The following is a 72,089-nucleotide window of genomic DNA, read 5'->3' as shown; positions in this document are numbered from 1 at the left end:
GTTGGCATTAAAGACACACACTATTCAGCTTTTTAGATGCATGCTGGGGACTTAAATCCCAACCCCCATGCTTGCATGACAAACACTTTGCCAACTGAGCCATCTACCTTACAACAGATTCAACTCCTTGCAAATCCCCCTGTGCCTCTTTCCTCCAGACCCCGTGTGTTATTTCTACTCATATGTCAGGGCAAGATCTCAGCAAACTGGACTCTACAGTTTAAATAGCCCCATTTATGGAAAACACAGAGAAAAAAAAGCTGCAGAGAAACCCTGTCTCGAAAAACCAAAAAAAAAAAAAAATAAAAAAAAATAAATTTGAAGACTAGGAAGGCAAGTGTGGAGATGTAGCATTCTGTTTCTATCCCCTAAACACCCTCCACCAACAACTAACCTCACCAGTTCCTGCAAGTGTTTCTCCACATCCTTTACTCTGTATCCTTTACTCTGCATCTTTACAGCAAAAAGCAGCTACGTTCAGATGCCCTGGAGAATGGTCTACATCGCCTTGCTGATCTCAGGAACAGCACTGCTCTGGGAGGCAGAGAAAATTTCAGGATTGAAAACACTTAGGTAAGGAAAAAGACAAATTAATTAACTTGTCACACACTCCCTCTCAGATAACAAGAGTGCAATGCAGTTTTGCAAAATGGAGCATTGTTTTCTGCTGATGCCAAGCAACCATTTCCTTGCTTCCTTTCATGTTTCAATTCATGTATCCAAAGCAACCGGTGAATTAACACAGTGCTCTCAATGGTTGGACATGACAGCCGAGAAATATTTTTGCAAAATGAAATGATTTATATTACCTGAAGTTTTTACATGTGTAGGTCTAGATTCCACTAATGACAAGTATGAAATATGGCTTCTATTTTTTATATTGACAACTGACTGAACCAGGAATGTTAAAATTATTCAATGGGTTTCAATGAAAATTCTCAACACTAAGATGAATTTCAGCTTTATTTGAAACAATGTAGTTTGGGTTGTAATGGGCATTAGTACATTTTGCCCTTTAAATTTAATCTAAAAATCAAGGTATTTAAGTTCATGGCTTTTCCTCCCCCCTCCCCCGCCCCCAGACCATAAAGTACTCTGGTGGATGGTCTCCATGTCCATTCCTAGTGGAATGTCTTGAGATTCCGAAAGCAGAGACATATTTGTTAACCAGGACCTTTGCACATGCTCACTCACATGGAGCCTCAGGACTCTACCTGGATAGCACCTCCTCCTATCTTGCAGCTTACTGTAAAGTTCTTGCCCTATAGGAAGCCTTCCTTATGTCCCATGGCCAGACTTATTCCTTTAATATACACCCATTGTACCTGTTCTCCTCTGTTGCATTTACTGGTTCGACTTCTGCCTCCTCCAGTTGACTGTGACCTTCTTGAAAGTAGGGAATTGCCTTACTCATACCTTTGTCTCTTACTAGGTTTATAGTAGATGCTCAGGGACTATTAGGAGCTAACGAATGGCAGAGTGCAGTGTGCCAGTGATCACACTGGGCTGCAGCTACTTGTGCATACCTTCCTGGCTGAGCCATAATCCACAGGTCAAAAGCTGGCACCAGTGAGCCACATTTGGCCTGCAAGCTGCTTGGTTTGGCAGGCAGAAAATTGTCTACACTTGAATTTTGTAATTAACTGTCAGCATTGAAGAACTGGAAAACTGCACTTACAAATCCACAGTTTCAGTTTCTCCTGAAAAAAAGCCAAACAGCAGGGCAACACCTCCTATGTGACAATAGTGCCCAGAGTTGAGTCACAAATACCCCAACCCTCATTATCCTGACTGACCCCAAAGCTCAGGCTTGAATGTCCCTCAGAAGTTCAGGTATTGAAAACTTAATCCCCAGTGCAACAGGAACATGAACATTCGAGAGGGTCTTAGATCAAGAGGGCTCTGCCATCTTGGATGGAGGACTACTGCTGTTATTGAGGAAGTTGGTTAGATACCTTGGAATCTCTCTCTCTCTCTCTTTCTCTCTCTCTCTCTCTCTCTCTCTCTCTCTCTCTCTCTCTCTCTCTCTCTCTCTCTCTCTCACACACACACACACACACCTTCTCTTGCCATTCTACCTTCTGCCATGGAATGATATAATGACTAAGCCAGCACCAGAGTCCAGCACCTTGGTATTGAACTTCCCAGCCTCTAGCACCAAGAGAAACAAACGTATTTTCTCTATAAACTACTCAGTCTGCAGTCGCTATTGTCTGGTTCTTGAGTGCCCCCAAAGCCCTATGTGTTAAAGTCTTGTCTCCAGGGTACTGGAGAGTGATGGAATCTTCAGGACACAGGGGCTAGTATTTCTACTTAGTCTTCAGGTCATTAAAGGCAATCATGAGACTCCAGATCCCTCCTCACACTCTTTTGCTTCCTGGTCATGAAATTCATTTTATACACACACACACACACACACACACACACACACACACACCTGCTATGATATTCTTCCCTGACAGAGGTCCAGTAACAACAGGAACAACAGATCGTGAACTGAAATCTCCAAAGATGTGAGCCAAAAGTAATTCTTTTCTCTTCATAAATTGATTGCCTCAGATATCTTGTTATAGTGATGGGAGGCTGAGCAGCACAATGGACTCTGCTAAGGCAACACTAAGAAGAGTGTAGCTTCCCATTTCACTCATGTTCCTCAAATTCCTAAAGCACAGGCAAATGCACTAGAACCAAACCTTTTGTTTTTCCTGAGCTGACAGGTCAGTTAAACACCCCCGTCCCCAGCCTGGTTTGTAATTTGCATGACCACAATACTATGTTTTGGCCAATGAGAATGATAAGGGTCACTTCAAGTCCTGGTCCATGAAAAGCTTGCCTTCTGGGCCTTCTTTCTTTTATCTGTTGTCTGGGTATCTATGCCCCCAGGCAACTGAGCAACAAGGGAAAACTATCATCAACCGAGGTTTCTAAGTAACTGCATGTAGAAAAGGCACGCTCTCTTCTGTGAGCCCAGAGCAGCACACTGGGCTGTTCACCAATGAGTGAACAAAGAGAGAATCTTCTTCCTATGTGAAAGGTGCAGAAACGCTGGGCATTGTTTAGCACAGTAGCTAATGCTAACCTAGCATGAATATTTGAATTCAAGAGCCTTAAATAAGCTCTTGGAAGACAAAAAGGACATCATGTCTTCTTCATCTACATTGCCTGGCTCAGCACTGGAGCACTAATGGACACCTGAAATGTTTGGATGGATGGATGGATGGATGGATGGATGGATGGATGGATGATTGGATGGATGGATATATGGATGGATGGATGGATGGATGGATATATGGATGGATGGATGGATGGATGGATGGATGGATGGATATATGGATGGATGGATGGATATATGGATGGATGGATGGATGGATATATGGATGGATGGATGGATGGATGGATGGATGGATGGATGGATATATGGATAGATGGATGGATGGATGGATGGATGGATGGATGGATGGATGGATGGATGAAAAAGAAGAGTGGAGGCCATGGGGGCTGCAAACAGAATCACAGTAGCCTAAGCCCACAGCTCTACCAGCCCTATCATTACCACAGCATCTCTTCACAGTAGAGCTTTGTTGTGGAATATTCCTTTAACTATGTAAAGATGTGTTACATCTGTTTATGCTGCATTTGTTTAATTATGTAAACATGTGTTCCAGTTTCACCTTGCCAGCCTAAGGCACTCGATTGGTCTAATAAAAAGACAAATAGCCGATAGCTAGGCAAAGGAGGGATAGGCAGGGCTGGCAGGCAGCAAGAATAAGTGGGAGGAGGAAATGTAGGCTCAGAAGAGAAGAGGGAGAGGAGAATGAGGGAGAAAGAGAGGTAGACGCCCATAGCCACCCAGACATGGAAAAATCAGGAAAACAGGACACACAGAATGAAAGAAAGGAGAAAGCCCTGAGACAAATGTAAACGAAGAGAAACAGGTTAAAATACATTATAAGAGCTAGTGGGGCAAGCCTAAACTAAGGCCGATCATTCACAACTAATATTAAGTCTCTGTGCTATGATTTGGGAGCTGGTTGGTGATCCAAGGAAAGCTTGCTACAGAGCTTTCTGCTCGGAGGGCCTTCCCCTGTCAGCTATGTCTTTCTCTGTCTCCTTCACTCTCAGGCCCAACACCTGTGTCAAGAGATGACCCGTGGGTGGCACAAGGAGATAGGTATGGCATTGCAAACAGCACCCTAGAAAATAACTTCCATGCAGTCACCATGCCTTCCACTTCATCCCGGCTTCCTCTCCCTTCCCTCCTGGCTGAGGAATGTCCTAGAGGCACAGCTTCCTCAGACAGGAAGAAGGAGAGGACACACTCTACTTTTTATAACGATATTTCAACAAAGGCTCACTTCATGATCACCTTCTCCAGAACACTGAGTGATAAGTGACTTGCATGTCGTGCTGCATGTTGTGCCATCTTCTCCAGCATTTTAGAAGGAACATTTAATTTCACATTTTTATAACCTACTCATTTTCAGCACCCCCCTTTTCATAATCATGCATGTGACATAAAAAGAGAGAATGGGAGGACCGTAAGATGACTCAGCAGGTTAAGGTGTTTGCCATGCAGGCCTGATAATGAGTTCAATCCCAAGAATCCATGTAAAGGCGGAAGAACACCAATCCAGGAAGTTGTCTTCTGACCTTCCCATCATGCCTTGTGTGAGCATGTCTCTACATATACACACATCTCAACACAGTAATCACAAACTAAAGGGTTTTTATTTTATTGAAAATGTATTTTTATACAATATATCCTGAATACAATTTCTCCTCCCTCTACTCTCCATCCCCTGCTCCTCCTCCCCTCCCCTCTCATTCCTATCCACCCTCTCTCTGTCTCATTAGAAAACAAACAAGCATCTGTGGGATAATAATAAAATATGAAAAGATGAAACAAAAGGAAACAAACAGAAGGAAAGAAGCCCAAGGAAAGGAATAAGAAACAGATATAGTCATAGAGCCCATTTCTTTTGCATATTCCATAAAATTATGGAATTTTGGAATTCCATAAAAGCACAAAATCGCAAAGCTATAACACATACTCAGAGGGTGAAAACCAAAAAAATAAATTAAATAAATAAAAGCAAAAACTAAAATTAAGTTAAAAGTCCTCTTAGGATATGATAAAACAAAGAATCTCCAAAGACACTGTTGAGTTTGTTTTCTGTTGGCCCATCCACCCCTGGGCATGCAGCCTACCCTTAGGATCAGTTTATTTCCCTAGTAAGACTTTCATTTTCAAGTGGTTATCAATTGGAGATTGCTTGTGGTTTAGGGATGAGACATATATGCCTACTTCTCCTTACGGCTCTAGGACCCCATCTGGTGCCAACCTGTGCAGGCCCTGTCCATGCTGCCTCAGTCAATCGTGCTTTGCTTAGAAAGCCTTGTTTCCTTAGTGCTCTCCCTCCCCAGTGACTCTCACAGTCTTTCCACAGGATTCCCTGAGCCCTGGGAGAATGGATTTAATGGGGTCATCCTGTTTATGACCACGTGTTCCATGGTCTCTCATGTTATCTGGATGTGGATCTCTGTATCTGTTCCCTTCTGCTGTAGGAGGAAGATTCTCTGATGATGGTTGAACAAGGTACTGCTCTATGAGTTTAACAGGATGTCACTATGAGTCATCTTATTGCCAGGTTCCTTTTGCACAACAGTAGTATCTGGTTTTACCAATACTACTAGGTTGCTTTGTTATCTAGTCTCAGGTTTTGGCCACCCAAGCAGTGCTGGGTATAGGCTCCACCTCATGGAGTGGGTCTTAAGTTAAATCAGATATTGATTGGTTACTCCCACAAGCTCTGTGCCACCATTGCCCTAGCGTATTCTGCAGGCAGGACACCATTGTAGATCAAAGGGTTTGTAGCTGGTTTTGTGTTCATGTTTCTCCTTTGGTAGTGTGCAGAGTACCGTCTAGTACCAAAGATACAAGTCAGTAGGAGATGAAGGCTCTAGGTAGGCATCAGCTCCACCTCTACATGTTTAATGAATTGTCTAAATGTTATTTCCAGCAATAGAGTCTTGTCAGTTTATGGAGAACAACCTATAGCCTTTGCAACAGCCTGGGTTGTTTGACCAATAACTTGATTAGATATAACCCATTCCTGGTACTAAAGCTTTATTTGGTGATGAGAGATATCCAGCTGGGGCTCTTTATCCCCTGTTATTTGGGGATTTCATTTAGATTGCCCTTATTCATTTGCATGTATGTGTGTGTGGTGTGTGGTATGTGTGTATAAAGAAACTTTTACTGCATTAGGTATCCATATGACCCCTCAAATTACCCTTAATTTTAGCTGTTCCTTCCTGTTTTCCCTCTCCTCTCCATTTGAGCCAACCATTTCAACCCTTCTCATTCAGCTACAACTATCTATTCCATTCCAATTTTCTAGGGACATCTGTCCCTCTCTGATAGTCACTTATTCTGTACCAAACCTTTGTGGTTCTACAGATTGTAACTTGCTTATCAATGCATTAACAGCTAACACACACACACACACACATCATATTTGTCTTTCTACATTTGGTTACCTCACTCAGGATGACTTTTTTATGTTTCTATCCATTTACCTGTGGATTTCATGATTTCATTTTTAATGAAATCATGTAATGTATACATATGTATACATTATACATGTAATATGTAATGCATACATATTCCACATTTTCTATATCCATTTATCTGTGAAAGACATTTAGGTTGTTTCTAATTTCTGGCTATTATAAACAGAGCAGCAATGAGCATAGCTGAGATAGTATTGCTATTGCAGAGCTTACTATCCTTTGGGTATATGCCCCCGAGTGTTAGAGCTGAATCTTGAGGTCGATCTATCCCTAACCTCTTCATGAACTGCCACACTGATTTCCATAATGGCTGTACAAGATGTCATCCCACCAACAATGGATGAATGTTCCCCTTATTCCACATCCTTGCCAGCATGAGATATCATTTGCTTTATTAATCTTAGCCATCCTGAATTAAAATGAAATCTCAAAGAAGTTTTGATTTGCATTTCCCTGAGGACTTGGGACATTGAACATTAATTTAAATGCTTCTCAGTCGTTTAGTTTCCTCTTTTGAGAATTTTCTGTTTAGCTCCCTACCCCATTTTTTAAAAATGGAGATGTTTTCTTGATAGTCGGGGTGTTTTTTTTTAGTTATTTATATGTTTTGGATATTAGCCCTCTATTGGGTGTGTAGTTGGTAAATATGTTTCCCCACTGTGTAGGCTGCTGCCTTGTCTGAATGTCAGTGTCCTTTGCTGTACAGAAGCGTCTCAGGTTCATGAGGTCCCATTTACCAATTGTTGATCTTAGTGCCCATTCAGAAACTCTTCTCCTTTGCAGAGGAGTTCAAGGTTATTTCTCTGTTTTTCAGGTTCAGTACATCTGGCATTATATTGGTATTATTTATCCATTTGAGTTTTGTGCAGGGTGAAAAGCATATATTTATTTTGGATCCTTCTGCATGCAGTGATCCAATTTGACCAGAACCATTTCTTGAAGATGCAGTCTTTTTTTCCTGTGTGTATTTCTGGCTTTTTAAAAAATCAAAAACAAATGTCCATAGATGTGTGGGCTTCTGTCTCAGCCTTTGATTCTATTTCATTAATCACTGTGTCTGTTGTTTTAAATTACTATAACTTTGTAGTACTATTTGAGATTGGCAATAATGAATAATAACCCAACAGTTCTCTGATTATTCAGGATTAGCTATCCTGGAAATTTTATGTTTCATTATGAAGTTGAAAATTGTTCTTTCAAGTTCTGTGAAGAATTGTATTGGAATTTTTATGGGGATTATATTGAATCTATATACTGCTTTTGATAATATGATCATTTTTGCTACACTAATAATACCAATCCATGAATATGGGAGATTGCTCCATCCTCTGATATCTTCTTTAATTTCTTTCTTTAGTGACTTGAAGTGTTATTATATAAGTCTTTCACTTGCAATGCTAGAGTTACCCCTGGATATTTGATATTTTTCAAGGTTATGGTGAAGGGTATTGTTTCTCTGGGTTTTTTTTCTCAGTAGTTTGTCCTTTGTAATAGGAGAGCTACTGATTTTTGTCTGCTAATTTTGTTTCTTGCTACTTTGCTGAAAGTGCTTATCAACTATAGGAGTTCCCAGGTGGAATTTTAAGGGCCACTTTTGTATAGTATTGTACCATCTGCAAATAGAGATGCTCTGACTTCTCCCTTTCCATTTGTATTCCCTTGATCTCAATCAGCTGTCTTATTGCTCTAAGACTCCATACTCTATTGAGTAGGTATGGAGAGAGTGGGCAACCTTGTTGTGTTCCTGAATTTAGTTTTGAGTTTCTCTCATTTAAGTTGATATTGGCTATGGAATTGCTGTACATTGTCTTTATTATCCTGAGGTATGTCACTTTTATCCCTACTCTCTCCATAACTTTTATTATGAAGGAGAATTGTATTTTGTTAAAGTTTTTTTTAAATGTGTCTAATGAGATATTAATGTGGTTTTGTCTTTCAGTCCACTTATATGATATACTACATTTATCAATTTATGTATGTTAAACCATCCCTGCATCTCTTGGATGAAGCCTACTTGATCACAGTGGGTGACTTTATTGATGTGTTCTTAGATATGTTTTTCAAGTATATTATGGAGAATTTTTACATCTATTACATAAGGGAATCTGATTTATAATTTTCTTTGTTGGGTTGCTATGTGGTTTGGGTATCAGGACAACTGTGACCTCATAAAACAAATCTGGCAACGTTGCTTCTGTTTTATAGAATAATTGAGGAGTACTGCCATTAATGCTTCTTTGAAAGTGTGCTAGAATTTTGCACTAAAATCATCTGGCCTTGGGCTTCTTATGGTTGAGAGACTTTTAATCATTGTTTCTATTACACCAGGAGTTATAGGTCTGATTACATTGCTTACATGGTCTTGATCTAACTTTGGTAGGTGGCATGTATCAAGAAAAAATAAAACATATCCATTACTTTTTACTTTCCAATTTGGTGGGGTACAGGTTTTTAAAATATATCTTCATGATTCTCTGGAGTTCATCCGTTTCTGATGTCAGTCCCCCTTTTCATCTCTAATTTTGTTCATTTGGATCTTCTCGCCACCTTTTAGTTAATTTAGCTAGGGGTCTGGTTTTTATCAAAGAACCAACTCTTTGTTTCATTGAATCTTTGTACTATCTTTTTTATTCATTTGTTTGTTTCTATGTTATTGATTTCATCCCTGATTTTGATTATTTATTGCCAACTACTTCTTTTGAGTGTTATTTCTTCTTTTGTTCTAGAGTTTTCATATGTGCTGTTAAGTTGCTAGTGTAAATTCTCTCAAGTTTTTTATATAAGCACTTAGTGCCATGAACTTGCCTCTTAGAACTGTCTTCATTGTGTCCTACGAGTTTGGGTTTGTTGTGTATTCATTTTCATTCTATTTTAGAATGGCGTTTATTAATTTCTTTATTTCTATCTTAACTCAGTTTTCATTCAGTATATAGTTGCTTAGTTTTCATGAGTTTGCAATTTTTCTGTTGTTCCTGGTTTTTTTTATATCCAGATTTAATCTGTGGTGGCCATGTAGGACACAGAGTGTTATTTCAATTGTCTTGTATCTATTGAGACTTGCTTTGTTTTCAAATATGTAGTCAGTTTTGGAGAAAGTTCCATGGGATGCCAACAAAAAGGTATATTCTTTGTGTTTGAGTGACATAGCCTGTAAATCTCTGTTAGGTCCATTTGGTTTATGATACCGGTTTGCTCCAGCATTTCTCTGTTTAGTTTTTGTCTAAATCACCTGTCTGTTGGGGAGAATGGAGTACTGAAGCAGCCCACTAGCAGTGTGTGCAGGCCAATATATGATATTGCTTCTTATATGAACTTGGGTGTCCTTGTGTTTGGTGTATAGACATTATAAATTCCAAAGACCTCCTGGCAGATTTTTATTTGATGAGTATGCAGTGTTCTTCTCAATCACTTCTGCTTAGTTTTGGCTTAAAGTCTATTTGTCAGATATTAAAATGATTATATTGGCTTGCCACTTAGGGCCATTTTCTTGAAATATCTTTTTCCACTCCTTTACTCTAAGGTAATGTCAATCTTTGATATTAGGGTGTGTGGGGTGTGTGTGTGTGTGTGTGTGTGTGTGTGTGTGTGTGTGTATTCTCTCCCCTCTTTCAATTTGCTGGCCTGGAATTATTTATTCCTTGTGTTTTCTTGAGTGTGGTTAACATCTTCAGACTGAAGTTTTTCTCCTAGTCTTTGTAGGTCTGCATTTGTAGATAGATACTCTTAAAATTGAATTTTATCTTCAAAAGTCTTTCTTTCTCCATCCATTGTGACAGAAAGTTTTTCTAACTATAGTAGTCTGGCCTGTCATCTGTGGTCCCTTAGAGTCTGCAGCACATCTGTTCATGCCCTCCTTACATTTAAAGTCTGTTGAGAAGTTCGATGTGATTCTAATAGGTCTGCTTTTATATGCTACTTGGTCTTTTTCCCTTGCATCTTTTAATATTCATTCTCTGTTCTGTACTTTTAGTGATTTGATTATCATGTGCCAAGGAGGCGTTCTTTCCTGGTCCTATCTATTTGGTATTCTGTATGCTTCTTGTACCTTGATAGGCACCCTTCTCTAGGTTAGGGAAATTTTCTTCTCTGGTTTTGTTGAAAATATTTTCAATACCTTTGACCTGAGTTTCTTCCCCTTCCTCTATTCCTATTATTCTCAGATTTGGTCTTTGGATAACCTCTCAAGTTTCCTGGATTCTTTTAGATTTAACATTTTCTTTGGCCAATGTATCCATTTCTTCTCTCTTGTCTTCATTGCCTGTGATTCTCTCTTCTATCTCTTATACTCTGTTGTTGAGACTTGCCTCTGAGGTTCCTGGTGACTTCTCAAATTTTTTTCATTTCCAGATTTCTGTCAGTTTGGGTTTTCTTTATTAATTCTATTTCCACTTTGAAATGTTTTACTTATTTTCCTCCCACCATTTGTTCATATTTTCATAGATTTCTTTCATGGATTTTTTATTTCCTCTTTAAGGACCTTTTATAAATTTATAAAACCTAGGTCCTTGCCCTGTGCTCCAGCTATGTTGCATTCTCAGAGCCTGTTGTAGTGGGGTTTCAGGGCTCTAGTGGGGAATCTATTGCCCTGGTTGGTATTGATTGTGTTTTTACATTGGCATATAGACATCTGAGTTTGGGATGGTTGTAGTTCTAGATGCTGATATCTGGTCTTGTCTTTGTTGGGTGGCCGTTTGGGTCCTTTGTTTCTGTTGCCCTCTCTGGTTTTAAGGGAATGTTGTGGCTGTGTGCTAACTGGTAGGGAATGCTTTGGGGCTCCTGTGAAGCATGGCCACTGAGGGATCCTCCCTACAATGTAGGTATTGGGAGCTGATACTTAGGAATGGGGAGGAGTTAGAGAAGGGGAGGGGCTAAGGGCATGCACAGGAGGGAGGAAAGCAGGGTCTTCCACAAGCCCTCCTTAGCCCCCTGGGAATAGTGGCAAGAGGAAGGGGAGACCACAGCAGGTGGTCTGCTGCAGAGCTGGGGGGGAGACTGGGAGACTGGACTTGGAGGAGAGGAGGGAGTAATGAAGATCAGCAGCTAGCCTGCCTCCTGCTTTGGCTTAGATGTAGATAAAGATTTGCAAAAAGAAGACAGAAAGGCGTTAATATCCTCATTATGCAGATGCAAATATTTCTCAAACTTTTATGAACGCCAGGTTCCGTGCTAAAGACTTAATATGTCACAGCAGGCACGTTTTGTTTCCATCAACCCATTTTACCAACAGGATGGGAGTCTGAGTCTAAAAAGATTAAGTGACTTGCTTAGGCCCATATGCTAGTAAGAGGTGGAGCCAGGGGTTGAGTTACAAAAGCAGATTTGTTACCCTGCTTAGCTCTTCTCACCCGGGGGCTGTAGTTGCTACTTCTGTTTCTCCTAATTTACTGTGCATTATCCCAAGCAAGGATTACGGCATATCCACAACATCCTCAACCAGAACATGACCTGACGTTTAGTACATGCCTGATGAATGAAGTAGAAGGAACAGAGGGAAAGAAAAGATGTAATGACCCACTAAGCAGATCCTTCCCTGGCTTGAGAAGCAAATGCAGTTCTTCTCAATTCAAGACTTCCCAATAACAGTAGTAATGTCAGCTACCATTTATAGAGAATTGGCAGAAGACCTTACTATACATATATTATTTCACTTAACTCTTGAAATGCTTTTGTAAGATAGGTACAAAAATGCCCTCACTTGGAAACCTAGCCTCATTCAGCTGGTAAATAGTGCAGACTCAATTTTTCCTATGTTGAGCTAGACTTGGTCTGTCATGGTTTCTGTCCTTTTAATTATAAGAACCACACTGCTCAAAGATTCCTGCAGTCGAACTCACCTCTATATACTGCCCCTATGATATAGAGGCATTTTCCAGAATTAAATCAGAGGGGCTAAGAGCATATGCTTCCGAGTCCGGCTCAGGGACTCAACTAGCTGCATATGCAGTTATGAAGAGGGAAGCTTCCAGAGACTATTTCTCCATTTAATGTGGCCTATGATAGCTAACACCTTATGCCCCTACTGTGCATTTCAAGATGACCTCTCACGCAGCTGTCCATCCACCTGTGCCTCTTGATGTCTCTGTCCACACAGTTTACCCAATCTGCATCCTTTCTTTTAATCACCTTTTTCTAGAGCACACTTCCATTGTCTTTCTTCCCTCAACCCTTTCTTCTATATTCATTCAAATAGTTATTCACCATCTACTTTGCTCTCAATGCTGTACTGGGTTTTAGTATTACAAAGATAAAGAAGACACAAGACAAAATAAAGCAATATGGTGTCATAAATGAAGGCCAGTGCAGGTGGACAGCAAAGATGCTATCTGTACTCTGACACCTAACATCTGATATCTTTGACCAATTCTTGGGTCCCCAACTTGGTTCCTCTGCAACAGCAGTCAACAGTCTTAAACACTGAGCCATTTCTCCCCTCTCTCCCATGTTGCTTTTTGAAATGGCATCTCTCACTGAACCTGGGGCTCACCATTCTAGCTAGACTGGCCAGCTAGAAAACCTCAGGTTTCTTTTTGTGTCTGCTTCCTGGATGCTGGGATTAAAGGAATATGTCATCACACCAAACGTTGATGTAGGGATCTACACTCAGGTCCCCATACTTTCATGGCAAGCACCTTATAGACGGAGCCAGCTCCCCAGCTCCCATGAGCAAAATTTTAGTAAGACAACTTATGGGAGACAACGCAGAAAGATGTAAAGTCAGCCCGAGGCACCAAGGCAGAAACAGGAGGCCTTCGCTCCTTCTCTCCTTCTCTCATAGAAAGTAACCTCACCAAAGAGAAAAACTGGTCCAAATCATTGCGTGACCTGGGGCATCTAAAGTGACCAGGGGATGATGGCCCATGTTCTCCCTCTGGCCACAGTTTGTGCTAAAGTGTTTGTCAACACTCACGTTATATAATGATGTTCACGCCTCTTTGTCTCTGAGTTAAGCATGTCTTTGATTTCCTGCTCTAGGTCTACAGTGTCCTTGGAAATTATTGTGTCTTAGGGTCACTACAAAATTGTACCAGCGAAAAGTGCCTTGGATGGCATTTAACCCTGTATTTAATTCTCCAGAAAGGAGGACCTCAGACAGTTAGGTAATTTGTCCAAAATCACACAACTAACCTGGTGACTTAGTCAGGACCAAATCCAAGGTCTTACGGTACCACCTGGCCACCACACTCTCTGATCCTCTAATTTTTCATGCTAACTTCCACCCCTGCTATCGATCCCCCATCCCCTGCTGTGGATCTGCTTCTTCCATGGTGTGCTAGAAAGTTTAGAAACCAATGATATTGGAATTTTTACTTGGCTGCCCCAAGTGTTCGTTCTCATATGCCACAGGTAGATAAGAACCAACTCCACCAGGTGAAGGTTCAATGGGAGAAGGCACATGGTGGTGTTTACAGCAGTGCCATGCATTGCCCTAGGCTCTCAGCAAGGCCTGTAAGGAGGAGATTCGGGATTCTGACTTGGCTGAGTATGATCGCAACATGCGCAATGTAACTTTGTGTAGCTTTTCAGCCACCGATGCTTTGTAAATGAAAGAAATTGATTTTCAGGCTACTAAAGTGCACATACCTTTATTTATTCTTCCTGTTAAGTAGAAGTCAAAAGTCCTGGACATCGTGTGTAAAGGAGACGTATGACTCTTACCTCCAACTACCAGGTGGTAACACCTCAGCTTTCCCTGCCAGAAAAGGGTTGCATTTTTTAGTAACAATGATAAAGTTGAAATAATGTATAAAATCTAGTCTCCTGTGAGTCTCATAATACAAATGCCTAGGCTACAATAAAGAAGAAATCACTCATCAAGGAAGATCCCAACTGAGTGAAAAAATACAACAGGCAGATAGCAACAATGACATGCCCCAGATGTCAGAATGCTCTGACAATGGATTTTAAGCATCTATTAATGAAAAAATATAGAAGATCTGAGCAAATAAACAGTATCAACAAACACATAGCATTAGCCTCTTTCCAAAAAAAAGGGAAAGAAATAAAGAATAACCAAAAGAAACACATAAGTCCTAAAAGTTCAACAATTACTCATTTAAAATTCTAGTAACAGGTGAACTTGGAAGAAGGGCGATAAAAATTTTCCAGCATTAACAGCAGACAATAGTCAAGACAAGAGTATTAGGCATAGTATCTGAGACCTGTGGAACTATGAAAGACCTACCATCCCTGCCAGTGGAGTACCAAAAGAGGAAGAGTAGGGATCTGTGTGAGAAAGGGACACATGGATAGAAAGAAATGGCTGGAGCAGCCAATGGCTTCCAGTTGTCCACATCTTAGCTCATGTCCACTGCCTCTCTCTGCACACAATTTCACATCTCATACTTTGGATTCCTATGGATTTATGTAACCCTAGTATCCTTGGGTCCAGAGAAGAAATAGAACTTTCTACTGTTTCCATTTAAAAACAAAACAAACAAACAAAAACACAAAACCTTGGAAGACTTCTATATTTTCAGGTGTGTGTGTGTGTGTGTGTGTGTGTGTGTGTGTGTGTGTGTGTACACACCACATATTTGTAGATGCCAACAGAAACCAGAAGAGTGTGTCAGATCCCCTGGAGCTAGTGCTACAGGCAGTTGTGAACTTCCTGACATGGATGCTGAGAACCAACCCCAGATCCTCTGGAAGAACATGCAGTGCTCTGAGGTGCTGAGCCACCTCCCCAGCCCTTTGGAGGCTTCTGAAGGTCATATGTGGGTGTTTATTCACCTTTGACTAACTGCTGAAAGCAGATGTATAAATGAAATACTGTCCACCTACTCCATGCCTAGGGGACAAGATCTCGCAGCCAAACTGAGTCTTGGATCCTAAGAAGACAAAAAAAGTGTGGCCCATGAGGCTGCTTTAAAACCATAAAACTAAGGCAAAGCTTTTAACTCTCCTTAATTTAATCTGCACAGCACAAAATCCTAACGGACTCTGTGGCCGGATTCCTTGACCTCTGCACTACTGCTGTTGTAGGCAGGATCATTCTCTGCAGGGCGCTGCCCTGTCACTATGATGCGTGCCATCCTGTGTACTGTGGGAGGCATCATAGTGTCATTGTGATGTCCTGTGCTCGGCGGGGTACTGTCCTCTGCACTGTGGGGTGTTATCCTGTCACTGTGGACTGCTGTCCTATGCACTGTGGGGTGCTGTCCTATGCACTGTGGGGTGTTGTCCTGTGCACAATGAGGTGCTGCCCTGTGCAGTGTGAGGTGCTGTCCTGTGCACTATTAGGTGCTATCCTGTGCACTGTGGGGTGCTGTCATGTGCACTGTGGGGTGCTGTCCTGTGCACTGTGGGGTGCTGTACTATGCACTGTGGGGTGCTGTCCTGTGCACAATGAGGTGCTGCCCTGTGCACTGTGGGATGCTGTCCTGTGTACTTTGGGGTGCTGTCCTGTACACTGTGGGGTGCTGTCCTGTGCACTGTGGGGTGTTGTCCTGTGCACAATGAGGTGCTGCCCTGTGCACTGTGAGGTACTGTCCTGTGCACTGTTAGGTGCTGTCCTGTGCACTGTGGGGTGCTGTCATGTGCACTGTGGGGTGCTGTCCTGTGCACAATGAGGTGCTGTCCTGTGCACTGTGGGGTGCTGTCCTGTGCACTGTGAGGTGCTGCCCTGTGCACTGTGGAGTGCTGCCCTGTGCACTAAAGAGTGCCGAGCAGGTCTCTTTTCCTCAGATTTCAGGACTTTTGTTCCATCTTCTAGTTATTACGACTAAAAATACCTCCAGACAATGCTGAGTGTCCCTGTGGAGCAAAATCATTCTTAATCTACTAACACTGCAGCAGAAGATCAGGTGAGGTGGGAGGAGAGAGAAGATGCTTCCTGGAGCAGTTATCAAAGTCAACACTTTGAAGGGTGAAATACTGAGAAAGACATGAGGGAAACTGATAAGGAGCGGGGACTGCAGTCTCTCAGCACCTCCAATACCATTCTCCCAGTACCCCCTTGGCATGTCTCAGCTCAGCAGATGACCTAGTTGTCCCTGTGGAAGTAGCTGTAGCCCCAGAACATTTTACAGAGGGGTGCGCAGTCATCAGAGTGGGGCTGTGGAGAAGGAAAACAGCAGAGAATTCGGACTCTGAGGGAGATGGAGAATGGTGGAAACCTGACAAGGTACCGAGTTAGGCTGTTTGTAGCCAGAACAAAGAAGAACGCTATCGAACAATTCAGTTTTCCTTAGAAGTTCTCAACCTCAGTATTACTTGGTTCTCCTCCAAACTCTGGAAAGTGGGGTCTTCTTGTGTCTACTCACAGATGAAGAAACGGAGATGCTGACCAGGAAACAGGCTCCATCACTCAGGCAAATCAGTGCGGGTGCTGTACTACAGACCAATCAGCTGCGGTTATTGGTTCCACCATTTACTGGTTACTTGCGAAATGTGATCCGTGCCTGGATGAGACAGGTTAGCGTGAGAATCAAATTGGCCAATGTGTGTGACGTACCTAACATGGCACATGCCATACGAGTGAACGACAAAGGTAGGGACTATAGCTGTTATAGTTATCACTCTCATCATCACTAAAATTCCATAAATAAATAAGTAAAGATTAAGCCATTTAGCCTCAATGCCTCCTAGCCAATGAAGACTTCAGTGGGTACTTCAAGTCAACATTTGACTACCTGGTACCCTTACAATGTCCTGTGGTGACTGAGCTGAGTGAGAGGGTGAAGATCAGATGCCCAGCAGAGGGCCGGATACTGCATTTTGTTTCGTCTCTCTATAACTTTAATAATTAGTCAATGGTAGTCCACATCACAGAACAATAATTCTGGGGCTTCCATAGAGATGGAGCATTAGTCTTGTGCTATGAAACCATGTCACTCACCTTCTCCTATTCCCAGGGATAGGTTGACTCAGCACGCTGACATGCCTATTACAAAAGCCCTTTGAAGTCTCATGGAGGGGAGCTTTTGATCCGCTTTTGTTTTGTTTTTGTTGTTGTTGTTGTTGTTTTGGTTTGGTTTGGTTTGGTTTGGTTTTTTGTGTGTGTTTCTACATATTCCAGGCTGACCTTGAACTCATGAATCCACCTGCCTAAGATTCCTGAGTGCCGGTATCGTAGGCATACACTGTCGCGACAGACACAAGGGAGGTTTAAAGGAACTTTTTCCTCAGTGAAAATGCACTGGAGGACAGTGCCCCCTGTGCACAGGGGAGGAAAGTGCCCCCACTTTTTTTGTAATGTGCACAGAATGGTTGATGATATGGAAAATGGAAACATGAATGATACCAGCAGAAATCATGGGGGCATGGGGGCCCTTCACAGTGTCTTCACACACTGATGTAACTGCCCTGGGAGCTCTGTCTTAGAGCTTTTGTCTGTCTTAGGAGATGCGGTGGCATCTTGGTGTCATCCACTTGAGCTAGGTTTTCTGTTACCTTCAGCCTCCTGGTAGAGGAGCCTGATGTTGCCATGGCTGTTGCTATCGACAGGGTCATGTGCATTTACAGCACTCCAAATACCATCCTAAGCTTCTTTGCAAAAGCAAAGGATTGACTATTTGGGCCAGGGACTGGGAGAGACGTGGAAGGATGGGTTAAGCCCATGGTGTGAATAGCTCCTTGTGCTTTGCTGGAGAATGAGAGGAACACATAGGCTGAACTGATAGCTCATCCCCATAACAAGCCCTTAATGCAGATGCCATAGATGGCTCCGTTTCATGGATATGTAATAGGACTGGAGAAATAACCAGCATTTGCTGGGCTGACCACACAGCATGGTCTCCACGCCGGCAGAAGCAAATAAGACTCACAGTTGGCAGAACCGCAAGCCAGGCTCTGATTTTAGCTATGTAATTGCTGAGCTGGATGGCATCATTAATTATTAGGTTTGTCCTACACATTCTGATCACACGAAAAAGTCTGTAAGATGTGACTGAGCGGAGACTCAGTTCAGTCAACCGTTCTGCTGACTGACATGAGAGAAACTAATCTCCAGCCTCCAAAGCCAGGATTCTGGAGCCCAGCTCCCCTTACTTCAGGATACAGCATGATCAGGAAGCTTCAGTGGGAGTTTTGTGATCATTTCCCACATGGCCTGGGTATAGCATCTAAACACTCTTTTTTTTTTTTTTTTTTTTTTTTTTTGGCTTTTCGAGACAGGGTTTCCCTGCAGTTTCTAGAGCCTGTCCTGGAACTAGCTCTTGTAGACCAGGGTGGTCTCGAACTCACAGAGATCCGCCTGCCTCTGTCTCCCGAGTGCTGGGATTAAAGGCGTGTGCTCCGCCTGGCTCTAAACACTCTTAAACTTTATCTTTGGGACCTAAGTATGATGGCTCGAGAGGTAAACTACCAGGTTCAAATTTAATGGCTGCTGCCCACTGGTGCTGTAACCTCAGAGAAGACACTTGTAAGCACTTTGCCTTGGCCCCCACGTGGAATCAGAGACAGAGTTGGAGAAAGACGCCATGGATCCTCTGCCTGACATGGACGCTGGTTAAAATCTTGCCGGTAAGCCCCTGCCACGTGGCAATATACAAAGATTAATAGAAATACGTTGAATTAATATAAGAGTTAGCCAATAAGAAGCTAGAGCTAATGGACCAAGCAGTGATTTAATTAGTACAGTTTCTGTGTGGTTATTTAGGGGTGAAGCCAGCCGGGTGGAGGGGACAAACAAGCGGGCCGTCCTTGCAACACTGCCTCTCTACTTCCTCGCTCATAAAACATGGAAAATGCTCAGACTGCCCCATTAACATAGAAACGAATTGATAAAGTCCAGTCGATGAGGACACTGTAGTCTGGCGTTCTGCTGGTGATCAGGATCCATGTTGTCATGGAGTTCACAATAAAGTAGGAAGGCACAGATGATAAAAGATAAGCAGCAGACACATAGTGGCATAACAGCAAGCAGTCATACAGGTAGAGCTGCTTTGGACGGAGCATGTAGAATTGCATCAGCGACTGGAAGGACAGCTAAGCAGGGGCCCTAGTGAACACAAAGGTCCTGGGGTCAGACAGAGCTTGGTGTGTTCATGAAGGAACATTAAGACCAGGAGATGTTAGCCAGGCCTGTAACATGAGGTGGGTAGGCCTGTTTGTTTGGGTTTCTGTCCCGCCCAGTACCCCACAGCTGGCAAGCCCCAAAGAAATAACACAGAGATCTCTATAATTTACAAAGCTGATTGGCCTATTAGCTCTAGCCTCTCACTGGCAAACTCTCACATCTTGATTAACCCATTTTTCTGATCTATGTTAGCCATGTGGCTCAGTACCTTTTTCAGTGGTTGCAGATCACATCCTGCTGCTTCGGTGACCTGGGCAGGAGTGGGAGGAATCAACTTCCTCCTTCCCAGAGTTCTCCTGTTCTCATTACATCATTTCTACTTCCTGTCTGGTTTTCCCACCTTTACCTCCTGCCTGGCCAATCAGCTTTTTATTTAAAACATGATTGACAGATTACAGACAATTCTCCCACACCACAGGCCCAAGAAAGGAGAGCCAGTGAGGCCATGAGGCACTAAGACTGGGAAGCCCCCACACTTGTTGGTCTTTAGATGTTTCTCCTACTCAAGAATGAGAGGTGTTGGCTGGAGGTTTTGAAGTACAATGATTCTTTTTTCGGAATCTTTTATAAAAGTTTAATAAACTTTTTTCCAGGATATAAGAACTGTAATAAATTCATAGACATATAGTAATTACACAGATATCAAATATGTTTGTGTTTAACAAAAAATAACCGAAATACATATTGTCTTATTTTGAACATGTGTTAGCTATGCGTGCTTTGTAATTTTTTTATTTAATTAAAGTATAATCACATTTGTCCCTTCCCTCTTCTTCCTCCAACCCCTTCCATACCTTCCCCATTCCCTCTCAAATTAATGACATTCTATTTTTAATAATATATATGCATAATTATATGCCAATAAATATAGAAGTACCTACAGCCAAGTCCATTTATTGCTGTTTGTGTGTTAGCCATTTGGGATGCTCACCCCTGGGGAAGACTGATTCTCCCTCTCTGAGTCGTTTTTAGTTGCCTGTGGATAGGGCCGGGGTAACCCCCTATCCATTCAGTCATTTCAACTGATGACATTGTTTGGGTCTTTTTGAAGCAGTCATATTGTATCAGGTTCAAGTGTAAATTCCCTGTCATATTTGAAGACACAATCTTGCAGCAGACTCCCTGGCCCCTTTGTTACAGGGAGCCCACAGAGATAACCACTCCTAACCAACTGTAAGTTCATAACCAACTGAAAGTCTTTATTCTAGTCAGCTGGGACTACACTCAGGTATTTGGAACTCAAGTGAAGTGCTGAGTATTTAGAGGAAGAGGCTCTTAAAGGCACAAACCATAGCCTGGCGTCTCATTTGGCAGCTGCTGGGGGAGGTTTTATGTAAGCAAGCAGTTTAACAGAAGCTAAGTTAGCTTGGGGGCATCTTTCCCATCAAGGAGGCCAAATTTTGGTTAAACCTAAAATGGCCTCAGCAAGAATAAAGATGGAGGGACCTCTGCACTGTCTTGTCCCATCGTCCTCTTACAACCTTTCCACACCATCTTCTGTTATATCCCCTGAGCAGCAGGCATAAAGGCTGTGCAGTCTGTGTTTCAGTTAGGGCTGAGCAACCCCCAGTCAGTTGTTCTCTCATTTTGAATAGCTGTGGATTTCTGCAATGGTCTTTGTTGAAAAAAAAAAGAGAGAGAGAGAGGAGCTTCCTTAATGAATGTTGTGGGATGTTAGTTTAAGTTATGTTACATTTGTTTATGCTGTGAACTATTTGTTTAACAATAGAAAGATGTGTTGCATTCTTTTATGTTGCATTTGTTTTACTCTGTAAAGCAGTGTTAAATTGCCTGCCAAAAAACTCCTGATTGGTCTAATAAAGAGCTGAATGGCCAATAGCTTGGCAGGAGAGAGAAATAGGAGGGACTGGCGGGAAGAGAGAATAAATAGGAGGAGAAATCTGGGGGGGAGGAGAAGTGAGAAAAGGAGGAGAGGAGGATGCCAGGGGGCAGTCACCCAGTCACACAGCCAGCCACAGAGTAAGAAGGAAAGGAAAGATACATAGAATAAAGGTAACTTGAGCATGAATACAGTGATACTGCAACAGTCGCTGTGAGAGCCGTGATGACTGCTGATGGTGGCAGCATACACTGCCTGGATACACTGAACAGAAATGACTCACAGCCCAGAGAAGATGGGGTGAGTTACCGTCTGATTTCACCTTGCTACTCAGAACAGCATGAAATTTATAGCTTGAGTATTGCACGCTCTGGAACTTTCCACTTAATACTCTGAGGCAGTGATGGACCTTAGATGTTTAAAATGTCAGAACTATATAGAAAAGGTAGGACTTCTATAATCGCCCATCAAGACATGGCTACCAAGTTTGAGCCTCTAACATTTCCCCTTAAAGCAGCAACAAAGGGAGAGGGGAAGGAGAATAAGTCCACAATGACCCCATTGAACCGGTCAAGCACCAGGCCAGGCCTACACACTGTCAAAATGCTGCCCCTAACATCATCAAGAGATACCAAGGAGGAAATCACTGTAGTGCTTCTCAGACCCATGGTGAAATAATATTGACTCACAGCAAGAGAACTCATCCCCTTCACATAGCACATCCCGGGGAAGTCTTGGGAGGGTGCTAACATGCCTCTAACGCCCCTCTAACATTTGCTAACTCCTGCTTTCAACGAAGAATGAACAGCTGACATTGAGAGCCTTGGCAGACTGAGGCACTTGCTAGAATTTTAATGACTTTTTTTTATTCTTATGATTTTTTAAATGGTTCCCTTCTTTATAGACCAAGAGAGACCAGTTTGCATATATATGATAAAATTTAATTTTTTAAATAAATTTTTAACAGTTATTTTTAATAGAGTTACTTTGCTGGAGTCCATTTACACAGGATGCCATGGAAGTGATATTGTAAGTGACTGAAATCAGGCACGTGGTGCTGTGATGGCTAGATCCCATGGATCAGTGAGTTAGCTCTTGTACTCTGATAGCAACCATTTCTAGCTGCCATTTTTGTTTCAAACTTGCACATGGAAAACTGTAAGAGAGACACAAGAAGTGGCCTGGCCGAGGTCATACAGGTCTCTTGAACCCAGGTCAATACTACCTAGGCACCTGGAACCACACTACACCATAGAGACAGACCAGGCTACAGATACCCAAGCGACCTACTGGATTCAGACTCTTCATCAGCTGAAGCTTGGATGCAATCCCAAAGGCATTTTTCCCATGATTCTGCTGTTTCTCCTGACCCCCAACAGTGTCGGCTACAGAGAGAGACACAGTGACCTTATACCCCACCTTGCATTATAAGCTGGCCTTGGATCTCTCAGCTTCAGAGAGAGACACATTGACCTCATAACCCACCTTGCATTGTCAGCATCCTGGAGAAGACAGAGCTGTTCAAGAGAGACTTCTGGTGTGCTTCACTGAGCAGGACAGCTCATTGCCCAGCTCCTACCCAGGGCTAGATTGCCTACCTGCTGGCCTCTCCTGGGGTGCTGCCTTTATCTTCCTCCTGCTTGGCAGAACTGGTTTTATCTGAACAGCGATGAGTCACACTTTTTGTGCATTCCAATGTTTTATCCCTGCGGGGTGGATTCTGGTAAGCCCCTTCGCTCTCGGGCTCCTAATGCTCCATGCCTCCCTCGTAGGACTATTTCTGGGGCTCTTAAAGCAAATTGAACTTTTTGGCAGGTGGAGTGGTACAGTGATAGAGGAAGAAGAAAAAAAAGAAAGAAAAACCTCAAGGACTAGGGAATATTCTTGTGATTAACTGAGTGGAGCAAATATCCAAACTTTCCCTCTTCTGGCTTGATTACTTGAGTATCCAGAATGTTCTAGGAGTTAGATATAGGGTGTAAGAATCCTTGGCTTCTGATGCTATACTAATCAAAAAGAAATGATGTGATGAAATATATTAACCTTTTGTCCACACCACATTCAAACAGGATGCCAATAGCTAGTTATTCTTATTACCACGTTAGGAGTCCATTCTCACTTATGCAATGAGTGGCCCAGGCATTACAGTCGGGTTTATTATAAAAGTTAGATATTCGAGGCCTGAGATGACTCTGTCAATCAAGTGCTTTTTATGAAAAGCATGGATACCCAAGTTCGATCCCCAGAACCCATGTGAAAAGTCCTGGGCATGGTGATACGTATTTGCAATCCCAGTGCTGCTCGGGAGGTGAAGATTGGCAGATCCCTGGGCTCACTGGTCAGCCAGTCTAGACTAATCTTCAAGGTTCAGGCAATAAGGGACACTGTCCCAAAAAACAAGGTGATCACTCCTGAAGAACAACAACCAGAGGTTGACATCTGGCTTATACACACACACACACACACACACACACACAATAGAGATGATAGACAGACAGACAGACAGATAGACAGATATAGATAGATAGATAGATAGATAGATAGATAGATAGATAGATAGATAGATAGATAGATAGATTTGTGCTGCCACTCTGATATTGTGGATCACCTGAGACACATCACAGATCTTCCCTGGCCTCAGTTCCTGTCCTTGATCTGCTGTAGAATGGAAGGATTGAGTGTTATCATTTCCACGAGTCTCACTTTTCAAACAGTAGATGATCCTTGACACATCACTTGCTGTCTCTGGGCTGTGGATTTTCCCATCTGTCAAATGAGCTGAAGATGTTAGCCCAGGTCACTTCATGTGAATAATAACAAGATTGAAGTGTAAGAATCCACATGGCCATCCTTTCTTCAGAGTAAATCTCTACCAGTTGAGAGGGGAGACTAACAAACACAGGATCACTCCCTGATCAATGCACATCCTTGCGTTACTGGCCCCTTAAACCTGCTCTAGGTGACACTTTGTGTGTGTAGTATGCATTTGTACTATGTGCCATTGTGGGTTGTAGCAGGAATGTTTCACACATTATCCACTCTCCCATTCTCTAGGGCACAGCACAGTGTTGCTCACTGCTGTTGCCAGGTCTCTAGAGATGCTCCTCTTTCTTAAATGAAGCTTAGTCCTCCACTGTGCAGTGGAAGCTTTCTGTATCCTTCCCGCAGCCTTGCTAGCTACTATTTAAGCATCTGTCTCTATGACTTTGATTCTTATACCTCATACCACAGGAATTCTAGAGAAATAAGAGCTAACCTTCTGTGCCTGGCTTGATTCAACCGGCATATTCCTCATGTTCAACAATGTTCCTGTATATGGCAAGATTTTTTTTCTTTTTTCATATTGAATAGTATTCCATCACATGGGTGTGCCACATTTTCTTTGTGCATTTATCCAATGGTAAACATTAAGATTACATCTGCATCTTGGCTGTCATAAACAATGCCATATCAAACACAAGGATGAGGAGATATTAGGGTCTCACAAAGGACCATGTAGCCACACATCATGGGAAACAGCAAAAGCCAGGGTAGCAAGTCCTGGTAGGTGATCTCCACTTAGATAAACAAAGCTTTATGAATTCTGCTTTCCTTGTTTCATTCATTCAAGATTTTAAGCCCCAGAAGACAGTCTCTAATTGGCAAATTTAGGATACCTACCTGTCTTCCATAATGGTCTGAACTTAAGGACTGTGGCTTCAGGACGGCAGGTGCCTGGATTCACTATCCATTTAAGACCATATAAGAAAAAGAGGTCACACTCCAAAAGAAATTTTGGTCTTAAGAAGGAGAATAAAAGCCGGGCAGTGGTGGCGCACGCCTTTAATCCCAGCACTCGGGAGGCAGAGGCAGGCGGATCTCTGAGTTCGAGGCCAGCCTGGTCTACAAGAGCTAGTTCCAGGACAGGCTCCTAAGCTACAGAGAAACCCTGTGTCGGAAAAAAAAAAAAAAAAAAAAAAAAAGAAGGAGAATAAAATCCTGAACAGCCCCAAAATGCAAATCAATACATCAATACTGATCAGAGATTTGTTAAATAACCAGGATGGTCCACTCGCGGCAGGGGTCCTTGTTTGCTTTGCTGTTTGCCCTACAGAGCCCCACCTACAGACAGTTCTTTAGTGACGCCTGCTGTTGTGGCTTGTTGCAGGTTTTCTTGTCTGTCACCTGTCTCCTTCTCCCCATTCTCCCTTTTTTTCTACTGCTCTTCCCTCATCTCCACTTCTTTTCTTCCATTCTCCTTTCTCATGCCCTTCTGTCCCCCTTTTCTCCATCCCCTCACCCCACTCTCTCAGGCAGTTTCCAATCAAAATGGGACTTGAAGGGTACTCCAGAGTCTTTATCTCCCAGGGGAGAAAGACTGTTTATAGTAATACCAGCATCTGGATGAGTTATATCTTCCCAAATAACACCACCCATGCACACACAGATTTACACTTGCACATTTGAATGTACATGTATGTACTTGCTCATACACACCCATGCATACATATACATACTCATGTATGAACACATGTAGGTGCCTGCACAGATATACATGCATAATACTCAAGCATACAGATACATATACCCATACATAAATATACTCATGCCTACATATACATGCATATATAAATTCACACATACAAACCCAAGTATTAATATATGTGCATATGCATACATACTTCTCTCTTCTTAACTTTTCTTTTCCCATTCTCCACACATGCATGCACGCTCATGTATAAATACACAAGTGTGTATCACATACACATCATACATAAAAACATATGTGTGTATCATGTACACTTCATGCATAGATACATATTTGAACATATATACACACATACAATTCTGCATTATTTTTTATACATATTTGCATATATACACATGAGTAAATATACAAATTCATAAATATATACATGTGCATTCATACACACTCAGAAAGCATGCATACACACTAGACACAAACGTTCAAACTCATACTCGTATCTATTTATATACATGCATAAACTTGCATACATGCATGTGCACAGTTTATCCATGAATGTGTATCTACTGAGACACACATGTGCACATATATATCCATGCTCAGCTATGTACAAAAGCATATATGTACGTATACCTATCCATGTATATTTATATAGAGAGACACACATACCTATTCATTCATATACATGTGTACACACTTATCCATGCATATTGTGTTTATATACACATGCATGCACACGATGATCCATACATATCTAAGCACAAAGATAAATGCTCACATAAACACATGCACACCCTTAGCCTTTGCTTTCCTCTTCCTCTCAGGCAGAGCCTTCATTTTCCTCACTTCATTGCAGTTGCTCTTCGTGTTCTGAAATTTACCCAGGTGCAGCATAGATTCTTAGCCTTTCCCTGTGCGGGGATATTAAAGGCCAAGAAACGTGCAATCGTGGAAGAATCCCCATCATGCTCAGTGGCTGCTCCTGACCACTCTGACAGGTCAGTGACAGACAACCAGAGACTCACTCCAAAGTCTCTGAGATTTGACAGGCCATGGTGAGTGGCTGTTACAAGGACTGCCAAAATAAACCCTTGGCGGCTTCCAAAACCCCTTACACTGGAAGCTTTGCTTGAGGAGCAAAGGAAGCACAGCTGAGAAGAAGGCTGTTGTTCTTACTGGAAAGCAAACAAGAGCCTGCCGACAAAGACAAACTGGAAACACTCCGACAGGGCTGACCAAGGTCAGCAGAGGACCGGAGCATCTGGGGAAATATCAGTAGCGTTCTGACAGCCTAATAGCAGGGAAGGAATTGTCTTTGCAACAGCTCCGAAGGTTAAATTTCTAAAGAACTGTGATGCCGTGAGGAGATGTTGCTTTCAATTGCTTGTAATAACATCCTTGACCAAGACCCATTACACAACATGGTCTTCCTGGGTTTTAGGATGAGAATTGTGAAGCACGCATAAAAGCTGGAGATCCTTCCATTGAAAGCTTGTTCATACAGGACCTGGAGTCTGGCGCTGGTGTCTCTTTCTGTGATGCACCTCCCACCCTCTACCCATTGTTCTGTCTTCATACAGATGCTTTGAAGTTTTGAGCCATGCCACTCTTCACCCTAGAAATTCACCATGAACTAGAGGTGGAGATCAGGGTTTCTCTATTCGGAATACAGAAGATATCTGTGTATATATGTGTACATGTATTTGGGGGGGGGGAGGTGAGGTATGGAAAAAACTCTGTGTCATTCCTCTACAGGTGCTGCCAATTTTCTTTTGAAACCTTGAGCTCCTTGACATGGCTGGGCTAGCTGGCCATTAGGCCCCAGAATTCTTTCTGTATCTATCTCCTCCATACAACTAGATATTTTATGCCAGCTCTGGGGGTGAAACCCATATATCATGCTTTCACAATGAGCGCTTTACCTAAACTGAGGTGTTTCTAAAGTCTCTGGAAGTCATTTGCACATAAAACCTAATAAAGCATAGAGGAACTGAGGAAGGAATGAGAATGGAGGATGACTAGAGCCAACCTGGATGGTCCCTGGTGTTGGGTTCATGTACAATTGTCCAAACCCAAAGAAAGCATGGCACCAAGACAAACCCTAATGTCCTTTGTAAGTACATGGTTGTGATCCATTGTCTTGATTCTATCTCTGGACATGAGAGCCATGCTTGGGATCCATTGTCTTGATTCTGTCTCTGGATACAGGAGCCATGCTTGGGATCCATTGTCTTGATTTCCATCTAGGACACAGGAGCCACGTTTCTCCTGCCTATTTTTGCTGGCAACAGAAATTCATCTGAAAGTGGTGATTTGGGATAAGACAAGCTCTCAACCAGGCTGGAACACAGAGAGCATTCCCTGGGATGTTCGCTGAAATCCTCTTTCAGTTCAGTTATTAATCCAACAGGGCAGACCCGGGATGCTAGTGTCTATCCCATCATTATGCTATAAGCACCTGCTAAGAGTATGGTTAATCCTGGGGAAGCAGAGTCTGCCCATAAAAAGAGACAAGAAATCTACCAGGCTCAACTCAAGCAAATTCCTGTACTTTCAGTGATGAGAATGCATGCATCACTCATAAAATTGGACTAACTGGAGTCCTTCTCTAACAATCCCCTCAAGAGCAGTTATGAGGGAACTGAGCGGGGCATCAAATCTAAGTCTGATAATGACACAGGGCATGCTGCAAGTAGATCTTATGTCAAAGAGTCAGAAATAAAGCAGTACACCCTGGCCAGGTGGTAATCTGAATCTAAAAGGGCTGGTGACAGACAACCTCCTTGTGTCAACATGGTGTAGTAAGAGGAGAGAGGTCTGGGTCAGGGAGAAAGGGGGCATACAGGTCAGGAAAGGCTTCCAGATGGAGTGAGCCTTAAAAGAAGTCTTCTAAAGTAAGGAGGAAACGGAGGAAGGGCTACGACAGCTCCAGTTAGTCATGGATTCTCATCACTGAAAGTATAGACTGTTAAACTTTCCTAAACAATTGACTATTCAGAACCCATTACAGCGGCCAGCACATGCATTTCTGAGTTGCTTCGACTCCCAGCTCTCCCTGTTCCGTTCCCAACTCTTTGTTGTGCTAACTTGTATTTGTGCTGGTGTTTCTGTTAAAGAGTTGTCTTATACATCATCTCCATCTACCAAGAGGCAGAGCAATGGGGTTTAGAAGGAGATGGCCCAGAGCTCTTGGTAACATGAGGAGCAGCACACTTCCTTGTGAATGGAAAGAAAGAGGAGCATTTCTGCCTCACTGGTGGTCACTACCCACCAGGCGTGCTGACACTTGGGTTCTCTGCTCCCACTCTGACATTATGCCTATATCCCTTTTGCGGTCGCTTAGGAATTCATTCAGGATTTATTTCTGGACACTTGTCTGATGCTGGTGTTGAGAATTCAAGTGAAGACAAAGACAGACAGAGACTCATGAGGGCTGCATGCCAGAATGACAGTCCTCCCATGTGCCAATCTTTGCACCAGCCGGGTGCCCCAGAAACATAGACTTAGGTATCAGAGCATCTTGGGCAAACTCCCAGTCAGGAGGTCTCCACAAAATACTGAACTTCTCTGGGTCAATTTTCTCATCTGTGGGATAGAGTTCAACATTCCCCTTCTTCCACTGTGATTATAGGGCTGGCTTTTCTAACAGATGCCTCTTGATAAGCCCTCAACACATAGGAAACCGGACCACAATGCTCACATCTGTGCACTGTCAGCAGGACCAGTCACAAGCAAGGTGTATTACCCATGTGGTCACCCAGGACCCCACACCAACAAGGGTGCCATAGTCGGTTTAAAGCTTTGCTACTGACATTTTTAAAAACTTAATAATTTCTACACATAGGATGTCACATTTTTTTAGCACCGGGATCTGACCTGCACACATGAAGAGTTATGAAGTCTTCTGAAAGAAGAAATGGACGGATGTCCCCAGCCTTTTGTATCAGCCCACACATGCCTTTGTCCTTTAGAGCTGACCAAAAGAATCAGTTTTGGAGCAAAATTCTACCTTCAGGGATAAGGTTTTTCTTTGGGAACAGGATCTCACTATGTAGCCCAGGGTGACCTCTAACCGACAATTCTTCTGCCTTAGCCTCTCCAGTTCAGGGATTATAAACATGCTCCCCCACACCCGACTCAAGTAGACTATGGGAACTCACCATATACTTCCCCTAAGACTGAGAGCATCCAAACCCAGACTCAAACCTTAAACACATTTTCATGCAAGCATGCGTCCCCCCGCAAGAAACAGACTATAACCAACCAAGTGTCCCAAGGGGGCAGCAGGTGATAGAGGCTAACTCCTCCATCACTTGGGTTTGTAGTCTACACTCTCCCATCACACTCCCACTATTTCTGCACAGAGAGACAACAGCATTCAGGGACAACAGCATTCCTACTTTGTTTCATCCCATTTTACAAATGAAGAAGTCAGTGTTAGGTCCTTCAGTATTCCCCATGCAGTGCAGGTCCTCTGCCCACCCAGGTTCTATGGGGGGTTTCTAACAATGGGCCTAAGAATTTGAATCGTTTTGGAAGTGTCGTCAAATATAATCATTGCATGCCAAACCTATGGCTGGGTCCCCAACTCCAGCACCAACCCATCTGTGTTGCAAAAACAAAGATAAACTCATGCTCAACAGCTTCCACCAGTGGGTGTGGCAGATTTCATTCTTCCCATGTGTTTTGACGAGGCAGTGTTGGCTTGCCGTGAAAAGCTGAGGATACAACCGGAACCCCACAGACTTTGAAAGGCCTTGAGCTTCCAAGGCAGGAATGGACAAGAAACAAGACAAATCAGATCCTATGCGGTAGGATGATGATGTTAACCCTTCAGGGAGGAGAACGGAGGGAGTGCAAGATTTGGGGTGGGGAATAATTGAGATGTTATTCGTAAGTAGGATTGTCAATTATAGACAGACATATGAAGACTGAGGAGACAGTGTGAGCTGTGAGTGAGAAGACATAGAGGTGAGGAGGCAGAAACTTCCAGAAGAACATCCCAGCCTATGTAAAGCTCTGGGGCTTTTTTGTAGAGACCTCTGAAGAGAAGAGACTAGCGGTCTTGTCAGACCACACCTATTTTCCCCACCCCAGCCTCTCATCTCAATGCAGCCCCATCTACAGGCCAATCCAGTCTTTAGGTTTACAGCAATTATGTGTTGACCTTTTGCAGCAATTGGGGGCTACTTTATCTAGCACCATAGAGGTGTTTTGTTTTGTTCTTTAGACTTTTATGGGAAGGGTAGTCACATTCAAGATCACTATGAGAGGATTTTCTGTAGCCAAGGATGGCTTTGTATCTCTGATCCATCTGTCCTCCCTTCCCAATGCTGGGACTACAGACTTGAACGGCTGAGCCAGGTCTTATGTGCCACTGTTGGTCCAAGCCAGGGCTTCATGTTTACTAGGCAAGCACTCTGACAACTAAGCGACATGCCTGACCCCAAGAGAGGATTTTGAGTGTACTCCCACAAAAGATATGGCACATGCTTAAGGTGACAAGTATGCTAATTACACTGATTTGGTCATTACACATCAAATACAGGAATCAAAATATCATCACACCCCCCAGAAATATGCATGACACTGTGTGTCAATCGAGAATACAAATAAAGTAGAAAATTAGACAGCAAAAAAAAGGTCACAAAAATTTTTGATATTTATCTATTGGAGCTTGAAATATCAGACTGGGTTTAAGAGTACCCATGAGACTCAGTAACAACCTTGTCCTTTTAGGGTCTGGGTGCCTGTCTGTCCACCACAGACCCAGCTGAGGCCAGCAGATCCCTCTACAACTTTAGATTTTCAGCCTTCCCCTCCTCCACTCACTGCTCCAGGGGCGCTCCCAACAGAGGTGGGGACAGGACACTGGGCCCTTGCTGGATACCCAGAAGAAGCTCAGCCAACTCCTTTTCTCCAGAACAGATGTTAGGGGAGGAGTGTGTGTATTGGTGGGGCAGGGAGGGAGAAGGTGTCTCCAACATCTTAGAGCCAGCCACACGCCCCTCGCTTGCATCTGCTTCAGTTCGCTCCTGGAAAGACTTGCCTCTGCTCCTGCTGTGCCTTTAACATACAGGCTTGACTTGAGCCTGGGGCAGATGTCTCTCCCGAGCTGATTCTTGAGTACCCTTGACAAGTGAAGCTCTCTGAGCGCTCTGCCTGCCTCTCCTGCAATGGTGGCACCCCTCCGCTTCAGGGATCCCACCTGCTCTTCCCATACTCTCCTTCACACAACCTTCAAACACTTCAGACTTCCCAGCCCCCTACATGCATTTGTGTACTTGTTCGAGGCTCCGCCTGAGCCTGCTGCGCCCTCCTGCATATTGATGAGGGTGTCTGCACGTTTTCACCAGTCTAGCTAGGTGTGGAAGATGAGAGCATCCGCGTGCGTGAGTGTGTGAGTGAGTGCACCCGCATGGCTGGGCATTGTGTGCCTTTGTGTGCGTGTGGATGAATGTGTGTCTCAGTGGCTGCAACGTTTTATCCCAGGCTGAAAGCTGAGTGGATGGCTTCTCTTAGCCATCCTGCATCTCTACCAAGTTCAGGGACAGCACCATCTACCTGGTGGCGCACGCAAAGATGTTCACAGTCTTCCTTCAGACCCACACGCTCAGCCCTCTGATCCAGGCAAGCAAAAATAAATAAATGAAAAATAAAAAAAGAAGAAGAAAAAGAAGAAAAAAACCATTCTCTGGGCTCCAACAGTCGCGACCCCATCCCCCATCCCTGGGATGTAGAATCCTCCACAGGAAGATGGACTCAGGCTTTGGCGGGGAGCGGGGATAGGCAGCTGGGGGGAGAGTCAAAAGGAAAACTGAGGACATGCTGGAGGGGTAAAGGAGAGGCTAAGAAAGAAGCAGGTCGTTTCCACACCACGCCTCTTCCACAAGGTTTGGAAACCCAGGGTAGCCTGTTCTCCATCCTATTCTTCCTCTGGGTTTCCCAAGTTAACCCGGTCTTTTCCTCAAGAAACTGGAGCTAGAAAACGCTGCTGGGACCCGGCTCTGCTGGAACGTCCCACCCGATGCCCCCACCCCCAGCGCGGGCGCGCGCTCGTGGACACACACACACACACACACACACACACTCACACACACACACACACTCTGAGACACCATGCAGGCAGCTGCTGATTGGCTGCGGACAACGGCGTCCGGGCCGGGGTTTTGAGGCGGGAGCTGAGCGGTCCTAGGAGGGAGGTGCACACTCCGGATCTGAGAGCCCCTCCCGAGTACCCTGCGCCCAGCTAGAGAGCCGAGCTGCGGATCCAGGAAGGCAGGTGCGGAGCCGGCTGAGGACAAGGGCCAGGGGTGCAAGTGGGTCCCGCCGTGAGGCGATCCGGGATCCCGCCCCAGCTGCTACCTGGTCCCCACCAGCTTGGCAGCTGTGTCGAGTCCAGCACGGCTAGGGGCGCGCTCATGGAGCACACGCACGCCCACCTCGCCGCCAACAGCTCGGCTTGCGGCTTGGGCTTCGTGCCGGTGGTCTACTACAGCTTTTTGCTGTGCCTCGGATTACCAGGTGAGGGGACCTGAGGGAATGGGAGGGAAGCCGGGAGCCCCAAGTTGTTGCAACCTACGGGATCCCAGACACCTTCTCGGGAAGTGCCCTGGAGCCCGCTTTGAAAAAATAACAAAGTTTAAACCTTGGTGGCAACAGTGGAGGTTTTTAGATCAGGATGAAAGGATGTCGCGTGGCTTGGTGGGGACAGTGCTTGTGTGGCGCCGGGGCATTTTGCATTTTGACTTGTGGGTGTGCATTCACTCCAACGCTCCCGTAATTATTCTCTCTCTCTCTCTCTCTCTCTCTCTCTCTCTCTCTCTCTCTCTCTCTCTCTCTCTCTCTCTCTCTCTCTCTCTCTCTCTCTCTCTCTCTCTCTCTCTCTCTCTCTCGTCGCGTCCCTGAGGGGTCCCAGAAGGGCTGTGTGAGACTTAACTGCAGCTTCTGGGCAGAAAGCTTAAGGAAGGCTCCTCCCCTACCTTTCCCCAACACTGTCACCTCACTGAGAACACTTCTGCCACCCTATCCTTCTGTACCTCCCCGCCTAATGCTATGGAGACCTTGATACTGGCCACTCGAGTTCACGGAACAATGGGATAAGTCCTTGCTATTTGCTGTCTGCCCTGAGGGAGTGAGGTATCCCTTTATGTCCGGGAAGAGTCAAGGAGTGCCCCTTGGTATGGGCTGGATGGGACAACTGTGCAGCAAAGCCCACTGGCTACCGGTACTACCACCTCAGGGCACGACAGTCTCCTTGAGTTTATGTCTGTCTCCTCTGGCTCTACCTCCAGGTCAACTCTAGTCCTCCCTTCTAGGGCAGCTCCCAGTGAGGCAGATGAATGGCTGGCTGGTCTCACATCTTAATGTCCTCTGGAAAGTGAAGCTGAGACTTGTAGTGAATTCCTGAAGAGAGATGAGCTGCTGAGGGAGAAGGGATGCGTGTCTGCCTGGACTATGTGGGAGAACAACTGGATCCAGGAAGAACAGACGGCGGGGGGGGGGGGGGCACCTCAGTTTTGGGGGGGTCACCTCAGTTTTGGGTCTTTGGATAATCCTGTCATCCACACAATGTCATGAACATTCCTGGAGTCACATGCAGGCGGAAGAGAGGGCTAGAGACAGAAAGACTCAGAAAGAGAAAATACCTGTCCAAGAGAGAATCTCAGCCTCCACCACTTGGCATCTCTGCTCTGAGGACTTGAGCATCTTAGGATCCTGAGAAGTTGGGCTTTAGCCTTCCAAGATCTGAGAGCCTTCCTTTCCTCAAACATTTAGGGAATCCACTCCCAATTTAACCAGCACAGGCGAGCACAATTTTCCCTACCCGGGTTCCTGCGGTCCCGGTGAAGGCAAATTCTCCCTCTAACTTATCCCTCCCTAGGAGAGGGTCTCCACTTCTGTTGTACCCTACCAGATAGGGCACTCCTGTAATTACCTGGAGCTGAAATTGATCTCCATTCAGATTGCATCTCTCCCTCCTGCCCTCCAGAGTCTGTTCCCAGAGCTCCCTATTGGGAGTTGACTTTCTGAGGGGGTTGGTTATGTGTGATGCTTGCTGAAGTGAAGAAGAACCAGAGCCCCTCTTTGACAGCACCCCCATCATAGTGCAGCTAACTCCCTTTCTGACCTCTCCGCCTCCCCCGCTGCTCGCGCTGGCCACTCGCTCTCTCAGGCATTTTCTCTACAAATTCTAAGGGGCAGTGCTGCAAAGGTGAGGAGGATGACCTCCAAGAGACCAAAACAGGACGTGAGGTTAGGAGAACAGGGACTGCTCAGACTGTCAGTGACCTCAGGTCAAAGTGTCTTGAACCTTCATAGTCTAACTCTCCTGAACAGCTGCAGTCTTTGCCAGCCATAGCAATGGCACCCACTGTATGCTAGGCCCTGTGCTTGGCGTAGGCTTAGCCCAGGACTTAGGGATTTAAAAGAGATAAGGGCTGAGATTTGAACTTAGATGGTGTGCATGTGTTTATAGACTTAGCTAACAATTTGGATCACCTACTATAAAAAAAATACTAAGGATGTGCCAAAGGGCTCCCAAGGGTCTTCAGGGGAACTCACAGTGGAAGCATATGCCTTTAGAGGCAGCCAATGGAACCAGAAGGATCAAGTTCCTAGAGAAGACTGAAGAGGAGATCAGTCTCACCCAAACCCATGGGTCAAAAGCGTTTTTGTTAGCAACTTGGAAGGCTGGTTCGAAGGCAGGGTCCTTGTCATTCTTGTAAAGCCATGGTTCTCAACCTGTGGGTTCTCGACCTTTGGAGGGTCAAATGACCCATTCATAGGGGTCACCTAAGACTATCAGAAAGCATAATTATATCATGATTTATAATAGTAGCAAAATTAGTTATGAAGTAGCAACAAAAATAATTTTACCGGTGGGGGGGTCACCACAATATGCAGAACTTTATTAAAGGGTCTCAGCATTAGGACGGTTGGGGAATCACTGTTTTGAAGCTGCACACGGGAGCAAACATATCCCAGCAAATGAGAGTGCAGACTGAGTATTAACCCAGCCTCCCCCAGAGGCAGGTGGTGTGGAGGGCTCTATGCCTCAGTTTCTTTCCATAAAATGGACATTATGAGAGTTGTTATCCCTAGGGTAGTAGCATCAAATGGCAGCTTTGTTGAAGATGAGGAGGTGGTTAAGCATGCAGCTCGGTGGCCGCCTCCTGCATTGGTTGACACTGTGTGACTGCGGTTATAGTTGTCATCCCATGGGGTTGCCAGGAGAAGGGGGCTGCTCAACATGATTAGGGAGCCAGCAGAGGGTCCAGGAGCTGCACTCAGCCTGACACTTTAGCCTTGAAAGTTCACCACGATGGCCTCCTCAGCTTACAGTCACCATCAATCTGCAAGCCCCCATCACCTCTGCTGATGGAGAGGCACAGCCATGCGAGGCGTGACATAGCAACAGGCCTCGCTAGTATTGTTGAAAACTGAGATTTTAATTGAATCACTATTCCCAGCAGTGAACTCACTCCAAGTTTTCCAGCCCCTCCCCCGAAAGAGCTGTGGGTGACGTGAGTGGAAAATGGAGAACCGGGTAGGGAATGCCTGGGCGCTTGCCAAGAAGGATCCCGCAATTACAGGAAAGTGGCAGGTGTCTCTAGCCACACACACCCCTAGGTTGGCAGAAAGGGCTTGAAAAAAGCCATGTGGTCCAGCCCCTCACTTTAAGTAATTGCCTGTGTGGTCCAGTACACCAGGCCTGGCATGCGTCCAAGGAATTCCAGTATGAAGTACCGGCAGAGCTAGCTAGTTCGGGATCTGTCGGCAGGCAGTTCCACAGTTTACCCCATCAGTAAAATGGGTAGAAGTCATACATAATAACCTCCCCAAGAAGCATCTATTAATTCAGATACTCTCTATATAAAAATAGCTCATCATACCTATGGTCTTAGCTATTCAGAAGACTAGGACAGGAGGATTTCTTAAGATGAGAAGTTGAAGGCTAGCTTAGGCAGTGTAGTAAAACCTCACACCACAAAACATTCAAAACAACATGCGGTTCAAGAGAAGCACAGGTTACTCAGTGCCTTCTCCACAGCAGATCCTTTCACCCACGTGCTGCCGCTTCATCCCTATTACCTTCCTATGACATACACATGCGTCTTGAACCCATTTCAAGGCTGAATAAACTAAGATGCAGAGAAGCACCGCATATGTCCCACACCCATAGAACCAAACCAGAACCAAATGCACCTGCTCTTTCTGTTGCTTTGTGTTTCCTTCCTTCCACCAGAAAAGCCATTTTAACTAACGGTGGTCCCCCAATGCTAAAGACTTAGCAAAGAATATCAATGCCCTGCCCTTCATAAAATCCCATGTTTCTCTCCCCAGTCCTTTTTAAGTGAGAGAGCAGTTTTTACTTTTCAAGACACAGGAACTAAGCCGGAAGAGTTAATGCTGATTGGCTTATTGGAGAGACGAGGCTGTAGAAAGAAATGGCAGAAGAGGGAGGAAGCTATGAACTTGAATGCCCGGGGCTGAGACACAAGGGGTAAAAGGTGAGCTCCCCTGATAAGCACACCACAAAGTTGTTTTGCTTTCTGAAAAGTGTCCCAGACATGAAGGAAAGTGGGGTGAGGAAGGAGATGATAGTTTGCGATGGCTCCCACCCTACAGGAAGGAAGGTTTTCATAGCTGACTAGCGAGGGTGAAGAGATCCACCTCTGATGGCTGGGATGCGATGGAGGGAGCCTGACACGCCGTAGTTACCATGGTTATTTATCAAAGGTAAATATACGAGCCGCCCGGTGACTGTGCTGGACCCTGCAGAAGTAGTCTCTTTAAACCACAGTTTTGATCAAAGAAAGTGAGTAAGCAGGCTAAGAATGGAAATGTGGGGTCTGAACCTCTGGGATTCTATGCTTTTCTTTGATGCTCATACCCTGGGCAGCTATGGACAAGTGACATTAACTCCTCCATGCTTCAGCTTCCCTCTCTTTAAAAATGGAGCAGTGATGGTGACAGTCCCTCCACTGCAGCGTTGACGTGAAGCCTGAACTAAGCACCAAACACGGCACTTAGAACGCAGTGAACACTCTGAGTTACGTTGTCATTTGAAATATGGGGAGATTTCCCAATTTGTTTGATGGCCGCAGCTTTACCCTCTCACCAAAGTAAGACAGATATCAGAAAACAAAACTTTAAACCAATAAGCCTCTTGACTATAGACACAAAATCCAGAAATGGCCAATTTATTCAGCCAGCATCTAAGAGGGGAACTTGGGTTTATCTGGGAATGCTAAATTCATTAAGCATTTGGCAATTATGTTAACAAACTGAAAAAAAAAATCCAAGGGATCCATCTTAGTAGATGAGGAAAAATATTCAACAATAGTTAATAGTAAGATATCATCAATCAAATGATAAAGAGAATTTATTTAACATAGAACATGGGATTTTCAAATAACCCAGGACTTCCATCACCCTGAGGGACTGGAGGCTGAGTGTTCCCCTAACCCCCATGATCTGGAATCAGGCAGGAAGGGCTGCCCTCCTTCCTCTTACTCAGCATAGTCCTGGAAGTTCTGGCCAGTGGACTAAGGCAAGAAAGAAACGACGGGATCAAGAAATGAATAAATTCAATCATTTCTATTCATAGATGCTAGAATAGCCTTCAGAGAAGACTTAAAAAGAGTCATAAAGGATCACCTAAGAACTAACAAGTGGCTGCAGTATGTTTGCAGAATATGTGATTAATATGTAAAAACCCTACTCTTAGTTCTATCCACCATCATTGAGCAATTTGAAATTAAAAATTGGAGAATAACTTCAGTAGAATTCCGGGTCCCTTATAAAACCAGAAGAATGGAAATGCTCATTTCCGGAGGTGGCACCTTCCAGGAGCTGAAGGACAGTGGGTCCCCTTGAAACAGCCTAAAACCCTCAGAACTGGCACAGGCTGGCACGCCTCCAGTCTGCCACTTTCTCCTGTTTACCAGTCTTTAATTCCTCATCCCGCAGGTGGCCACTCTGCTGTGCCTTCAATTCTTGGTGACCCTCTTTCAAGGTATATTAGTCCTTTAAGCAAATATAAATTGAGAAGTTCAACTCTCCGTTTCTATTCTGACTGAAATGAGCACACGATACAGTGTTTTGCCTTTTATTTTTCATTTCTTGGTGTCAACCATTTGCAGAGAATTATGGAACTTGTCGCTCCTTTATACGACTGCGTAGCATTCCTTTGTACCCTTTGATCCAAACTCGTGTGAGCTGCTTCCTGCCAAAGCACATAGCACTCCGATTCTAAAGCGCCCTGCATGCTGCGACTAACGCACCCTACATCCAGTCTGTGCTGTGATCAGGCACATTGGACTATAGGATCCTTCATATATGAGCCAGACAAAGAACACTAGATTTGGGATTCTGGATTCCAGCCTCCTCTGGCAGTAACTCATTGTATGACCTTAGAGAGGTCATTTCTTACGGGGTCATCAAAGTCACAAGAAAGGCTGTTTCTGCATGAACTCTAGATGGAGATATGACTCTTAGGTGGAAGATAGCAATAAAAATTGTGAAATCACACACTCAGGGTACGGCTCTGCTGCAAGCCACCTGTCCCAGCCTTGAGATGGAGTCCAGGACAATTGCTTTCTTCTTCCCCTCCTACAGTTCCTGTAACCATCACTTCAGTTCTGCTCTTCAAGGTTGGCTATAAAATATAGTTGTGTACAAACTGGAATTGGATTTGCACCCCGCTTGCTATTGTGACCTCGAATACAAGACTTCACCTCTCTGAGCCTCAATTCTTTCTATCCTAACAGTGAGATAGCAAGGCCATCAGTTTAGCGAGTATCTAATATCACACACCCTTAATTTAAGTCATGGCTCCTCTGCTTAATAATCTATTATTCTGGGCAAATTTCTTACCCCCTCTGATGCTCAGCCATGACAGGGATTTTAACAGTGCTTGTTCCAAAGAGCTATCTTGAAAATAAGTTAAATTGTGAAGATGCTTAGTTCCATTCTTGGCATGCTTGCTCTCACATGGAGTAAGAGTTTGGTGATGTTATTAACCTTCCAGGTCCTAGACTGTTTCTGTGTTGATTAGAAATAGAACATACAATGGCTTCTCACAGTCGCTCACACATGGTAGGATCTCCACCAAGAACAACCAACATTGTTTCATTATCTAATATGTCCATGTGTTTAAGCTATGCCTATGTCCTGTAGCCACACTCCATACATGCATCTTTACCATAATTATGTGACTCTATTCACAATAGTGATAAAATTGTGCCCTAACAAGTCCCAGAAGAGCAAGCCCATGAGTTAGCAATAAATCCCTTCATAAACCTAGGGAAGGGGCCTTCCTAAAAGGCTCGGCCTGGGTCTCTGTGAGACTTTCAGCAAAAGTGCCCATGCAGGACACACAGTGGGCTTCAGCTGAAGCCAGCAAACATCAGTGAGCACCATATTCGGTTGCCTGGAGAAAGTATCCAGGGTCACGAAAAGAAAGAGTCCCACCAGCAAACTACCATGTGCAGCTAAAAGGCATAGGAAAAGCCTGGGAGAGGTTGCCAACCAATCAGAGACCATAATGCTGGGTGAGAGGCGGGATGCAGGTGTCATAAATTCAAATACCTGCAAGGAAGCAGTCAGATAATATCTGTGAACAGAGTGGTCCAGTTCGAAGAAATGTCTCACATCTCCTAGGAATCGTGCTTCCCTGGTGTTTTACTGAAAACACACGACTGCTGATCTCTCCCATTTTCCCTCAGTGACAGATGAATGTTCCAAATCCCCAAGCCTTTCTTTGCTCTTCATCATCACTGGCACTCACAGAACACCCACTGTGTGTCAGGCATTCTTTAAGGCACTTCTAATGTGTGAACTCATTTAACTCCTATGAGGAGTCTTGGGTATGTATATAACATCACCCATTTTCTGGTGAGAACTTCAGGTCACCTACCCAAGTTCACACAGCTAGGAAATGGCAGAGTAGCCATGTGTGCTGTTAACCAGCTTTATCATGAGAAAATGGTGGCACACGCACCCAGATGACAGGTGACAAAAGGGACTCCAATGGAGGTGATCATAAGGAAGGCAGGGCCCGGGTGTCAGAAAGCCCTCTGCACTTGACTTTCTGGCCAGCATCTCAGTGTTGCCAAATTGTTCCAAAACCTAAAGATCCAGATTTATGTGGAATAGCTGATGTTTCCATGTTGGCAACTAATTCAGAACAATTTTTAAAACATCCTGTGGGCCAACACTTCCTGAGCCAAACCAAGCAGATCTGTCTGCGGACTTGCTATAAACCTCAGGATGGGGAAGCCACAAGAAGATCAAGAAACACCAGTGTGGATCACAATAGAAATCAAATCATTGAATCTAGATGGGAGAAGGAGGGAATAATTCAGAAAACCCAAGGAAATAAGTGGCAGAAGGAAGGCAAGCCAACTCCCAGATCCAGGGAATTGTCATAAGCTAAAAGAAACTTCTCCAAAAACAAAAAAAAATACTATAAGGTCTTGGAACACAGATAGAACATTTTGGGGAAATAGAATAATACTTTGAATCTGCCCACATTGGGAACTGGGATGTGGGCACGGTAGACCCCAACCTGGGATGAAATTACTGTCTCATGGCTTCATGTTAACAGGACTTTGTCAAGTGGCCTCCACACTCAGTCTATAGAATAGGTACCAGGCCTTACTCTCAGAGTTTATGGCATGGATGAAGTGAGATCACTCAGGACTAGCACAAGACACAGTATCTGTCAGTCCATGGCCTCTGGACGGTTTGGATTTGGGTTTTGTTTTATCTTCTGTACTGAGCCCAGATACCCCTAATTTACGAAATGAGGGATCAAGACCTCTGCTGAAGTTGCAGGGCCAGGAAGGGCAGAGTCTTCAGCGGAACTCAGCCCTCCTGACCTTGGCTTCCTTTGCTCAGTTGATTGCTGTTGATCTCCAGATGCAGGCTTAGTGATGGGAGTAAAGGTGGGTGAATAGGCTGGAGCTGGTGCTCAGCAACCACCCAGCCTTGGGATTTTGACCTGCTGGCATCTAGGTACCCATGTGCCTAATGGTACCCGTGTGGAGCCTCAGTTTCTTCTCTTAAACTGCCTGATGCCAACAAAGGAACATCTCAGCTTGGCATAGTGTGTGTCTTTCACACCTTCTTCAGGACGTTCCGTGTATATCCTGGGCCTCGCCCCTTGCCTGGCAGTAGCATCTGACTCGAATTTAAAACCCCTCTTGTTCTGCTATTACATATTTTCCTCAGTGCTAGGAATAAAACCCAGGGTCTTAAAGACAAGCAAGTGTTGTACCACTGAGATGTACCTGGGCCTGTGTCTGGTTTTTGTTTTGTTTTATTTTTTGTTTTTGTTTTCTAGACAGGGTTTCTCTGCAGCTTTGGAGCCTGTCCTGGAACTAGCTCTTGTAGACCAGGCTGGCCTCGAACTCAGAGATCCGCCTGCCTCTGCCTCCCAAGTGCTGGGATTAAAAGTGTGCGCCACCACCACCCGGCTTCCTGCGTCTGTTTCTAAGGCTACTGTTTCCTTATTGTGAGGAGGCTGGCTTGGGAGTCAGGGTTCTGTGCTGTCTGACACGGTGACGCCAGTCATGTAAGGCTGTTGAGTACTTGACATTGGACGAGTGCAAGTGAGATGCTGAATTTTTCGTTCCATTTCAATTAATTTGCAATTAAAATCTGATCGTTCAGTTATTAGAAAGTAACTGTCTGGTTGGACAACTTGGGCATGAATTTATTCATTCAGCTGTGTTTCATGACCTCTAAATAGAGGTCACGAAAAATTCAGCACACACAAAGAGATGTGCTGCAACTGTGAGCTCACACTGGATGTTGAAGACAGCACAGGAAAAAGAGTTAAATATCTCAATAACTCATGAGGCTTACATGCACTGGACATGTGTAGTTAAACTATAGTGTTAAACTTTCATTTCTCTTTATTTTTTTATTGTAGCTGCTAAAATTAAACTGCATATATGATTCATATTATATTTATATTGGGGAGCATTGTTATATAAAAGTGTAGATCTATGAGGTAGGCATAGTGGCTTACTCCTTTTGTCTCAGCACTTAGGAAGCCAAGGTGGGCAGACTGTTACGAGTTTAAGGCCAGCCTGATCTACATAGAAGGTTCTAAGCCTGGACTAGAAAATGATTTAGTCTTTCTAACTTCTCTCTCTCTCTGTCTGTCTCTGTCTCTCTCTTTGTTAAAAAATAAATTTAAGGACAAAAGACAAGTCATTTTCAAAAACGCAAATTAAACAATATAATAGGTGAAACCTACTTTAAATGCAGCAAAAGTCATAAAGTTCATGGTATTTCAGCAGGTTGGGTTGTTATAACAAAACACCGTAGTCTTGGGGCTTGTGACACCGGAAACTTATTTCTCATTGTTCTGAAGGCTAAAAGCCCAAGGCCATTGTCTCAGCATGTTCTGACTCTGGGGAGGGCTCTGTGATGTTGCAGACTGCCCATTTCTTATGGGATGCTTCTACAGTAAGAAATAGCAAAGAGCTCATTGTGACCCTTTTCTAAGACAGATCCACTTTCTGACATGCTCACCCCTCATGGTGCCTGCCCCTTTGTATCTCCCACTGGGGTGAAGAGTTCAACTTATAAACATATGAGGACATAGACATTCAGTCTCCCACATAGAACCATGTCTAAACTCTAGGGACACTCACCAATTGCAATATCTTAATGAGAAACAGTACACTAAAAGACCTAGCCAGTTCCCCAGCCTGACACAGTTGAACCCTAAAACTTCAAATCCCGTGTGCTGTGGTCATATCACCCCTAACACCTGTGCCACCTTGGGAAAATGCTAAGGAAGTGGAATAAAGGGTGGCTCCACCATGGAATTAAAGAAAGAGTAGCCTGGCTTGAAGGTTAAAATAAGCTGACATACATGACAAAAAGTTGAGGACTTTTCTCCCCCAAATGTCTGCTGTCATTTTCCCTGGAAAAACTGGGGGGTGACAACTCAGAAAGCATTGTCAAACTTGATTTGCTTCGCTGGGTCACATTTCTATCTGCCTCTTATCCACCCAGGTCCCCAGCATTGCCAGGTGCTGGGCGCTGTGTCAGCTGCATGACAAACCCCCAAAGAGCTATTCCTTTGTTTGTGACATTTACATACCACCAAATCTACCAAGTTAGTGTGATGAGCATGCGTATACACACACACACACACACACACACACACACACACACATTATCAGAAACTTACTCAAATGCAGCTGTGCAAATGCCATGATATTGTGAGAGTTCATCACTGGAGAACTTGACCCAGAACAAGAGGTCAACAAAACGTCCCTTCCAGAAGGGACACTTCAAGATAGAATGACAGGGAAGGAGAAAGGAGGAAGAAGGGAGAAGTAAGGAAAAGGAGAAGACACAGGAGAAAGGGAGGAGGGAAAGAGGACAGGGGAGGGAGGGAGGGAAGGAGAAGAAGAAATGATAAAGAAAACAAGCTGGGCCAGGAAGGGATTGGTATACATAAATCAGGACAGAAAGAAGGAGAGAATATCTGGAATGACAGGGAAGTGGGTACAAGAAAAGTGACACAGAAATCCAGCCTCTTACAAAGGCCAGGTGAACGGCTCTGAGCTGGGACAAGCCATTTTCCAGTGTATGAACCAATGCATCCACCAGTGACTCCTCTCCCGCTTGTTTGCCAGAGCGCTTGGCAGTCAGCAGAGCCGGGGGAATTGCTTTTCCGCTACAGACATTTCTTATCATTTCAGCTAAGTGCAAAGCAAGCTATCAGCCCCATCATTTCAACTGAGGAACTCTAGCCAGATGCACAAACACACAGATGCACGCGCACAGAGACACATATAGACACACACCAGGCACGAGCATGCACACATAGATGCACCACGCAGAGACACGTAGGCACTCACAGAGATGTGCACATGCACACACACACACACACACACACACACACACACACACGCCACTGCCAAAGGCAAAGAATGGACTGTGACTCTACGCTTGCTGCTGCTCTCTCCCACTGAAGGCCTCACCTCCACAGTTCAGTTCCTCCGAGTGCTTTTACCACACACTCCCTGCTTCTGTGAAGAAATACAGTGGCTTCCCTAAAATGTATAGATTGGTATAGCATTTGGAAGTTCCTGAAGGAGCAGGGCTGTGAGCAGGACAAGGCTGAGCAATCCCTAAAGGAACCCAAGGTCCATAGCTCTGTCCTTTACAGAATATGTTCCCATAACACATCTTTCCTCTATGTTTATTACCTTTTCATACACTGGGCATGTTCTGTATGTTAGGAATAGCAAAGAATACGCAGGAGGTCCCTGTACTTCTCCATGCTACTTGAGAGACAAATGGCAACCCATTAAGTAAAAGGCTTTGAGGTACCGATGTGCACTTGGCCAATAATGTCACAGGGAAAGGTGGCAGGGAGATACATAATACAGTGCCAGAAAAGAGCTGCCCAGACAGGTGATGCCTGAGTGAAGTTTGAGAAGGAGCTGGCTGCGGGGACACCAGGAGAGGGCATGGAAAGCAGAAGGAAATGGAAAGCAGAAGGAACAGGCAGGTTGGAAGCCCAGAGACATTAATGAGGCAGCACCAAAACCCAGTGTGGCTGGCTCACACTGAGCAAGAAAAAGTGGCTGAGATGAGCGTACATGCTGAGTTATGAAGGTGCTTTGCACAGCTGGATGCTACTGTGAGTGTTGCTAGAAGACACGGTCTTTATAGCAGGTGACTTGGTCTAGCTTGCCATTCAAAGCTCTCTGGAGATATCAGGTGTTGGGCCGTGGTAGAAGAAAGACAGAGAAGAGGGTGAAGTAAAGGGGACCTCAAGAGCACAGGGAGGGAAGAGAGAGATCTGTGCACAGCATTCACAGCCACAGGCACGCAGCAGGAGTGAGGGTCAGAGATCATAGCATAGCCAGCGGCTTGCATCCTAACTCTGCTCCTCCGTTCATCATCAGTTGCAGACTCCAGGGCAAACAGAGATAGCCAGGAGGGATGGGCAAGTCCACGATGTCCTCGGACCCCAAGGACACTTCTGCCTGGCTCTTGGGAGCAATGGCTAGGTTCCCATGGCACACGGGGGAGCTGACATCTTGACTGTGACTATGGATCAAGCTGTGGGTGGCCAGAATCATAAGCAGAGAGAAAACAAGAGCCTGAGCTGAGCTGTCGCCTGACAGAGGTGAGCAGGACGGAGAAGGTCACCTTCAGCGCTGTCATTTGACAAATGAATGGGATGGCATTCTGGCTAGCCAGGCGTTGTCACCATGACTGCATTCAGCTCTGATGATACAAAATCTGGCGAGAAACTTCTACCACACAACTCAGGTAGAAATTCTAAGAACATTTTGTATGAACAGATGTAGCTCAGGAAAGGGCGGGGCCAGTGGCTTCTTGGGTCTTCTTGGCATAGACCTGGTTGTCCCTTGAGATAAGGCTTTTTGTTGTTCCCAGAACTAGATACACCCCCAAAAATGTTAGTCAGATGGACACTGGTTACCACTCTCCTCAGCCACCCTCTCTTCCTTTCCTGAAGTGGTCTGAACCAGCACCACCCCCCAACCTTGTCCATCAACGACCAAAAGATACATTCCGGATCGTGGGAAATGTCTGCTTAAGCTTCCTTCCACAGCAGCAGCTTCCCCTAAGAAACAGCTGGAGACCAAGCCTAACACTCCATGGTTCTAAATGCAAGCTTAAGGTATTTAGGAGGCTGTCGAGAGGAGCCTGAGCTCAAGGCCAGGTCGGCAGGACCACATAGCAGGACATAGCCTCCAAAAATATCTGTATTTCCCCTGGTAAGTCTTCCCAAACTGTCACAAAAAAAGAAAAAAAAGAAAAGAAAAGAAAAGGAAAGGAAAGAAAACTTAGAGCCCAAACCAATAGCGTCCTTGAGACCATGCTTGTGCTACGCAGGTCATCATACTTCTTCCCCTTACCTCCTAGCACACAGATTATTTTTTAAACAACTAATGTTTTGTTTTTCCCTCATTTTACCTCTAAAGGAATTTAAGTTGTCTGTTTTCATTCCTGCCTCCAGTTTGTCTACATGGACTAAGTACATCACATGTAAACCCGTGAACACACACACCCATCCATTTACACCTTATCACACTCCTTCGGCTATCGAATACAGACTTCTTGTAAAAATGGAAGTTATAATATCTGCGATTGAGTTCCAGCTGGACTTCCTGCCCGTGTGTAACTGTCACCTATAAATTTCCACGTCATCATCTGTAAAATGAGGGAGAATGCTCATCTGGCCGAGGCCAGTCCATGAGACACTATAAACAACAGATAATTACCAAATAGAAGCCTCCCTTTCTAAGCCAGGTTGAGATTTCCTATTATCTCCCCAACTGGGCTGTTCAGGCTACTTCATGAAGAGCCGGGTTCAGTGTATCTGCGATGCAACTTTGAGTCAGGGAGGATAATAAAAGAAAGAGAAACAAAAATGAACATGTATGTTTAAAACCTCACGTACTAGCAAGACCAGAAGGCAAGTCAAAAATCATAGCAATAGGTGCCATGGTCTATAATAGGGGTGAGAGCGCTGGGGGAGTAAGGTGTCCAAATGCCTGGGGAACTCAAAAGAGAAGGGTTTGTCTTTGCCTGAGAATGCAAAGACAGATGCCTAGACAGAAGGCATCTCTTAAACTTAAATCCTCTCTGTTAGTACTTGGCATGTAGTGATGGGTTAGAAGGTATTGGCTGGGTAAGTGGATGGACGGAGGGAGGAAGGGAAAGACAGAGGGAGGGAGGGAAGAAAGGAGGGAGGAAGGGAGGGAGGGATAGATGGGCATATGAGTGGACAGGTGGATGGATGGATGGATGGATGGATGGATGGATGGATGGATGGAAAGACAGATAGGTGATCACCTTCCAAATGTTATAAGTGTAATATTCATACGAGCCTCTAAGAAACTTGAGACATTGCCATTGTAAATATCTTTCTTATCATCATCATCATCATCATCATCATCATCATCATCATCATCAGAATTATCCTCCTCATCAGCACCACCATTTCCTGGGCACTTCATATCGGCTAGACATTTCGCTTCACGCGGCCTCACTTAATATTCATAGCTATACCTGGGAGCCTGGCACTTCCATCATGTCTACTTCGCAGATAAGGAAGCAGACTGTAAAAGAAAGTGACCTTCCCAAGGTCATCCAGCTAGCAGGCAGCAGGGCTGAGGTGTACTAGGTCTGCCCATCACTGTTCATGCTTTGTGCTTGCCCACGCCCTGCTGCAGATGTTGGCATTCAGGGCACGGGACAAGACAAATGCTGTGTCTACTGACCTCTGACTTGGTTCACTCTCCCATCCCGGTCTTTGCAGACACTCTAAGGAACTATACCTTCCTTCTTGACAGAGGACTCTCCCAATGCCCCCTTTGCTCTCTCTCTAAGCAGATGGTTTAATTGCTTGAAATCATTTTTTAACCAAGGACACATAGGTAAATTCCCTCTCCACCCCATACTAAGTTACAAAAACGGAAATTGAGTTGCTTCTTTTTTTCCATAAACTAGAATATTGTAATCAAACAATTCTCCTAAAAAAAATTCTTCATCCAGACCTTTCCTAGGTTTCCCTTGTCACCCATGAAAGGGTTCAGTGTCAGCCAGGACTCAGAATTCTAAATCCAGTTCATGTAGTGAATGCTGATTGGCCACCCAGTCCATGCAAGATGCTATTCCCAATGTTTACAGAGTCATCAATAACAATCCCTAATGTTAATATAGTGCTGACCGATAGGCAGTGAATTAAAACTTACATAGAACTCATCCATTATGTAACGGAAGCTTGGCAGAGTTAAGTGGTTACCCCAAGCTACTTCCAGAAGGCAGAGTTGAAAACTGCACTATCTGCCAGGACTTTGCAACCAGGGCTGTACCTTCCCTGACAGGGCCTGCCCAGTGAATCTTGTGGAGGTTTTCTATGGTCCATTCCCATGAGAATTGTCTACTAGTTACTGGTGTCGCAGAGACAGTAAGAGCTGGGTTTCTGGTGTTGAGGAAGGTATAGTCCATGGACCAAAGATGAGCCCTGCCAGCACAGTTGTGGGTTGGTGGCAGTGCTAGGGAGAGACCCACCATGATCTGAGCATGCTGACCACAAATTCACGTGTCATCACACACAGGCCAAGCAGCTCTCTTATGAGATTCATGACTAAGCAACAAAGAATGATCTTGGTCCTGACTTGTAAGTCATGTCCTGTCGGTAGACAAAAGAAGTAAACTGACAAACTATTATTATGGTGTGTGGAAATAGTCAACATTTAGTTCCTTTTAACCTTTTACAACATCCTTTGTGGATGGCATTGCTTCTTACCATACAGTAATAGAGAGTAATAACACTCTAAAGAAAAAGTTCAGGATGACCTCATAGCCCCAAAGAGTGGCAACTCCTTCCTCCATTGCTCTCCACATTAGCTCAGTTAGCCAGACTCTGTATCAGTGCCACAAAAGAGCTCACAGAAAAGAGCTCACACGAGTGAGCCAAGGGTTGGCTCTGGCTCGTCGTTTCAGAGGGTTCATCTGTTGCGGTGGAGTGGGACATGGGCCAGCAGAGCTGCTCACATCACAGTGGCCAGGGAGCAGAGAGAAGGGAAGTGCCGGGGCTCTCCGGCTTTCTCCTTTCCTCCTTTGGCCTTGGCCAGGTCCACATCCCATGGGATAGTGCCACCCACATTCAGAGAGGTCTTCTCTTCATTTATGCTTTCTGGAATCGCACTGTGTAGAAGTGTGCCTCGGTTTCTAGGTGATTCTGCATCCTGTGACATGACAGTTAAGATTAATCAGCACAATAACTAATGTTAACTGAGTGCCTACTCTACACGGGGCACCATTATAGGTACCTTACATGAACTGACTCGGGCAATCCCTCTGAATCCATGAAATAGACACGATTTTTGTAAGATTTGTTTATTTTTATTTTTCTGTGTATGAGTGTTTTATGTACATGTATGTGAGTACACCATGCGTATGCATTATCTACAGAGGCCAGAAGAAGGTGTCAGATCTCCTGGGACTGGAGTTACAGAGGGTTGTGAGTCATCATGTGGTTGCTGGAAACAGAACCTGAGTCCTCTGCAAAAGCAACAAATGCTTTTAACCCCTGAGCCATCTCTCCAGCCCTGATACAGAAATTATTAATAAAGCAGAAGCACAAAATTAGGTGAGAATGTTTTCTGGCCACAGTGGTATTGTGCCAAAGCCAGGCTTCCGAGCCACTCACCTGGCATCGTAGCCTTTGTTCTTATTTGCAGCAGGAGGTCAGGAGGTACATGTTAGTGTTGTTGCTTCCAGAAGCACAGATCTCGGTTCCAACATCATCCAAAAAGGGCATTGCATTAACGCCAGAGCCCCTCTCTTCAGACATGGATATTGGAAGTGGAGACTCCATCTGTGGCCATGCAGAAGAATCTCCACCAACCAGGGAGAAATGTTTTCCCTGAGAGGGATGACAGGGAGAGTGGGTTTTAATGTCCCCACTGGCTTGATAGGATTACAAGCACACTTCTCACCTTGGTAAGAGCCAGGAGGTAACAGTGGAGATGTGAGTGACACTGTGAGACTTTGGCTACCAGCCAAGCTACTTGAGGACCCACGAGACAAAATATAACCAAGACAGGAAGAAAGCCCTGTCCCTGCCCCACTCAGAATGCAGGTGTTCTCTAGTAAGTGGTTAGGGCGTGTGCAGGGAATCCTCCTCTCCTGTTTCCTGATCGGTCACAGCTGATGTACTCAGCCCTTGTTCCTCTTATTTTTCTATTTCTCTTATCACTTTTCAGTTGATCCTTCTGGGTTTTGAAAAACATAACTATCTTTTCTGCAATTAATAATGATTATCATAACTATAGTACCTTCCACCTCTTATTTTTGATCCTACATATGACTTCAGCTGGCATGCAAGTTTGGATTCTTTATTAGAGACATTACTTTGTATTCAGGAAGTTAGTTTGACCTACAGTACATTATTAAAACAGGGAAATAGATTAAGTTTCTGACCAAACAAACAGAATGGCATTGAGGACAGGAGACCCAAAACAGAGTTAAGGTGTCCCTCCAGTAACTCCTGTGGAATGTGGGTATCTAGACTCACATGCTACTCCAGGTTCTGTTTGTCCAAGTTCTGCTGTGCATCAGGTATCATGGCACAGACTGAGCACCCCACCATAAACAAGACAGAAGGACACAGGGCTATCCTCATGACAGCCCCAGTGCCATGACAGCCAAGAAAGGAGACACAGCCATCCATATATGAGTATTTCGGTAAAGAATTAACTCGATGTGCTCTTACGGGCAAACAACAAAATATTACTCCAGGTTGCTAAACCTGGTTGTGAAATCAATAATAACCAGGAAACAGGCTGAATTTTTATTAGCTTCTAAAATCTATTATAATCTATTTATCTGAGAATGGGGAGCCATGAGGGCATTGGAATTAGAGTTTTTCATGTATGAATGCTTTTGAGAATGTGGATGCAAGAGAAATTAGCAGCTATTTTAATTTTCTGCTATCTCGTTCCCCATACCAATCAGGCTACCTCCAAAATATCTCCCGATAATTAACATTTGCCTAACACTCTTCCAATGTGCAAAGCTGCTTCACGGGCGTTATCTTCAACAGTCCCGCAAAACAACCTTGGAAGTTTGCAAAGCAATTTCACAGAGGTTATCACACTGGGCTCTTGAATTCTCATCCCTCATTCCCCTGCGGTCCACACACCAGCCAAGCCTGTCATCTACAGTTCTACAAACACAGCACGTGTTCACACTTCCGTGACTTTGCACTTGTGACTCCACCACCCTTTCCTGGTTTGACCAGAGTGTCTCATTCATTCTGGGGAATCCAAAAGCAAGGAAAGGGCGGGGTCCCCCGAAATTGTAAACAGCTGGTGGATGGTACCCGTGATAAGGAGCAGCCCAGCAGAACAGAAAGCAAAATTTCCAGCTTGCAGACTGTGTGACTATCGATGGAAGCAATGGTCTCTTCTTAAAGAATCGTGGCAACTGACGTAGTTGAGAAAGACATGGGTTCAAATCCAGACTCTGCTACTTAGTAAGCAGTGACTTTGGGGCACTCACTAAATCTGAGTCCATATCCTCTCCATTACAGGATTGGTCTAGTGAACCCCACCCTCAGTGTGAGGGGCAGAGCAGCAATCATTGGGTATGAAGCTATTTCCACCATTTCTAGCTTGTAAATGAGAGGCTGCCAGATGGGAGCCATTGGGATGATTGTGACCACATCTTTGTGACAGGAAAGGGTATAGAATCATTTACTGACACTGTCCTCCTTTTTACTGCTCCTGCAGTGACTGTTCACTGCTTCTCTTATTTCTGGGAGGACAGGGATTGCTTTCCCCATAGACACTTAGTGTCCTGTCTTGCATGTGGCGTTTTTGCTCAGAGTTAAAGAAGACAGTTTGCTTTGTCATCGGCAAGGTTATAGCAAGTCTGGGGGACATCAGGCTGGCACTACTGGTGGGTGACCAGATGATTCATGAAGGACAGACAAGAGTCATTCAGATGAGATGGCTGGGAGAAGGACTACAGGAAAAGAGGAACGCACAGAAAGGCCAAAGGCTGGAGACAGGGTGCCTTGTTTGGGGAGCTTCGCTTCCCCGTAGAGTAGACAAAAGTACTGAGTAAAATCAGAAAGATGTTTGAGCAGAGGCAAAATTCCAGCCACGCCCACCATCCATGTCCAACTCTACAAACAGAATCAGTTTTCCTCAAGAGACAGAAATTCCATTAACTTTTCCAAGGTCACCCTCTTAAACTGGTTTGTGTTGCTAGAACAAAATGTCTGAGGCGGGGTGATGTATAAGGAGAAGAGGTTTTAGTTAGAGCATGACTCTGGTAGCTGCAAAATTTGAATAGCACCACGCCAACATCCGGCAAGGGCATCCTGGCTGTGTCAGGACATAACGCAAACACTGACACAGAAGGAGGTGCACTCAGAAGAGCGAAGCCACATGGTGGGAGAAGAAAGGAGGCCAGAGGGGCTGGGTTTTGTCATAGGAGCTAACTCCTGTGAGACAGGAATCAGTTTCCCCCGAAAAACAGGCGTCAGCTAGTGAGATGTCTCGGCACATAAGGCTCTTGTCTCCAAGCCTGAAGACCTGAGTTCAAACCCCACCCCAAGAATCCCCACATAATGGTGGGAGAGAACCGACTCTCCTGTCCCACACAAACCTCGTATGACCACATCTCTGCCATGGCATGCTCCCTCACACATGCGCACAGACAGAATAAATAAACATAAAAGACAGAAAGAGCCATCATGGCTTAACTACCAACCACCAAGCCCCACTTCTTACAGGTTCAATAAGCTTTTAGTACCACTCTGGGGAGGCCAAACCTCCAGGACAACCAGCCTTATCTAAACCGTAGCAGTCATACTGCAAGCATAGTTTAGGACTGAAGCCATCATGCACACCATCATTGCTGAGCAGGAAGGGCACAGCATCTCCCCTTTATGGCACACATGCTGTGTCCTGAAACCAGAAAGGAACAAATTGCTCCAACATCCCAAGGAAACCGTCTCCCGCCGGTTCATCTCAGTTGGGGAAGACCCAAAATTCCTTCCTCTTCATCACTCCCAGGGTCTGGAGGAGGGTTTTCAGAAACTCCCAAACTAAAGCCATTTCCATATAATTATGCCTCCTTGACCTACATGTCACTTGGCTGTGTACTTGGGCTGGAATCATGCATGCACGCACACATACACACACAAAAATAAAAATCCAATTTCTCCAACCATAGAAAATTGCTTTCCAAGGTCCCCAGGTAATTAGGCATTGTCCTCTGGGTATGGCCTGTTCCCTGCCTGTCCACGTCTCCCAGCACAGATAACACCACTTCGACCCTGCATCTGAACACAGGTCCCAGTGTGGAACAGAACATTCTGGAGGGCAGCCTTGGAGGGCGTGCACCTGGGCTGTGAATGCTGGGACATTTTCTAATGTTCCCGGACATCCAAATCCCTTGGATCCCTCCTCTGCAAAGCCGAGAAGGGGGCAAGGAAGCACGCGCTGCGTGGGAAGAGGTTATTTCTCAGTTTCTCAGTTTTGTAGCATCACAAGGATGAGGAAGCTCCAGGGCTGACCATATTCACCGGCTTTGTTGATATGCGTGGCAGAGTCTCTGCTACACACACACACACACACACACACACACACACACACACATGCACGCACACCTCATTACCCTTCAGAAGTACCTGGGATTTGATACAAGGCCACTGAAGTGAAGGACTGTTTCTGCTTCTCCCCCAGCCACTGTCTCTCTGTCTCTATCTCTGTTTCTGTCTCTCCCTTCCTCCTTTCTCTCTCTCTCTCTCTCTCTCTCTCTCTCTCTCTCTCTCTCTCTCTCTCTCTCTCTCTCTCTCTCGGAAAAGATGCCATAGATAAGGAGGCCTGATGAGGACAGCTTGAGCTGGAAGGTAACCCTACATGGAAGTGTGCTGTCAGCATGACCTGCCCTTTGGTTTCCTTCTCTTTGTAATGTATTAATTTTGTGCATACATGAGTTCCGGTGTGTCGCATGGAAGCCAGAGAACAACTTTCTGGTGTCCCAACATCCTTGCCTTCCACCTCGTGGCAGGGTCTCTTTCGTTGTTTCTGTTGCTTGCACTGCTTATGCTAGGCTAGTGGTCCACAGGCGTCCAGACAATTCTGCTGTCTTTGCCTCCCATCTTGCCGCAGGAGCGCTGGCATCAGAGGCGCTCACCACCCCAACCAGCTCTTTACATGGGTTCTGTGAGTGGAACTCAGGTCAGGAGGACTGCGGGCCAGCTAGAGCTTTACCAGCTGAGCTATCTCCCCGGTCCTTCCCAACTGGGTTTCAAATGAACCTCAAATCCTAACATGGGCATGAAACAGCCAATCTGAAAAGAAGGCAGTCCATTTAGTTGGCCCCTCCTCCCTACAGCTGCATGGACGGCTCTTCCTCCAGGATCCTTTCACCATCCTTGGGTCCGATATCTGCTCCCTTTGGAAGCAGTTCCGCCACACACTGTCTTCTGCCGCCGTGGCACACCTTTCTGAGTATCTATCTGACTTTCCGCCCAACTCGGAGCCTCAGGCCTGCTAAGACACAGTAGCTCATAGTGAAGGCCTGGAAGCAAGGCAGAACCAGCATCTGTGTTGAAGCAAAGCAAGGAGGCTTGCCAGAGTGTCGTAGGAAGAACACAAGCTCTCCCTCACCCAACTAAATAACCAGAAGCACTTCTAAGCACTTCAGTGGTGTCAAATCATCTAACTGACAAAAAAAAAAACCCTGAAAGGTGGGTGTTGCCATCCCCATTTTACAGATGAAGGACGTTGAGGTGCATCTTGTTGAAGAAACGTAGCCGGGATCCCGAAAGTAAGGCTCAGCAAACAAGATCTAACTTGTTGGTTTCACAATCAGTGATCTCCATGTCCCCGCTTTCAGAAAGTTAGTTGACTGTACCAGAAAGGAGACTCACACTCACAGGGAAAGGAAGCATAGCTGAAGGTCTTGCATGCCGGGCATGGTACAGCGTCTGCGCATGTGCTAAACTCCCCCATCCTCCTCAGTAGTCCGGCCGGAAGGTCTTGCATTCCAGGCACGGTACAGCATCTGCGCATGTGCTAAACTCCCCCATCCTCGTCAGCAGTCCGGCAGGAAGAATTTTTTTTTAGTTTTTGCATAGAGGAAGAGTGCTAGGTTCAACTGGATCCTTTGGATTAGAAGATTATGGCCTCAAGAAGATCCCTATCAAACACAATATCAACTTAATTTCCAACCAGTCACCGGCACATTTGATTGTGTTGCCCAATTCATTTCCCACGGGAACCCTTGGAAACTTTCCAGTGCGTTCACCACACACCAGACCTGTGTGTCTGGAGAGCACTGACCAAGCACCAAAAATTGGTGTCACGTTAATAATTATCAGAAAATTGGCCCTGATAATTCTGCTTTGAACCTGTTTACCCGTCTAATAGCCATGTACACACATTGTGGTGCCAGGCACTGCTGGAGGCACTGTCCCCGTGTTGTGTAATCCATGAGATCGTCACAAAAGCTTGCGAGTATCACATCATTCTGTTTCTCACGGGTGAGCAAACTAATGCACAGAGAAGTTGGAGCCATGGCCCCGAATCACACAGACAGAATGTGGCAGAGGCTCCCATTTCTATTTGTCACACGTGCCTTTCTGGGATAATGCCAGTGGCCCTTGAGTGACTTTCTCTGCCATGAAAATGGGGTCCATCCATGGCCCATGTGGTCAGCTCTAGCAGTGTCTGAAACAGGAGTCTAAAGCAGCATGCTGACACCAGATCATTTCCCCCTAATGTCTCCTGCTATTGAGGATGCTGGATGCAAACCTCAAAAACAGCTGGGGTTTTGAAGTCAGACGGATGGCTGCAGTTTACACATAGCCCTGGTTGTTGGGCGGTGAGCTGTCTTGAGGAAGTGGCCCCTGAGAGCCATAGCCTTAAGGCTGGAAAGACAGCTTGAGCCAGCGACTGGAAAACTTTAGTTTTCCTGTGTTCCTCATGCTCCTCTTTACTGCGCGTGCTTCTCACAGTCACACGTTCATGCCTTTGCTCAGGCTGTTCTGGGACTTTTGACTCTGTTCTCCATGGCCTCCAAGGCTTCCCTGGACCCTGACCATGAGCCAGAAAATGACTGCATCTCTTGAGCCATACTTGTGCGTGCTTAGTGTCCTTTCTGTCCTCAGCGCATGAACAGCATATGACACATGTTCAACATATGCCCCTCAAATGAGAGAAGCAAGTCCAGAGATGTGACTTACCCAGGGCCACAGAGCTGGTGGGTAGCAGAACACAGCCCTACAGACCAGCTTAGGATATGAGATCCCTGCGGACAGGGACTACTGTGTGTCTGTCCTCCACTGCATCCTCGTCTCTGCTACAGTGTCTGTTGCATGGTAGGCAGATTAGGAAAGGATTGTTAAATGGATATGTGAATACCAACATTGTTTACTGCTTCTTTTGTCCTTGCCTTCATAGAAGAAAAAGGCAGGGTCACAGAAAATGATGGCTTTTCTCTTGGCTGCATTTTATATGCACAATTGATAAGCTATTTGCCCACTGCTAAAAATACGTACCCCTGGCAACCATTGGATGAATAGTGCTTAGCTCAAGATGTTTAATCAAACAGCGACAACCCAAGCAGAGCCACAATTAGCCTCTGACACCCCAGTGAACTCCAGATGAACAGCCCGGAAGCCTCTGACTTCCTGTTAGTCCCCTGGCACCCAGTGACCATCGCCCTGGGTCTGCAAAACAGCAAAAGAATAAATGACCATCCTCTGCCCAAGGCAGACACCAGCTGGAGCAGATGGGCAGGGGAGGGAGAACGTGAACTCATGGGACCAGTGCCATAGAGACTAGCCAGTGGGCAACATCACTAGGTACTGAGAGAGACAATGGGGTCATCTCAGTCATGTGCAGTGGAGTTTGTGACAGTCATTAGATCCAGAAACTCCTTTATCCTCCCCTCCTCCTCCTATTCCCAGGGGTCCCCAAAGGCCATACGGCTCCTTTGAAAGGCATTCTTCCCTCAACTCTCTCATGCCACATACATGTTTGCTGATGTATACTGCTAACCTAAAAGGGAAATAAAGACAAAGTGGAGTAATTATATATACATAATGGCCCATTTTCCCAAGTTGATTAAAAAGCATATGAACAAGGGACTTTTGGGTCTCATAAATTGTGTTTGAATTCAAGGTTCAGCACACTCTCGTTGATTGACCTTTGAAAGTCACCTAACCCTTCTGAGGCTCCACATTCCCATCTTTAAAACATAGATAATATCCATCTCATGTTATGAGGGCTAAATTCAATACATATTAAGCCTTCTGCAGGTGAGATGCATACAATAAGTATTCAATAAAGAGAGGTTTTCTGGGTGCTAGGATAAACATGCTAGGCAAACTCTCTATCTCGGGTTACACGTCCAGCCTTTGGAACCCACTATTTTAAAAGTCCCAGCTGTGCCCAACTCTTGGAGGATTCTTGTCGGAGGATGAGAAAGCTGGCTGGGGTATTAGATTTCCAGACCTTTGCAGTTTTTATCTTTAAGTGGATGAAAATCTTACCCACTTCATTAGTATGTATTGAGTGCTAAATGCAAATGATTCTCTTTTACAATGGTTTTACATTCTGATAGACCTGAGACGCCCACAGTAAGCTGGAGCTATGGGAAGTTGGTAATGGGTTAATACAGCCAATCCACAGAGACTTCTCTTATCAACCTAGCACACCACAGACTTCCTTGGCAGCGTTTCTTCACAGCACCAGGCCTACCTGAGAGCTGTGGGTGTTGTCAGGCCTCAGCATTAAAAGACAAGATTATATTTCAAATCACTAGACCATAAAATTATCCAAATTCAGAACTTAAAGAATGGCTCCCACTGAATGCATAATCATCTTTGCCCCTTCGTAAAGTTGAAAGGCACTGAGTAAGACATATTGTGACAGAGACCCTGCCTGTTGGTCTTCCAGTTTGAACCTGCAACAGCCCCCATCCGTTCATATTCTAAACACTTCTTCCCCAACTAATGATACTATCCGAGGAGTCTCTGGAAACTTCTAGAGGTGGCCTCTAGCTACGTGAAGGAGGTCATTCGAAGTGGCTTCTTGGGAGTATATATCCCTGCCTGTTTCTTCTCTTGCTCTGTTTCCTGGCCTGCTTCATGATGGACTGATCACTTTGAAACCATGAGCCAAAACAAAGCTTCCTTCCTTTAACTTCTTTGCTATAGGTGTTTGGTCACCATGATGAGAAGAGACAAACTAATACGATAGGATAGTATATTAGAGAGTGTGTCATATTACAATCACTGTGTGTTAAGAACTGAGTTCAGTACCTGGCACGCTGTCACTGTTGGCTGCTCTGAGTAAAAGGCAGGGATCTTCACATCTCCTGCCTCTTGGTCTCTTTGGCCCGTGCTGTTGACTGTTGTTCTGTGTGGGCCAGTGAAACCCGTACCCTCCCCCCATGTGAACTATGATACCACATTGATAGTTACGACTCCCTTACTACCCTGATCTGTTTAGGGAAATGCAAAGTGAAGACCTGAGAATGGACAGGGCTTGCCCTGGGCACCTGGAACCTACATCGGAACCCAGTCTAGCACAGAGGCATCTCCTGTAGCACTCCAGGGGTCTAAAAACACTTGTGTTGACTGAACTTGACCCCAGAGTCAGAGAGTTCTTTTCCAGAGCTAGTTGTCCTGCCCAACAGACCAGAAGGCTCATATCAAGATGGCCAATGCCTCATGGACTCTCCCATTGTTCAATGTCTCTCCTTGGGAAACCTGATCATGATGGTTACACGTGACGAGTGTGGCTGTTGACGGAACACTTCCTTGAGCCTGGATCTAGCCAAGAGCTTCACATGTAAGATGGCTGTAGTCTTCACAGCAGTCCTTTAGGCCAGGAGCTACCCTTGCTCTCACTTGCTGATGGGGTATGTGAAACTTGTGCTTGCTTATCTTGACCAAGAATGCCAGCTTTAAAAAAAATGAGGATTTGGAACTTCATGAGATGGATCTCATGCCTGGCACTGGTGAAGGGGTCTAGAACCTGATCCTACATAGGTCATAAGTTCTAAAGGAGAACCCAGTACAATCATTCTGCTAAATGGATACAGTGTTAAAATGTCCTGTCTTGTTGCTGTACCCACAGATCAGAGTACCTCTCAACCCTCATCAGAGAATCTTCCCCTTGCAGTAGATGGCAACTGACTCAGAACCTCAGCTGCTCTAATGCTCGGAGATTAGGAGATTTTGGAGTACTCCACTCTAAATGATGCATCGCATACAGAGACACAGACACACAGAGAGAGACAGACACACACACACGTGCATGCATACACACACACAAGCACACACGGGCTCAGGAATCTCAGCAGAAGAGAGGACAGTGAGATTTGTAAGAGTCAAAGGGAAACTTGGAAGAAACTGTCTTCTGGACGCAGTAGGGCAGGTACTCACAGAGATTGTGACAGCACAGGCAAGACCTCAGCAAGCTCAAGCCAGACGAAGTCCCGGCATAGAGATCCCACTAGTAACTAAGGAGCTGTTGGTATTTCAAAACAGCTGGGTGAGGGAAAGTCAGTTTTCTTTAATAATAAAGTCAGGCCCTACTCCCAAAACTAACTAGACAGCACTAACTAGACTTGATGGTAGAAGTTTAAAAAAAAAATCTCAAAGTTGGCTGGGAGGATAGAGAGTAGTTAAGAGAGAAGATAACAGAGAAGAGATGAATATATTTTATGTTCTAAATCTATTATATCAAAAAAATCTATTACATCAAATCTCAAATAATTGACAAAAAAAGTTGACTTTTAACAACTGATTTAGGAGGTCAACCAGATATGCCAGAGTCCAGAAGTTTGCACGTCTCTCATTGTGAATGTCCTAGCCATTCTGGTAACTCTCCACTTGGTGATTACTGCAGAGCCACCTGCCTGCCCAAGACTTGTTCCTGTAAGGCCCTGCCCCATCTGTCTTTCTGACAGACTCCCAGAGATGAGAAGGCACAGCTGCATCCATCACTCTGTTCAGAACTTGACCCAGGATGGCATCAGCAAGTGCTTGCAAGATGCTTCTTCATTTTTCTAGCTGTGCTGTCTTGGCCAGGTGGCATCTTCTCTCTGAATATCAGTTTTCTCCTTTGTCCACAGAGACCAGGGCCTGAATTTTACCTGTATTGCCATTTTCCTACAGTTTCCCATGTATCAAGTCTCTTCTCAAATAAGCTGGGCTTACTTCATAAGCAAACATTTACCACTGCTCTTAGTGAAAAATGATGTTCCTATGAGACCCCTAGACTATTTAATTTCACTGCAGTGTTGAATTTTTTCTGCAATTTCTTTATAATAAAGTTTTAATAAATTTACAATTTAACTATGTTTATAACATCCTAGGTAAGAACATCCGTCAATAAATTTCATAAAAGCACCTCATCTATACAAAGCCATCAACACACAGTAGGCCCTCAGTAGACATTAGCACATGTGGAAGAATCATTTGGAATCTTTTGGTTCTGTTGGCTGCCTTGAACATGGCTTTGTGATCTAAGTCTAAAGTTTCCATGGTTACCCAAGGAAGTTGGCCCTGGTCAAAAAGTCAAAACCAATTCTGCTGTCAAGAGAAGGTCAATTGATTGGCAGGACGGACTCCTGTCTGCAGCATGGATGCTGAGTCACTGTTCCAATGCCCTGAGTCAACCTTTCCCGGGACAGCAGCCATCTTTGCTCTTGCTGCCTATTAACCCACAGAGGGAGACTTGCCAGTCTAGTCTACACAAGAAACCACTGCTTCATTTCTAGGGGCAAGCCAGGGAGTTTACAGTATGGATCCCACACTCAAGATCCACCCACCAAATCTATAGCATCTCTTCTGCCTTGGCAGATATCACAAATACATCCTTGACCCACTGAGCTTAGCTGTAGCTGAAAGAATACTTTCATCATGGTGGCAAGGTAGCCACTACCAAAAGATTTCAAATGAAACTTCCCACGTATAAAGATAGAAGCAAAGGAAGTAGAAACATGGGTTGGGGAAATAATCCATGCAAAAGTTAAAATGTTACTGGTATGTAAGTGTATCATATCCACAAAGAAAATAATAGAAAAGAACATAATAAATGGAAGTAAATAAATAAGAAACTATAAAAAAATTAAGAGCTACCAAGATAAGAACTGTTTTTGCATTTTTATGGATAATTTCATACTTGCATATGTGTTTGATCAAATCCATTACCTATTCTCTCCCCTCCAATTCTCCCATCTCCATCTAATCACTTTACACGCCCAACCTCATATGTTCCCTCTCTTTTTAAACCCACTGAATCCACTTAGTGCTGCCTGTATGTGCAGGGGTCAAGGTGTCTTTCAGGAGCTGCATCTCTGAGGAAAACTTACTCTCCCTCCCCTAACAGCATCAACTGCTGACAGCTTCCTTAGCTATTGCTTCCCTCCAGGAACAAATTTTTTAAAGGAAAAATATTGTATCATAGGACACAATAGTCAAGTGAGTCGCTAACCAGTGATGGCTCTTAAGGGCTTAATTCTATAGATAATCATCAGTGTTCTCTACCAAGGGCATAAGCAAAAGAGGATAGAAGTTGCATCAGCTACAATTGGTAGCTGAGATTAGAAGCAATGGTCCAGGGAAACAGAATCTTCCCTAAGGGAGATTCCCAAGGGATGCTCCAACTCTTCCCCTCTTCCCTTCTTCCTCCCTTGAACACTTTAACGCTCACCTACTTATTTCTGCATCCACGACAGGTCAGGTCTGGCCTCTTGTATGTGCTCTGTGATTGTTAACTGATAGCAACTGGCTGGGTTTTAGCAGGCAACAATAGCTAGTTGTTTCAGTGTTTACTCTGTGCCAGGAAATATGCCAAATATCATGCATACATTGTTTCATGAAACCTCACAACAAGCCAAGAGGGGTTCTCACAACTAGGATGCCCATTTCACAGTTGAGACTAAAGCTCCAGGGTTAGGACACTCACTAAGCATTACAGAAACCTTCCTGTTGGGATTTAATTGTAGGCAGCCTACTCCCAGCTCCTCTAAGAAAAGATTCTTAGATGCCCTGGTGTTTTGAGTGAGGTTATGCCTGCAGAGAGAGTAAAAGGTCACTTGACCCCTCAGAGTCTTTTCTGGAAAATGGAAAACTATTCCCCAAGGTTTTCCAGCCCTAGCGGGTAGGTTTCATTCCCAACTGTTTCTTCACTGGTCCACAGCTAATTTTATGAGAAAGCTCTGCTTCCCAGAGTTCTTGACTGGGAAGAAGTGGAATCATGAGAAACAAAGATGGCCACTGGCCATATTTGGGACTGGAGATAAAGGATGGGACAACTACTCTTGGGAGTTCTTGCCCTACTTCTTTTGTAACGACCTCTATCAGAGTCCAGAGCAGAATCCTGGAAACCTCCAAACAAACACCTTCCCCAGACACTGAAAACCAAGTCTCGCAAGCATCTTACATTTTTTCTCCCCAATACCCCATACACCCCCACAATCAGTATCAGTGTGGAGGAGGGTAGAATACCCAGCATTCAGTTCCAACCTCTCGCCTCACCAGCTCTGAGCAAGGTCAATGTCAGCTTTCCGCCCAGGAGGCTGCCTGATTGCTCTTCCTAAGAACCCAATCCTGGGAATCCTGAGGAGCAGGCAATCACACCACCAGAGCAGGCCCAAATGTCAGAGGCCAGCACGGCACAAAAGCTGACACTCCTCATACAAGAGATAGACAACTGGGGGTGCATTTAAGAGGCGGCAGAAAGAAGGGAGTGCTGTCTCTCTGGAAATTCACAAGGATGTGATTTAGGATGCAGAGCAACGGGATTTGTGAAAGGTTAGGCCAGGAATTTAATTAGCCCAGAACAGCAATTCTCTCTATAAATTTTTCCCCTAATTTTTGAGAGCTGCGTGGATAGGACAGCAGTGCCTACAGTGCCCTGGCCTTCACATAATCACTGCGGCTTCCCAAAAGTTCTCGGTATCTAACCTCATCTTTTTATAGCTGTGGATTGATCTCTTCTCCTTTTTACCAAGTCTCTCAGCTGCCTGTAGGAGTGAAGGGAAAGGAGGCAAGAGGTAGGACGAGGTATTATTCTTTAAACCAGCATCTCTGTTTAGTGGGATTCACCTAGTATAAACACATAAAATGTTTAAGGAAGCACCATGCTGATCCTCCCCCGCCCCCAAGCAATAACGGTAATAAATAGCATCCAACAACAGAAGGATGATTCATAAGTCTTATAGACTTGGAGAAAAATGACCTCTAGGACCTATCTCTAACTGAAAATGTTCAAGTTGAGCAGTGGTGTTGCTGTATCCTCCCATCTTGTGGCACTAATCGTTATTACTAATTATGTTATTATCTTATGTGTAAACATCCTGGAGACACTAGCAAACACCTGCTCTGCTTATCTATTGCAGCATTTAAAAACCTCCATGGCGTGGAAGCTCAAAGCTGAGATTTATGGTTACCTGTCACGGGCCGTGGGCAGATGGAGCTCCACGAAACAGGTCTAGCCGCAATCTCCTAGAGTTCTATAGACCTGAGCACCAAAGGTGGAGGCTTGCCCCATAGGTGACCACTGACATTAGGAGTCCCTGCACATGGCTTCTTCAAGTGCCATGGAGAGCATAGCATAAAAACTGGGCTTCCAGAAGGACCCGTGGTCCCCAAACAGGTGTTCAAAAGCTCCTTTATGACATAGTGTCAACAGCCACGCAAAGTCTTCCGAACATCATCTCAGGTCAATATCACAGGACAAGCTCAAGCACAGGACATAGACACCAGGGGATTTGGTTTATTGCGGGCCATTGGAGAGACTAGCTGCTGTATTATTGTGATGGTGGGGTGATGACAGACTTCATCTAGTTTCCTTTTCAGTGTGCACGTCTGCATTATATGTGCACACTGTGTAAAAGTACACATGCCTAGGAACTCGTGGAGCTCGGAGAAGATAGCTGCTGTCCTTCAACACCTCTCCCTCTGCTGTTCCATACTGACTTGAGACTCGCCTTCCTTTAGCTAGTTTATAGCCAGCCAGCCCCAGCAACCCTCCTGTCTCCCCCATCACCCATCATGCTGTAATTAAAGACACACGCAGGCACAGCTGGTTTTTTACAGGGATGCTGGGAACCTGAATTCTATGCTTGTACCGCTGGTTCTTTCACTGAATAAGCCATCTTCTCCGCCCTACCTGTCTATAACGTATTAATTAGCTATATAAGCTCAGATACCAAATGTCTACTGGCATCTGGCTCCCCACCCTTTAGCTGTGTGTCGTCAACAAGGGACTTAACTTTTCTGAGTCTCAAAGCTCTCAACCATACTATTGCCCTCACAGGGTCATTAAGATTAAAAGAGATATTATGAAATGCCCAGTGCATAGTAAATGTTGAAAGAATAAGTGTTAGTTATTATTATACGCTAGTATAATTAAGTCACTGGAAAATTAATTGTTAAAGATAGAAATTGGAAAACCCAACAAACTATAAAAAAATAAACTCAGAACTCCAGTGTTCTGTCTCCCCATCTCGCTCTCTTCCAAGGAACCTACGGGACATCATGGTCATTGCAGACACCAAAAACATCTCTGGAAGAACTTGGTCCTTTCTCCACAGCCCGTAGACCAGTAGGTGGGATGGCCTGACAACCAGCACGGCCCTGTTCTCCCTTCCACTCTCCAAATCTTCTCAGGTCAGAGGACTGTAAGCTGCATATGTAAGGAAAGAATCCTAACAGGAATATCAGAGATGCTCTTCAATCCCAAAGCAGGGACCTTCGGTTCCCTGAGAGCTTGAGCCTGTCCAACAGCACCAAGACCAAACAGAACCCCAAGCCAGTTGGTCTTAGGGAAAATCTGTGAAGCACATTTTCAGGCAGTGGTGATGGGGGTCTCTCTCGTTTACCCCTGGCAAAGGCACACCGGCTCTCTCAACACCACTTTCCCTTTGGGGGAAAATGCATGACAGTAGAAATGATGGACTTTTTTCATTTGGGAAGTTAAAGCAACATCAAGTCATAAGAGTTGATGTCCCTACCTTCCCATTGCTTTTCTAGAAAATCAATACGCAGTTCCCATCAGTTCGCCCAAGCTCACCTCAAGGTCTCCTAAGTGTCTCTGATATTAGCCTGGGATTGGGCTGCTCTCTCTGCTCACACAAAAAGAAACGAGAAACTCGGAGTCAAGGATTAGTTTCTCAAGAGAGGCAATTACTAGAAACTTCAGGAAATGTCAACTATGAATACCTGGCAATTTTGTTGACTTTGATGGCTTGCTTGACTTAAAGCGTTCATTAGGTGGGGCTGGAATATTTTTGCAGCATTTCGGTTTGGAGAATTTTTAGCACCTTGCTTGAAACTGGGTTCATCTAGGGAGGAAGAGGCAGGGACAAAGTCATTCTACAGAACATTTCCTAGGGAGATGCTGGAATTTATCCATCCCTGCCTCCTGATACTTATGGAGGCCATAAGAATAAAGAAAATGTGGGCACTGCCCAATGAGTAAAGAGAGATTGTGAAAAGTGACCAAGCCGGCGTTTGTAAATTTGAATGACTGGCTGAAAACCCTGTCCTATGGCTAACACTCAGCAAAGTAGGATCCAAGTAGAGGCTCAGTGTGTAAGAGCCTTTACTCTGCAAGCATGAGGACCTGAGTTCATATCCCTAGCACACATATAGAAATAAATGGTCAGATATAGCTGCAGCTTATAACCCTAGCACTATGGGGAGGAGACAGATGGGTCCCCAGAGCTCTCCATCCAGCCAGCATAGCTGAAATGGACAGCATGTAGTTCAGTACCTACCTCAAGGCAATAGGGAAGAACAGACAGCAGAAGATTCCAAATGAGCTGCTCTATAGCTCTCTCATGCTTTACACGGGCATGCACCCACACACTTACATGCATCTACCACATGTACCAAAGCACATACCCATGGAAGAAGGCCCGAACGATGGATGGAGGAAGGAAATGAAGAGTTTAATGTGAGGCAAAGTCACAAAGAGGTAGAATGCCTTCCTGGTTTCTTCACTTGCTTGGTTTCTTCAGAGAACTAATCCATATGTCCAGCCTCAGTTTCCTCATCAATACAATGACAGGCTATTCTCATTTTGTTCTTTAAACAGACCTGCCTCATTCCCAAACCTTTGAACGTGCCATGCTCGCTGCCTAGAGTCCCCTCTCCATCACGGTGGACTCTCTCTTCTCACCTGACTGAGCTCAAATGTCACTTCCCATCCCTTGCCTTTACTCTGCATGATGTCACGAGCTGGGATTCTCTTGTGCATTGCTGTGTGTTCATTTGTCCATTAGCTTATTTAGTCTTCTTCTTAGACTCTATCACACCCATGATAGAAATAAACCGGTCCATTTTGCTAATCCCCATGTCTTCAGCACTCCATGCCACGTCTAACTTTAAACAAACTAGTGAGTGAATGAAAGAAAACATCTCACAGTCACCAAGCATTTGCCGTGTGTCGGGTACTAGTCTCTTTGTGACACGGTCTTGTTTAATTATTCTTCCATCTGAGATCGGCCTCATGAAGTGGATGTTCTCATTAGTCTCATTTTATAAAGAACGAAACTAAAGCACTAAGTAATTGAGTAAATTTGCCCCCAAATCTATGAACCAGTAAGAGAGCAAGGATGGAACCCCAGGGAAGTCCCACTCCAGCCCCCACCGACTTGGCTATTGTGCCCCCAATGTCATCAGAACCTGTGGTCTGATTCCTAGGGAACTCTAATTGTATGAGATTAAGTCAGGGCAAGCAAGGACCACAAGGCAGGCCTTTGGCCCAGGTGTCCTTTCCAAACTTTGCCTTCCACTCGACATCTGCTCGCCAGTTTCCCTGTGCCCATGGTGTGCGTTCTCATTCATCACTTCAGCATGTAGCCATTTGCAAACTATTTACACACTCTGAGTGGAGACCCTGACATCTACAGTACCAATTTGTGCCCACCTTCAGCCCATACACGGGTCATTGCCTGCAAATAGAGATGCTAAATACTCGGTGAGAGGATTTCCAAATGAATAAAACATTTTGAAATGCTTTTCAAGAGAACATAAGAAAGCTGTTTAATAAAGGAGAGCTGTTAAATGCAAAATACAGAGCAAGCACAAATCAATATAAGCGTCCTTTGCCTTAATAAGCCCAGCACTTCATGTATTCCCGCCCCTGGGCCTTTGCACATACTGTTTCCTTTATTGAAATGTCTTCTCCCACATGTTTTCCCTGTTTACCTGTTATTGGTTGTTTTTATTCTTTGGTTCTTTTACTCTTAGCTCTTTTGGAGGACCCACAACCTAGCTCCCTAATAAATCACACATGGAGGCTTATTCTTTCTTATAGATGCCTAGCCTCAGATTGGCTTATTTCTAGCCAGCTTTTCTTAATTTATTATCCCATCTACCATTTGCCTTTGGGCTTTTATCCTTCTCTGCTTCTGTATGCCTTTCTTTACTTCTCCGTGGCTTGCTGTGTAACTGGGTTGGTGGTCCCTGATGTCCTCCTCTTTTTCTTGCTCCTTGGTCTTTCCTCCCTGATTTCTCCTAGTTATTCTCTCTGCATGCCAGCCCCACCTATCCATACTCCAGCCTTGCTATTGGCCATTCAGCTCTTAATTAGACCAATCTGATGTTTTAGACAGGCAAAGTAACACAACTTCACAGAGTTAATCAAATGCAACATAAAAGAATGCAACACATTTTTGCATCATTAAATAAATGTTCCATAGCATAAACAAATGTAACACATCTTAAGATAATATTCTACAGCGACATTTACCTCTTTGTTTGTCCCTTGATCTCAGCTTGTACAACCCCACCCCCTAGAAATGTATTTTCTGATCTCTGCTCCCAGCCACTCCTTCCTATCACACACTATAACCTGAAGTTATGCAGCTTCTTCTAAAGTTCTTTGGTGAATGTTTTTCTCTCCCTCTAAATTCTAAGATAGATTAAAGCAAATAGATAACATCTGTTTCACTTACCATCTCCTCCCTGCACACAGCTCATGGGTTCTTAAAAATGCCACTGGGTGCACAAACTTTTGGGATACCCGATTTATAAATACAAACCGTTTATCTTAAAGGCAGTATTTTCTGAGGTAGGGTCTTCATGGCGTACACACTCACCATTGGTCTCTATCTGGTACCCAGGGGTTCCCCACCCCTTTGGAATAAGTATCATTAAATGATAATCTACAGCGTAAACCTCGGTCCTGGGCTTGAAGCCTGGCTAATATAACCAGCACTCTGTTATTTCTGAGTGCTTCAGGTAAGAGCAAGAACAGCACAGACTTGAACAGGATAATGGTCGGCCCTCCAAGCTCCTGAGAGGACATGGAACAGCTGAGCTGGACTTTGCACATTCAGCCATTGGGAGTTTGGATTAGTAAAACCACTTTGCAATTAGTTCTCAATATCTAATATAGAAGATGCACACTCCTGGCTCATGTGTTTCAACACTTGATCCCCAGCCAGTCCGCAGCATGGAAAGTTGTGGGATCTTTAGGAGACAGAGCCTTACTGAAGGAAGCAAGTCCCTTGGGGGGCAGGCCTTAATGCCTGAAAGTCAGCCATACATCTGCTGTCTCTCTGCTTCCTGACTGCAGACACAATGTGATCTGCTGCCTCATGCTCTCACTGTTGTGCCTTAAACTGTGAACTAGAATGAACCATTCTTCAGTTAAGTTGCTTCTTCTCAGGTGTCTGATCGCTACAAGCAGAAGAATGACCACAACTGCACATTCTAAAACATAAATTTTAGAATTTTATGTATTCTAAAATACATTTTAGAATATGTATTTTATGTATGTATTTAAATACATCTTAAATGTATTTAAATACATTTTAGAATATGTATTCTGTATGCACTACCCAAAAAGCTCTCACATGGACGTACTTCTCAGTGAGAGTCATCCTGAGACATGAACTATCACACTCATAATGGAAAAATCCTGGAATAAATTCAAAAGTGCTGTGGGGAGATAGAAATACAAAACTATTTGCAATACGTTATATCTTAATTAGGATTTCCATTGCTGTAAAGAAGCACCATGATCACAGCAACTCTTATAAAGAAAGTATTTAATTGATGTGGCAATTTACAGTTCAGAGGTTCAGTTCATTATCATCATGGCAGGGAGCATAATGCTGGCTATATCTTCATCAGAAGGCAACAGGAAGTGGACTGAGTGTCACACTGAGTGAAACTTGAGCAAAAGACACCTCAAAGCCTTCCCCCACAGGGACACACTTCCTCCAACAAGGCCATACCTGCTCCAACAAAGCCACACCTCCTAATAGTGCCACTCCCTTTGGGGGTCATTTTCTTTCAAACCACCACATTGTACTAAGTTGATACAATTCTATATAGTTGTTCACATGAATAAATTAGAAGTCCAAGTATTAACATGGTTAAGTCTCAAAAACATACTGCTGAATACCAAAAAGAGAGAATGGGATGGGCTAGAATAATGTTAGTGTGGAAGAGAAACAGCAGACAAACATCACCCTGGGCACAGACTCCAGTTCCCCTGGAGGAAAAACAATGACGCTGGAGCTATTTCAAGACAGGCTTCACCCTCTCTTATAAAGGAATGAACCAAATATATAGGGCTAGGAATCACTCACTTGTCTTGTTTCTGTAATAAATTGCCTGAAAAAAAGACAACTGGAGGGAGGAAGGATTTGCTTTTGGCCTACACTTTCAGGGTACAACCTGTCATGGCAGGAAAGTCATGGCAGCGGAAGCAAGAGGCTGCTGGTCATATTGCGTCCACAGTTGGAAAGTAGAGAGAGATGAACGCTTATGCTCAGCTGGCTTTTGCCTTTGTGTTTGGTCCAGGATTCTAGTCAAAGGAACAGTGCCACCACTTTTAGGGTGGGCCTTCCCATCTCAATAAATTCAGTCAAGGTCTCCTTCACAGACATGCCTGTAGGCTTGTCTCCTGGGCGATTCTAGAGCCTGCCAAGTTGGTGATCAACATTAACCATCACACCCCTATTTCCACAAGTCAGTCAGACAGACAATGAGAACGGAGATTCAGGAATACAACACCGAGTCTCCTGAGCACTCAGGGATCCAGTTTCATACCTATAGTTGGGTGATAGCCGCATCACCTCTCCCAGCTGCAGGAGGTACATAAGCATATATTCATATTGTCTCCAGCTGTCCATTTGAGGTGTGATTTGTGGTGCTGAGTGTCCCACAGAAACACCCATTTGATCCTTTGGCGTGTATTGGAGCACCCTCAAGCCCAGGCCCTCACTAGTAGCCCACAGTCAACTTTGCCTTGGGTTTAACCTTGATTCTCTTATCTCCACAGCGAATATCTTGACAGTCATCATCCTCTCTCAACTAGTGGCCAGGAGACAGAAGTCCTCCTACAACTATCTCCTGGCACTTGCTGCTGCCGACATCTTGGTCCTCTTTTTCATCGTCTTCGTGGATTTCCTGTTAGAAGATTTCATTCTGAGCGTGCAGATGCCCCAGATCCCTGACAAGATTATAGAAGTGCTGGAGTTCTCCTCCATCCACACCTCCATTTGGATTACAGTCCCCTTGACTGTTGACAGATATATCGCTGTCTGTCACCCACTCAAATACCACACTGTTTCCTACCCAGCCAGGACCCGAAAAGTCATTGTGAGTGTTTACATCACCTGCTTCCTGACCAGCATCCCCTACTACTGGTGGCCTAACATCTGGACTGGAGACTACACCAGCACCTCCATGCATCATGTCCTTGTCTGGATCCACTGCTTCACTGTGTATCTGGTGCCCTGCTCCATCTTCTTCATCTTGAACTCAATCATTGTCTACAAGCTCAGGAGGAAGAGCAACTTCCGCCTCCGTGGCTATTCCACAGGGAAGACCACTGCCATCTTGTTCACCATCACCTCCATCTTTGCCACCCTCTGGGCCCCCCGCATCATCATGATTCTCTACCACCTCTACGGATCGCCCATCCAGAACCCTTGGCTGGTCCACATCATGCTGGATGTCGCCAACATGCTGGCCCTACTGAACACAGCCATCAACTTCTTCCTCTACTGCTTTATCAGCAAGCGGTTCCGCACCATGGCAGCAGCTACACTCAAGGCCTTGTTCAAGTGCCAGAAGCAGCCTGTGCAGTACTACACCAACCATAACTTTTCCATAACAAGTAGTCCCTGGATCTCTCCAGCAAACTCACACTGCATCAAGATGCTGGTGTACCAGTACGACAAACACGGAAAGCCTATAAAAGTGTCCCCGTGACCCTATAGGGCTGGCACTCGTGCCTTTTGTGTAATCTGTTTCCAGATGAGAGGTTGGTCCCATGCTCTGGCTTAAGAGTGCTAACCTTAAGAGAGCTCTCCTTAAGAGTGCTAACCTGATTTCCTCTCTCCACAGACTGGGCAGCTCTCAGACGGACAGGATGAGAAGAGGGAAGAGAGAAAAGGAGAGAATACATCTTGTTTTTCTTTGTGCACTTATTTTCACGAAATCACAAAGGTAGTCACGGTTCCTGCTGGCTTAAAGATGCCATTGGCAGTTATAAATGTTATAAATGCCATAATACCGTGACCAGTAAAGACCACAGTAGAGAAGTAGTTAGTGCTGGTACCATCTACAGCTACTAGGAACCAACCGCTCGAATCGTGGT

The 72,089-nt window shown here is 44.7% G+C and overlaps 1 protein-coding gene across 1 annotated transcript; it reads left to right on the top strand.

The window, feature by feature from the left end:
* The first annotated feature begins 33,317 nt into the window (after nt 1-33,317).
* Gpr139 (G protein-coupled receptor 139) lies at nt 33,318-71,701 on the top strand. Its single transcript, XM_038317737.1, has 2 exons — nt 33,318-33,420; nt 70,767-71,701. The coding sequence occupies exons 1-2, from the start codon at nt 33,318-33,320 to the stop codon at nt 71,699-71,701; spliced, it is 1,038 nt and encodes a 345-aa protein (XP_038173665.1).
* The last annotated feature ends 388 nt before the right edge of the window (nt 71,702-72,089 follow it).

This window comes from Arvicola amphibius, chromosome 1 (assembly GCF_903992535.2).
Source record: "Arvicola amphibius chromosome 1, mArvAmp1.2, whole genome shotgun sequence".
Classification (NCBI taxonomy): Eukaryota; Metazoa; Chordata; class Mammalia; order Rodentia; family Cricetidae; genus Arvicola; species Arvicola amphibius.
The sequence above is the reverse complement of the archived record's forward strand: the minus strand, read 5'-3'. Positions and strand labels throughout refer to the sequence as shown.

Bases quoted from the DNA above. Each gene is read 5' to 3' on its own strand.
- Gpr139 (XM_038317737.1), top strand. From the start codon at position 33,318: ATGGAGCACACGCACGCCCACCTCGCCGCCAACAGCTCGGCTTGCGGC. The intron at 33,421-70,766 runs GTGAGGGGACCT...TTATCTCCACAG, and splicing joins GCTGTGCCTCGGATTACCAG to CGAATATCTTGACAGTCATC.